General features: G+C 37.2%; 1 protein-coding gene, 2 long non-coding RNA genes and 1 other non-coding gene across 6 annotated transcripts in view; 2 read left to right on the top strand and 2 right to left on the bottom strand.

Moving 5' to 3' along the window:
• Positions 1-4221, top strand: part of LOC136235048 (protein DEFECTIVE IN MERISTEM SILENCING 3-like) — a 5921-nt gene extending 1700 nt beyond the window's left edge. Inside the window, exons 3-7 of the mRNA XM_066024562.1 lie at positions 1783-2020; positions 2332-2523; positions 2597-2914; positions 3558-3783; positions 3864-4221. Of these exons, the coding sequence (XP_065880634.1) occupies positions 1783-2020; positions 2332-2523; positions 2597-2914; positions 3558-3783; positions 3864-3899 (1010 nt within the window). The 3' untranslated portion in view covers positions 3900-4221. The remainder of the gene's footprint in view (positions 1-1782; positions 2021-2331; positions 2524-2596; positions 2915-3557; positions 3784-3863) is intronic.
• A 5484-nt stretch (positions 4222-9705) lies between these two features.
• On the top strand, positions 9706-11678 carry LOC136234744 (uncharacterized). The gene is made up of 4 exons (XR_010691456.1): positions 9706-9854; positions 10191-10311; positions 11167-11249; positions 11340-11678. It is a non-coding gene; the product is annotated as an uncharacterized lncRNA (long non-coding RNA).
• A 6784-nt stretch (positions 11679-18462) lies between these two features.
• LOC136201693 (small nucleolar RNA R71) lies at positions 18463-18569 on the bottom strand. The gene has a single exon (XR_010674036.1). It is a non-coding gene; the product is annotated as a small nucleolar RNA R71 (small nucleolar RNA).
• Positions 18570-50174: 31605 nt separating this feature from the next.
• Positions 50175-53610, bottom strand: LOC136234973 (uncharacterized). Of its 3 annotated transcripts, none has more exons than XR_010691588.1 (6): positions 53089-53610; positions 51837-52521; positions 51699-51760; positions 51548-51596; positions 51300-51463; positions 50175-50415 (listed from the first exon to the last, which is right to left on the bottom strand). It is a non-coding gene; the product is annotated as an uncharacterized lncRNA (long non-coding RNA). The 3 variants fall into 3 exon arrangements; XR_010691587.1 differs by having other exon boundaries at positions 51300-51596; positions 51837-51896; positions 51998-52521; XR_010691586.1 differs by having other exon boundaries at positions 51300-51596.
• Between the last annotated feature and the right edge of the window lie 18479 nt (positions 53611-72089).

Below are 72089 nucleotides of genomic sequence, written 5' to 3'. Positions count from 1 at the left end.
AAGCACATCTAAGAACAAATTTATGTTGTGTAGTGTAATGGTTTTTAATTTAAGCATGGTAGCTACCTAACAAATTCAACTGAGTCACCTGTTTTTAATTGTTGGCCATTAATTCTTGGTTCTCCAGGTGCTTTAAGTACTGTGGTAGCAATGTTTAGATCTGTAATTCATATACACAGTTTCCTTCAATGTTTTAGTTAATTTAATTAGACAAGATATTTCAATAAAGTTTTTGCTGATATAAACAGAAAATGATGTTGTTAGGAAACTGTTGTAACTAGTCTAAATTAGAGTAAATTTATTTAGAAAGTGTTATTTTCGAAATTATCATTTATTTAGGAAGTCTTAGTATTAGTAGAAATAAGAGTTTATTTTCAGAACTATTATTTAGGAAGTTCTAATTCTAATAGGATAGTAGTTTATTTTTAGAATTTTTATTTAGGAAGTGTTAAATCTAATAGAATAGGAATCCTAGTTTAAGTTTGCCTTTTGTACTATTATAGAAAGGAACCATTTTATCATTGGTAAAGTACTATTTGAAAAACAAATTCAGAGGTCAGGAGTTCTCATCATAGAGATCCGGGTTTCTCTCTAACGAGCTGCATTAATTAATTCTCATCATACTATCTCGAAAGAAAAAGAAGTAAGATTCACTTTCTAATTTCAAGGTTCAAGGACCCGTAATTTGATCCAAAACTCAGGAGCTTAACAAAGTGGTATTAGAGCAAGTTATGGGTGAATCAAGTAATCTGGAAAAACAGTTTGAAGCCTTTTTGAGCTTCATACTGCAAAGACAGGCCAAAGGTGGAGGCCATGGTACTCCAACTAGAAACCATTGAGGAGAGTGGCAATCTAGCACAACAAGGAAGGAGACAGGGGGTGGACAGTAGAATACGACGGCAGGAGGAGGACTGCTTCCAAAATTCTCAAAACTGGATTTCCTAAGTTTGATGGGTCGTATGATCCCTTGAGCTGGTTGGTTGCATATGTGTGAGCATTTTTGTAAGCATCAACACACTGTTGAAAGGCACAATAGTGGTCGAAGTAGAGTTGCATAAATTTGCTGAATTACCAAGGGTATATGAAAAAAGAGAAATTATCAAGATGGGACCGCTAGCCAACCGTGGAAGGACAGTTTAGAGAAACGAAAGACTAAGGGGATTTGTTATAATTATGACTAATCGTATACATGAGGACATCAGTATAAAAGATATGACTGGCTGGAAGGACTGGAGGAACCTTTACTAGAACCAGATGATGAAGATCCTATCACCAACTGATGCTTTGGTGAAGTAGCTCCAGTTATCATCTTTGTGCATGACATCACACTCATTTTTGTAGGGGAAGGCAATGTTAAAACTGTTGTAGCTAGTCTATATCATAATAAATCGTTATTTTGATTAGGTTTAGGACTTACTAGTTTCATAATTGTTATTTATTTAGGAAGTCTTAGTCCTTGAGGAGTAGGAATTTATTATGAGAATTGTTATTTAGGAAGTTTCAATTCTAATAGGGGTATGGTTTTATTTTCAGAATTTTTATTTAGGAAGTTTGAATTATAATATGAGCAGGACCCGTAACTCAATCCAAAGGACCCGTAACTCAATCCAAAGCTCAGAACTTATAGTGTGAGCAGTTTTTTTTTATCTCAACTTCCAGTCAGTGTTTCAGAATGGAAGGATTTACTTTTAGATACTAGAATTGTTTGGAGATTTTATCTGTATAATCATTTGTGATGCATAATATCTCTTTTTCCATTTTCAATTTTTTCTACCGACAAATTTTATCTGTATAATTATCACTCCGCAAGACCTCCTAGTGGTGAAAGTGAAAGCCATTCCTCCAATCAGAGTGAGGAAGAAACGGTAAAGCAGATTCTGCAGCATGAAACTTTTGCTGCAGGCATTCTGTGTCAGCTGAGAACGCGCCATGGTACTCATGCACCTCAACTCGGATTCACTAAGGATGTACTTGGTATTGTTGCTACTTTGGGCAAGGTGGATGATGATAATCTTAGCAGGTTAGTTTGAAGTTGCATGTTATCTGTTATTGATATTTACTATCTATGTAACATGTAGAGTCTTCCTCTTCTATGAAATAAGTCTTATGATTAGTTTCCTTGCTAATATAGCATACTGGTCTTGGTTCTAATGTAGTCAGTTAATTTATGTACTCCACAATTCCAAGAGCTCTTATTATTTTCAATCAGTGAAATGCCTCCGTACTTACTGCCACAATGATCTTTGCTTTAAAGAGCTACGTGATAATGCAGTTGTCGTAGTTATCTGCACTATTTTCAATCTACTTTTACTTATTCTTTCTTAATTGCAGGCTTCTTTCAGAGTACTTAGGAGTAGAGACAATGCTAGGAATTGTTTGCAAGACTTACGAAGGTGTTCAAGCTCTTGAAACTTATGACAAGGAAGGCCATATAAATAGTGATTCTGGAATTCGAGGCTTTGGTACTACTATCGGACGGACTCTAGATGGTCGATTTCTTATCATTTGTCTCGAAAATTTAAGGCATGTATCTCTTTTTTTTCTTTATTGTTGTTTGGAATTCAGCTCTTGAATTACAAACTTTTTTCCCTTGTAGATCTTACTGTGGTGAATTTGTGGATGATGACCCTCAAAGAAGGCTTGATCTTCTACAGCCAAAATTGCCTAATGGCGAGTGCCCACCTGGATTTATTGGTTTCGCTGTTAACATGATCCATGTGGATTACATGAATTTGTTGTATGTATCCGATGTTTATGGCCTCAGAGAGACTCTATTTTACAGCCTCTTTTCTCGCCTGCAAGTTTACAAAAGTAGGGAGGAGATGCTACTTGCTCTTCCACTTATAAGTGATGGAGCAATTTCACTGGATGGAGGAATTATTAAGCCTAATGGTTTCTTTTCCTTGGGGAATCGGTAAGTATTTTGCTTTCATTATTGACATGAAATTGTCTTCCAATCGGATCTAATGGTGAATTTCAACGGTTTACAGCATCTCATTTTGTGGTATTTCGGAATTTGCTTTCTGCATGTAGGTAGTTTAAATGCACTAAGAAAGAAATGTCTTTCTGAATCGTGATAGATTGTAGAATTATGTATGTGCTATAATTCGATAATAATAGGCCACCAATAGGGTTCATAGCATTAGCCTCTGACCTTCCAAATTCAACTCATGATATTTGGTGCATGGATTTTTCTTCCCCCAATTTTTGTACAACTATCATACAAAAGAAAAGAAATACTTATTTTGTCTAGAATGGTCGATTCAAAGGGTGAGCCTTAGCGCAGCGGTAAACATTGTTGTTGTTGTGTGACCGAGAGGTCACAAGTTCACGTCTTAGGAGCGACCTCTTGCCAAAAAAATTGGCAGGGGAAGACTTGCCCCCAGTAGACCCTTGTGATGGGATCCCTCTCTTGCCCCTTAGCTGATGCATCTGGCTAGTAAATAACATATTTTGGCATACCCTATGTTTAGAGTTACATGTGTGTGTGTGAGCGCGTGTTGTGTGTGTATTTCTCATTTGGTATCTCTTCTTTCTTGATTTTTTTTGTTCCGCAGGACTGATGTTGATGTAAGATTTCCAAAACCTTCCATATCAGCAAATCCACCTGATAGCTACATGGAAACTGAGAATCAACTCAAACAGAAGACATGGGAAAAGGAGAAGTTGACAGAGGATTTAAAGCGAGAGCAAATGCTGTTGAATTCTGCAAGATTCAATTTTGAGAGAAAGAAGGAAGAGTTTGTTAAGTTTCTCTCAGAAACCTCTGCAAACACAGCTCAGGTATTGCACTGAACACATCTTAATTGAGTTGGATTGGAGTTGTATTTTGCAGATTTCAACAGCATTTGCTCTCGCTTCAGATGCAGGGAGGACAGGATAGGTTCAACCCTAGATGATATTAGAAGGGGGAATGAAATCCTTATCAGGATAGCAACTCGGAAAAGTCTTCTATTCCGTTATCGTTTTTGAATGGGTTACAAATTTCTTTTCGTGAAAAGAGCAGCTTATTCAGTTACCAGGAGCAATTGGTTTTGTAAAGTCAATGGTTTGAAACAATCCTTTTCGATCTATGGTGTGCAGTAAGGACCGGTTCGTATTAGGAGTAGCAAATCTGCCATTTTTTTCCTTTTAGTTTTTAACCATTAGGAGTAGAAGTGGGTAAATTTAGTAACTTCTGAACTCTTAACATCTTCATAATCAATGTTTTTAAAAATGTTATGCACTTCAAGTAGGAGCAACTTTTACAAGTTTTTTCATGAAGCCTGAAGTTTGTTTTTATTTTCGAACATAGTCATAATTTATAGGGATAAGGTACCAAAATAGGCCTAAGGTTTTTGGGGAAGTACCAATTTAGGCTCAACTTTCAAAATAGTACCAATATATATAGGCTTAACGCTTAAAACATAATATCAATTTAGACTTAACGTTTATAATATAGCATCAATTTAGGCCTCACGTACAAAATAGCACCAATATAGACTTAACGTTTACAAAATAATACGAATTTAAACTTAATGAAAGTAATTGAATATCCACAATATTTCAAAATATTGTGGATATTTAATTTAGTAGTCATGGAATCATTGACGAAAAACAAATATTTAAGCTTTTGCTTGTCCTCAACCAAATTAAATTCGAAAACAAGCACTCAAATAGATCAACAATGAGACATGATTCATTTCAAGTAACAATGTAGAAGATCATAATTTTGAGCCGTCCGAAACATGATAAACACCTTGAGTAACTAAACGATTTTTGAATTTATACTTTTGGCCATTAGTGAGACATTTTTCAAATAGTTGATGTTGGTCCCTTATAACGTGTTCTTTTCTTATGAAAAGGTTTACATAGCGTCACTAAGTAGATTCAAGACACAAGCTTAGTCAACTTGTGACTAAGTCTGCTTCTTTACTCGAGTCAGGAAATAACACTTAGAGTCTATTCCTGAACTCAGCTTCTTAGTAGACTTAACTCAGCGTGAGTTTCTTACTTAGTCAGCCTTTTACAGATAGAAGCTGAGTATAACAAGAGTACCTGCCTCTATAACTCTACTCACTCCTATATCTACCGCTGAGTACTATAACCGAGTACTCAGCCTCTCCTTTCTATTTTTCTAGAAATGATAAAGTGTTTGCCCTAAACAACAATTGCTAAGACACTTTAGATGATTGAAAATCACTCTAGACTTTTACACAATAATGTAGAAATTGGTGTAAGGTATTTGCTTTGCTTTTCTCACAGAAACGTCAAGTATGAATTTGGTCAGCGTTTCGACTAATTGAAGATCTGCATCGATTGAAGCAAATGGATGGCCTTTATATAGTGACACTTGAGGCACCTGGTCATTTCGAATTTCGAAATAACCGTTGGAGGGAAACGGCTTCCTGTCGTTGTCACTCCGGGCGTGCTCAGCGTCGTTGGCCAATAGGATTCTTGCATCTTCTGTCTTTGTCAGTCCACAGCAGAATGTTTCGACATTTAAGGAAAAGTCCACGAGACAGCTTCATGCGCCTTCTGAACTTTTTCCAAAGTAGAAATACTTTGTCTAGAAGTTGAACATTGTCTGCCGCTGTCCAGACTGCATTGTCGTCCAACTCAGCAGCTTCCACTTGAAGCTTTTGGCTTCGAAGGCTTCTCGATCCTTCTTTTGTTGAGTCGTCGTTTTGCTTGATACGACTTCGTTTTGAACTCTTGGGCCGAATGGTCTTGATGTGTTGACTTGGGCTTGACTTCCACTTTAAGGGCCTTTGGGCTTTTTAATCTTAATGTCTTGTAAACAATTAAACTCAACATTGAACAAACACATTAATGATGTGTTGCTTGTAATGTGTTGCATTTTTTATGTTTTTTTTGGATCTTTTGCAACATGGTTTATAGAATGTTGCAAATGACATGTCAAACTCACATAACTTTGAAATTTTAGAACACTAATTATAAAGTGTTGCAAGAGATGTGTCAAAATTGAAACACTTTTTATGTAAATAATCTTTCTTAATTCTATTAGATGCAAAACGACGTCGATTTGTATATTTCCACTACAAGAAAAGTGAGTATTAATAAGAAAAATTTAATGAGAATAAAAAATAGCACCAATATAGGCTTAATGTTTATAACATAATATCAATTTAGGCTTAACGTTTACAATGTAGCATCAATTTAGGCCTCACGTACAAAATAGCACCAATATAGGTTTAACGTTTTCAAAATAGTACGAATTTAAGCTTAACGTTTACAAAATATATCCAATTTAAGCTAAATGTCATAATTAAATTAACCATATTATATTCTTTTCCTATTAATTTTATATGTTATCTTTTTGTTTAGTTCTATTTTCTTTATAATACAATTAATTAGTATTCTTGCCCATTAAGATGTTATATTTGTTTTTCATCAACCATTCCATGGCTCCTAAATTCCATGACTCATGTAATATATGCAAACTAAAAGTAATTGAATATCCACAATATTTTGAACACTAATATGTATCAATATTATTTTAACTAGTGTTCGAAATATTGTGGATATTCAATTACTTTTAGTTTGCATATATTTTTATAAACGTTAAGCTTAAATTCGTATTATTTTGTAAACGTTAAGCCTATATTGGTGTTATTTTGTACGTGAGGCCTAAATTGTTGCTATATTGTAAATGTTAAGACTAAATTGATATTATGTTGTAAACGTTAAGCCTATATTGGTGCTATTTTGAACATTGAACCTAAATTGGTACTTCCCCAAAAACCTTAAGCCTATTTTGATACCTTATCCCTTTTATTTAACTATAATATTAATGATACATTATATTCTCACTATTTTCCTTAAATAATTACTCCAAAATTTAGAATTCCCCCCAAACAATCGGTCCAAATTTTTACCCCAAATAATTACCCAAAATTTAGTATTCCCTCCAAACAATCCCTCCAAATTTTTTTCCCTAAACCGTGAAATTCATTTGAAATTTTTGCCCCAAACCGTGAAAGCTTAGACAAAACACAAAGCTTCCTCGACTTAAATTTTGCCCCAAATCTCAGACACATCCACACCTCAATTCGATGGCTTGTGCCACCCAAATTCACACGAACATGAAATTTATACCCACCTAAATCACTAATCATATCTTCTCTAACCTGAATCGCTACTCATCCTGGACATTTTCTCGGAAGCAGAAAACCTAACTTTCTAGTTGAAGTTGCGTTAAGGGAGAAGTTTCTCCGACACTACAACTAGTGAGCTCTTCTCTTCCACCTTCATCAATGTCTCTTTCTTTTATGTACCTATGCCTTTAAACAAAGTTTTAGTTGGTTCTATATGGGTCATACATATGTTGCCTGAGTTTACTAATATGAGTCATATGTATGTAGCTTGGGTTTCCTTGGTGTTTATTGTTCAAATGTTTTTGCTATCTTTATGGATTGTTATGGGAATCTTAGATAAATGTTTTTTTTTCTAATTTGTGTCTAAGAATTTTCTTTTGGTTTTTTCTGCTTCTTTCAAAAATGATATTTTCATGTTCAAAAAGGAATTTGACTATGGAAACCTGCTGGTGTCTGAATTTATTGTAAGTGTGCTAGTGATGTTATTTAAAGAACTGCAGATCACAGACTGTCACACATTAACTTCTGAATCCTAATGATCAAATGCTGCATTTGTTAGTTGTTTTTCACGAATATCATGGTTCAAGATTGGATTTACTATATGAATTGCTATTGGTTTAAGGATGGAAGTTTTCAAAGGATATAAACTAATGGGGAATGAAGTATGCTTAATTAATGGTTTGACAGTTTATACATTTTAGTGTTATTTTCCAGGATGCTAATTCAGATATATTGAAATTTGATTGATTAAAAATCAAATTTCAGTCCAGAGTTTCTTCTTGTTATAAAGATTGACCAAATAGAATATATGTAGGTGGTCTCAAATGGTTACAGATTGTTCTTTCGTCATTTCTTGATAGATAATCACAATGTCTTATGTTCTGTATAAGAAAATAAAGCATCATTTTCTGATTTTACAAGTCATTCAATGATGAAAGGCTAATCTATGAACAATATTTGGAGCTGATTAGCAACATGAATAGAAATATCTAATTTCATGCTTCTAAATGCTTCTACATGGATAGTGTATATTGTTTTCTTTGTAATTTTGCAATTTATACTCCTGTTGACTTGTCCCTCGTAGTGATGAAGGGACTTAAAAACTTAGTTTCACTCTGAAACATCATGGGCTGACACACAATGTTGATTAAAGCTCGTTATTTTTCAGTTCATAGCTTATGTGTTAGTTATCTCAATCAATTGGGTTGCATATATAGTTAAAACACTTAAAATTAAACCTGCAATTTGCTGGTAATACCTGACTTATTAATTATGCTCTGCATCGTTATAGATATATTGGCTATCAATTTCTATTGAGATGAGTGACACAATGGCTGTCAAAAGTTATATTGTTTGGTTGACCCTGTGTAATGGCTGTCAAAAGTCGATTAATATCCGTGTGTTTTGTAGTCAAAGTGAAGAATCCAAAGCATGTTATAGAGCATGTGTCTTTCAATGTAACACTCAAAGTGCATTTATTTATTTACAGGCAAGAAAAAGTTTTTAGCAGAAATGAAGACTATAGGCAACATACACCATGTTAAACTATCTGATTTCGGTCTAGCAAGGCTAATTGAGAAGAGCCAAAGTCAAATTATAACTAAACTACGAGGAACGAGAGGGTAGGTGGCTCCCGAATGGTTGAGCAGAAAGATGATGGAGAACGTTGATCTCTTGCAAAAGTAGAAATGATACTTTCAGATCCACAAGAATCATCAATCTTATCAGCACCAAGATGAAACCATTGAAGGTAACTGTTTAATGTTTTGAAATTAATGAGTATTTTCCTTAATTTCTGATATTCTTTATCTGTCTAAATGTGTTGCCAACTATACTTTAGTGACTTTATTGTTTCAAAAACAACTTTAGTGAACACCATGCAAATACTCTTTACTCTATAGATGGTTGGTGCTCTTGACCAGCCACCAAGCTGCCAGCAGGAGATAGACCAGCAGCTATTGTATACTTGTGTTTCTATCCCAAACATAGAAAATTTACAGAATTTATTCACTACAATGGAAATGCTAGTACATTGATCCAACAACAATATGCTTATGCATAGTCTGTATGCAAGATTGTTTCATTAATTTATCAGAAACTATATATTGCCTTGTTAACTTTGCAGCATAGCTGTAGATATATAAATACAATGAGTTTCCTGCTAACATCTACAAACATTTTACCCTTTACTGCATTATTCCTGCAATTTTCAGAAAACACTGGTTGCTCTGCTCTCGTGTGTCAATTTATAACCTGTTTTTTTCCTCTAATGTTAATGTCTTTTTATGCATTTGGTGTTTTAAAAAAAATCATTTATTAACATGTGGCAGCATTAAGTGGAATTCAAAACTCCACGCGTTTAAAAGATTAGTTCACTGCTTGTACCTTGGAACTCTATTGCTATGCAACATTTGTTCTTACACAGATTTGTAAGGAACTTGGTTTACTTGTTGAGGTCTTTAATCTATCCCTTTCCAACTATATGCATCTGTCAATTTATCACTGATCTTTGTTTTCTTTCACTCACTGTCATGTTGGTTCCTTTTTTGAGCCTGCTCATTATGATCAGGTACTATGTTGGTTCCTTTTTTGAGATTTGCAGGAACTTTTTATAGAAGCCATTCATAATGGAACACTATAAGGGTTCTACAAGCTTATTTCTTATTTTAAGACAGAGTCAGAACCTGCTTAATGTGGTCTAGCAAGTCTTACTATGGTCTTGAATGCCTTTGCAATACCCTGGAAGAACGTGGAAAGGTATTTCCAGAATTTATTTGCACATGGTACACCTGGATGTTTTTGGTAGATATGCATGTTAAATGATGCTTAATTTGCACTTTTCTCTTCTTGCCCTGCTATCTTGTTACCCACCAATAGATTCTGAGTCGGTCAATCATGGATGTTTCATCTTGGGATGGAACTCTTTCACCGAATGATTATTGTGTTTTTGCTCATGCTTTTTCTGAGAGATGCAAACAGAGTAACTCTGCTTCCCCTCCTTGGTTAAGGTGGGTGGATTCTTAACACTAGAGAATAAACCAATTGAGGTCTGGTCTTGATGATAATCTAATAATGCTATTGTTTACTTTGTAGTGCATGACTGCTGTCAAATTTCATGGTTAATGCTTCGAACAGGATAATCATGAGGAATTAAGTGGCATAGGGGAAGAAGGAATTGATAATGCCAACAGCCTGAATTGATAATTCCACATTGGTATATCTTTCCATAACATCATTTTACTATTTTTTTCTTTGGTTGGAGCACCAAGTTTTTAGTAGTTGACATGGTTCAACCAGGAAAGTTACTTCAATCATTTGGCCCTTCTTGTTAGGTTCATAATAATCCACATGAAGCTCATTTTTATGATTTCCATATAGTGTATAGTGCTTCGTAAAAGGTTACAGTTCTATATTTTCGTGGTTATTGCAGTGGTATGTTAAGCTGTATAACTTAGTGTTCATATGATTTTGATTTTACAATGCAAGCATTGGTTTTTACCCATTCGAATTGAAAGGTGTTGATGTTGAAATTTCTCTCATTATGTCTCTAAAGATAACTTCACAATTGAGTCAAGTTTAAACATTGGTTATGACACTTTATGTGTTAGGGTAGTGTATGTTGTTTAGCATGTTAAGTTCCTCCTGTTATTGAATTCTTCTCTAGGGATGGTATGTTGGTTGTTCAAACTGGTTATGACACTTTAGTTTGATGTTTATTTTGTTTGACATTGAAATTGACATACTAGTTCCGAATTGGTGATTAGCGCCATGGCAGCCCCATGGCGAGGCGCAACCGCCATGACCCGTGCCTTGGTAGTTAGGGGCAGTTCTATTAAAAAAGTATTAAAAGAGAGAGAGATTATACGTTTATTAGAAGAGGAAGAGATTATACGTTTATTAGAAGAGGAAGAGACAGTCATTATAATTTATAAGAGTGAGAAGTTTAGTAGAAAGAAAACACATAATCTTAACAGAACATGTTTTACTTGAAAGGTTTTTATGCTAATTTTTTATTTTAAAATGTACTTTCATTATGTAATGTTCCTTTTGGATTATTTTGGTTCTATAGAGTTCCGCAAAGTTCAATCAGATTGGCTTCCATCACTGCTACAAATATGCACTTGAGGTATATCAGCTTCTGCTCTTTCGTGTGTAAGCACCATCTTCTCCTTTTTAGCTTGTGTGAATAATCATAGTTTAAATGGTGAATTTTATTGTCATTTCATAATTCTTTCCTGGCAGTCGATAAGGAATCATTCTTCTTGTCTCTCAATTCCTAATTCACCTACGTCGGCACCTCTCAATTCCTAATTAACCAGCGCGAGCTCGTCTAAACGTCGAGGAAGGGCTCTGTTGAAAAAGAACCAATTGCAAGGAGAAATTGAGGAGAAAGTTATCCAACTTGAAGAAGTAATGGAGGAGAAAATGAAACAAGTGGATCAAAAAGTGAGGAAGAGCTTGACATTAATTATAAACAAATTGGTAGAAGTTAATCCCAATCTCAACATTGATATTGAGGATATATATGGTGACATTTCAAATGAAAATGAGAATGCTACTGTCTTTTCTAAGTAATTTGAAGGATAGGTTACATTATTATGACTTTATTATACTTTTTATTATGTGTTTTGGATCATTTGGATCATTTGAGAATTTTAAATTTCATTGTTAATAAATTGGCCTATTATGGATTTGTAATTGCAATTAAGGGTTTTTTTTATGCTATTATTTAAATTCAAACATTTCTTTTAATTTTTTTAGTGTTGCACAAGTTAAAGATTATGTTGCATATATTACAGTGTTACATTAAAAATCGTTAAAATGTCAAACAAAAAGTGTTGCTATGAACATAATATAAAAAAGTTGCTAAAAATATGTTAAATTAAAAAGTGTTAAATTAAGCTTAAAAAGTGTTACATTTAAAAAATGTTGCATATTGTATACGAAAGAGTTGCTTGAAACAAAAAAAAAATGTTAAATTAAAAAGTGTTGCAATTCTATATAAAAAGAGTTGCAACTAAAAAACAATGTTGCATAAAAACTTGTTGCAAGAAAGTTTAAAAGTGTTGCTTATAATTTTATTCGATAATACTGTTACATGTTCTATGATATTGGCAACGCTTTCATTTAAGTTGCTATAGGATAGGAAAGTGTTGCCACAAATACGTGTAGCAACATTTGTATCGATGTTGCTAAAAATGTGAAAAAATGTTGCTTAAGACATCTTTAGCAACGTGCGAAAAAGCAACTCTCTTTTCTGACAAAAACTGTTGCCAAAACTTCTTTAGCAACACAATAACGACTTTAGCCAACACTTGCTTGGTGTTGCAACAGACCATCTATGGTGTAGTGATAATTTTGTCAAATCAAAATCATGTGGAAAGGTGTTTCAACAAACTCCCCCATTTTGATGTTGGCAAAAATATTCAGTCAAGAACTCAGTGTTGAGCTCCCCCATGATTGTTGACCTTATCTTACTTAGTATACTCCCCCGTAAGGGTTGAGCGGCTGACTTAGATTTACTTTAAACATTTCAAGTAAGTCTAAGGTCAGTTTTCAGAATTAGGTCAGCTCATGGAACATATTCTATTTAACTCAGTTTATGCGGAAGATTTATATATCGGAGAGCGATGAGTATTTCTTTGTTCAATGTGTTTAAGAAGACATGTAAAGGCGGTCAACATTTTTATCAACACAGCATGCAATCATAAAGCAATGTAGACAAGTAGCACAGTTGATTTAGTGAAGATGCGATTAACTGTTCAATACAAAACATAAGTAAGCATCACATAAGATTGGTTAAGTTAAAAAGATAGATGCATCAACGTTTTGTATTCAGGGTCAGCACAAAAATACACAAGGGAAAGACTACAAGTTTTAACACAATGACATCAAGTCAGTCTTAGTAAAGATAAAGCTATTTCTTCTTATAGTTGAGTTGTGCCTCATGCTCTTTAGCTTTATCCTTTCCCTTTTGTCTTTGCTGACTACCTGAAGCGTCTTCTGAATGCTGGGTTCCTTGAGCTTGTACTTTCTCCCCCGTTTTGCCACCATCAGCAGGAGGAGCAATGAAAGTGTCTTCAATGGCAGCTTTAGTTAGGCGTTTAGAGAATGCCTTCAGCTTGTGTGTGCTTGTATTTATGCCATCGAAGATGGGAACACCATCATCCAAAATAGTGCGAGGAATCCTGACATCAGCAGCACTCAGCATACTTAGAACATATGCTTGACCCTTTGCAACCCAGTGTATGCTGTCCGTGAGCATTGCAAAAGCTTGATGAAACATCTTTAGCAAAGACGAATCATAATACTCACGCTGAGCGTTGGTGTGTCGCACGTGGTTGAAGGTAACGCGAGAGTACTTCAGGATCTCGTTTGTTTTGAGCTGGTCAGTTGCCATCTCTTCCCTCCTTAAGTTTAGCAGATGCACAGCCTCGCTAATTTACTCAATGGAGCATTGGGAGGAGGAAGAAAGTTGGTGATTGGTTTTTTCTTGCTCAGTATGAAGTTGGCTGAAGAGATAATGTACTTCGGTAGAAGTGGCATATGCTGAGTTCGCAGCTGACAATTGATGAATCTGCCCTTGGAGTGAGTTCATGTGGTTTACCATGGTCAGCTGGAGTTCGGCCAGCTTTGTTATAAAGTTCTGCCTGGGCTGTTGAGATTGCAATGAAGTCATGACACACAGAAGATCCTTCAGACCTTTGATCTCAGTTAGAAGCTAAGTGACAGATGAAAGTTGAGTTGTCTCAACATTAGTAGACCCAGCAACATTGGTGTTTGATTGATGAAGGTCCTGGATAAGAGCTTGAGCTGAGTCAACGATTCTTCGACCAGACTCAGTTGCATTTAGGTAGCTAAAGGATCCATCATGTGTTGGCCCAGATGCCGGAGGAGGAGTAGAACCGAATGAAGGCAGTGTTTGGTTCTGCTCATCATTAGAAGGCCCAGCATTATCACCGGCTGGCCTGGAATTAGGATTGTCAGTAGAAACTGACTGGATTGGATTCTGCACATTGAGTTATGGAAGTGGAGGATCGGCAGAATGTGTGACTTGCTCAGGGTCAGGCTGAAATTGACTAGATTGTGGAAGCTGAGTAAGTTCGTTGTTCACCTGAGCAGGTAATTCCTTGGCTTGCTCAACGTGTTGAGGAGCGGAATCTTCGAGCACTTGTTCGGCATTACTTTGGTTTGCGGAAGCGGTTAAGTCGGCATGTTCCTTCGGCTGAGAAACAGAGGCTTGATTTTCTTGTTGCTCTGGTTGAGACTCAGGAGGGTTGGAGAAGAACCTAAGATGTACATCTGTAAGGTCTGAGATCTCATCCCTCAACGGTGAGTCACCCATTAGGTAAATGACGGGTGCTCGAAATGCCTTATTCTTTCTCAGTTTCTTTAGTTTTGGAGGAGTGGGGTCAGTAGGAATGGACTCAATTGAGTCAGTAGGTGAAGCTTCCCTTTGAACAGCGGGAGCATTTGCTGTTTGCTCAGTTTCTTCTTCGTCAACCAACTCAGTGTTGATTGGTTCAAGGTGCTCATCATCAGCTGTTTCCTCAGTGTCATCCTGACTACTTTCTTCTTCATCAGACTCATCATCCAGTTCTTCTTCATCCAGTTCTTCTTCCTCAAACTGTTCATCCAGTTCTTCCTCGACAAACTGACCACCCAATTGGTCTTATTCTTCCTGGTCATCTAACTGTTGCTCAGCGTCAATGCCTTGACTCTGTGCATAATGTGAGTTAGGAGGAACGATGACATCAGTCGGAAGGGCATCTATAGGTCTTAACTTAAAATTGAGCTTCTTCTTCTTCCTTAATGGTTGCTTATCAATCTCTCTTTCTTCTGCCTCAGGCTCAGCTTGCCTAGGTCTTTTCTCAGCTGACCTGGATCCACCCTGTCCTTGTTGAATCTGAGGCTTAGTTCCTCCGCATACAAATTTAAGCTTCTTTGGGGCAGAAGCAACAGCTTTAGAGGTGCTCTGGATAGCCTTCCTCTTTCTTTGAGTTCTTCCCTTTCGAGTCACCGCTCCCTCAGCGTTCTGGTCAGCTTCCCTTTTTCCTTTCTTTGGCACAATAGGTTGATCATGGGCCAAACCGAATAGGGCAGCAGCTGTAATCTTGGTTCCCCAAGTGTGGATTTTCGCAACCATGTCCACATTGTGATCCTTGAGGATTCGGGTGATAAAAGAGCCTAACCTAAGGGTTCCTGTATTTCGTAGAAACCCACCGATTATGAAGACGGGCATGTTTATCGGTGTGTAAGTCAGCATGTGCCATATAAAACACTGCTCAAAATTGGTTGCTGAGTTGGTGCAGTTGATTTTAGGGAAAAGGAAATTGGTCAGTATGTAATGGGCCATCTTTTGATGCTGACCCATGGAGGTACTCGAGATTTCACCTACATGACCAGCAGGTTTACAGAAGGTGTGAACATAGTTGGTTTTATCTTGGTCACCTGATTTACGAAGTATAGCTCCTTCGTTTTTCAGTTTGAACAGTGAGGCAAGATACGCAGGGTTGATGAAGATGTTCTTCCCTCGAACATAAGAAGCTAGGTAGTTCCTGTTATCATCGGCGACCTTTAGGTTGGCGTAGAATTCTCTTACTAGCTCAGGGTAAGTAGCATCATGAACTGAGAACAGCTCGGTCCAACCATTATTCTTGATCCACTCACAAAAGGGTTGCTCGGCTTCCACGAATCCCTTCCACAACTTTCTTGCCCTTGTCCTTTTGCTGTTGTTTTCCCATTCGAAGAGGTGGCTTGGACAGCTTGAGCTTTCTTGCTCGGTGTTGTGACCTTAGCGTGGTCACGCTGGGTAGGAGATTTGGGGTTTTCATCGGAGCGGTTATCGGATAAACCGGCACCGGAGATATTCAGAAAAACATTCGTCATATTCTCAGAGAAGTTTTGGGAATTCTGGGAATTTTTAGAGAGAGTAATTGGAATGCCAAAGTTTTCTAAGCGTAAAGAGATAAAAGTGGGAATTTGTCCACTATTTATAGAGGTATTGAGTTGATCTAAAGCGTTGCGTTGTCAATTTGACCTCGAGATTCTTAATCGACAAAGATTCTGGCATTTATGACTGTTAAGCCCAAAATATACCTAAAATATCATTAATATTTACATCATTTTTATTACAAATTTGTGTTATTTATATCTGTTTAGATTACTTTTACTCTCGAATATCTTTCTTTCTTGCAAGGTACCTAAATATTTGGTAAAATCCAAATAGGAACGAAAAAGGATCAAAAACAGAAGAAAAACCCTACAAAAGGAGTCAAAGACGACGTAAATCAAAAACGCCAAGTCAAGGACACGAACGAGAGCAAAGAAGTGAAAAAACGCACCGTGCCGCGACCGCAAATCCACCACCCACGGCCGCGACACGTGTCCTTCAGCTACTTCCTCCCTTCGTCCAAAGCTTAACTTGATGTTCCCCATTCTCGGTAAGTGCAGAATTCTGTCAAAGGTGCAATGAACACATGTTGAAAATCAAGAAACGCGTTCGTTCGGGTGGATAGAAACGACTCTTCACAAAGAACACAATTCTTAACAACGGACACGACTCTTTACCAACGAATACGTCTTTTCACAAAAGGACATATCACTTCAATCACAACCCTTCAACATCTATAAATAAAGAGTTGATGTTGAGAAAAATGCAATGTAATGTTATGTAATATAGATATAGAATCAGAGCGTAGAACTAATGTATAAGTTCTAAGTAAAAACAATTCGAGAGTTAGAAATTAGATTCTGTACAAAACAAGATGAGGTACATATATTGTTTATAGTTTAATTACAAACACAGTAGCGTTTAGACATTGTTCCAGTTTTAGTTTGCATTTTGGTAGAGGCCGACCGAATCCCTATTACGAAGTTACAGCGAGAAGATTGAGTAGAGTGTTCGCCCCTGAGCCTGACAACCTCTAAGGAAACCCAAGGAAAGGACTGATCAGCCGTTCACTTGCACGCCCTCGAAGAACTCGATGCTCTATGTTCTCTGTAAACTTGTATCAATTTATATTTCATCTAATAAAGTCTGTTCTATTCGATAAATCGTTATGCAGCACTTATGGTAACCAACCCACTAAAGTGATTGCTGGTGTTTTCATTAAAACGTAGTTAATTCAAAATCATTACAAGGAAACTTTGTTGAACACTTAGGCAAATTATTATCTCGGTAGAGTTTTAATTTGGTTAAGGGCATTATGCCGGCTAAAGGGTTTTGCCACGTTCAAAGCCAATTAATTAGAGGTTCCGTCATTTATTTCATCATCATAATTAATACAAAGTTTAAGTTGTTTTCTTTGCTCAATGCAAACGAATACATTTATTTGTTTTTCTAAAAGTTCTAAATGTTCCTGTTTTGTAAAATTTATCCCTAAATCAGAAAACTTTTCTAACGATCGATATATTCTAATATAAAATCTTATTCTAGCATTTTCAAATACTCAAAGTCCACAAACTCAATTAAACAATTATTTTTCCTAAATTCAATTAGACAAATTTCACTTTTCATTAACATTCAATAGTAAATCTAACAAGTTCGAAATTTACAGATTCAAAAATAAGTTTTTCGTTAAAAAACGTATCCCTGTGGGATCGATATTTTTATTACTACAAGCGAAACCGTGCACTTGCGGAAATCGCTCAACAAGTTTTTGGCGCCGTTGCCGGGGATACGCTAAAATTTTTGACAAAATTTTATTTTTCGTATTTTATTTTCGAATCTAGGTTTACACATTATTTTTATACAACTTTTACATTTTATTTATTTTCAGTTTATATAACATATTTGTTTTCAATTTTGTTTTGAAGGTAGTTTGGTTCGTGCAACAATTTCAAGTTCATACGCAGTTCGCAAAGTTCGGGCACGCCACCAGACCCACTTGATCCAGAAATTGAAAGAACACTTAAGAAAAACAAGAAAGACAAAAAAAAACAAAGACAAAACACCCTTAAAACCAAAGTAGTCCAGCCAGAAAATATGGCCGATCCACCGACACTTATGGATTATGCTAGGCCAGGAATGGCCGGTGTAACTAATAGTGTAGTTAGACCCCGTATAAACGCAAATCAATTTGAAATTAAGCCTGCTTTGCTTAATATGTTGCAAAACAACGTAACGTTTTATGGACTACCTAACGAAAACCCTAATGCCCATTTGACAAATTTCTTAGAAATTTGTGATACTTTTAAAATTACTGATGTAACAGCCGAAGCAATCAAACTTCGCCTCTTTCCTTTCACTTTGAAGGATAAGGCAAAAATTTGGTTAACTTCTATGCCTGCTGCAAAATTTGAAACTTGGGACCAATTAGCCCAAGAGTTTTTATCAAAATATTTTCCTTTAGCAAAAACCGCAAGAGTCATCAAAGAATTGACATCTTTTACCCAAAATGATAATGAAACTCTTTATGAAGCTTGGGAATGTTTTAAAGAACTTCAACGTTTATGCCCACACCACCAATTGCCAGATGCACTTTTAATGCAGACATTCTATAATGGATTAAATCCTACGACTAGAGGTTCATTAGATGCTATGTCTGGAGGGTTATTTATGAAGAAGACGTCCGTCCAAGCAAGAGAACTTTTGGAGGAAATGGCAATCAACAGCAGTATGTGGCCCGCAGAGCGTGGACATATACCAATGGCGAAACCATCATCCTCAGGTACATCATCGGTTAAAGGTATAATGAATCTTGATCCAGTTGCGATGTTACAAGCCCAATTTTCTGCCTTATCGCACAAAGTTGATAGGTTTATGGTACCGTGCGATCCTAATGGTAATCCGATCCAGACAGACATTGAATACGAAGGTATGAATGAGATAGAATAGGTAAATTTTGTCCAAGGACAAAACCAAACTACTAATTCTTATTCTAATACTTATAATCCTGGAGGGAGAAATCATCCTAACTTTAACTGGAAAGATAGTAATAATAATAATAATGCAAATGCTAATCAATATCGTGTAAATAATTATCAAAATCAAACAAGAGATACGATTAACACTTTATCTTCAAAAATCGACAAATTTATAGATGCTATGAATGGAAAGGTAAGTAATCAAGACGATGGTTTTAAACGGATCGAAAGTAAATTCGATCAGCTTATCAAAAACCAATCATCTAGCATCCATAATTTGGAGGTTCAAATTGGACAACTTGCTAAATCAATTCCATCCCGCAAAGAGGGAAGTCTTCCTAGCCAAACGGAAGAAAATCCGAAAGAGCATGTTAAGGCTATCACTCTTCGCTCAGGGAAAAACTACTTAGGTCCGGAAATGCCCGAAAATTCAACTTTACCTGGAAATGATTTACTAAAATCCAAAGAAGATACATTAAAACAAAAAGATACACCAATTGACTCTAGTACGAAACCTTTTGTACCAAAGCCACATTTTCCACACAAGGTCCGAAATAAGGACCATGATAAACAACTTTTATCATTTTTAGATAAACTTAAAAATTTTCATATAAATTTAACATTCATGGATGCAATTACGCAAATGCCTAACTATGGAAAATTCTTGAAAGATTTAATTTCAAAAAAGATTAGTTGGGAAGGAATTTCATCCATTTCACTTACTGAAGATTGTAGTTCGATAGTATCAAGCAAATTACCTACTAAACTCAAAGATCTCGGATGCTTTACCATTCCGTGTAAATTGGGAAATATGGAATTCCCAAGTTGTCTTTGTGATTTAGGAGCTAGTATAAACTTGATGCCATTGTCTATTTTTGAAAAATTAGGTTTAGAAGAAGACATCAAACGTACCAATATGGTTTTGCAATTAGCGGATCAATCCACTAAAAGACCATATGGTATAATTGAGGACGTTTTAGTAAAAGTTGACAAGTTTATTTTTCCTACTGATTTTGTTATCTTAGATTTTGCTTATGATGCTAATTGTCCGCTAATCTTTGGTAGACCGTTCATGAACACGGGACGTGCTCTAGTTGATGTGTCGGAAGGAAAAGTAGTTTTAAGAATAGGTGACGATAAGATCGAGTTCGATATGAATCAAGCAATGAAATATCCTATGGAGGATTTCGCCTGTATGAAACTTGATTTAGTTGAAGAATGTGTTAATGACATTGTTCAAAGAGAAGAAATAATAGAACCTATAATGGGTGAAGAATTAGAAGATAAGGACCCAGAGCCTTTGATTCGAGAAGATGGACCAGTTCCGCCTTTAGTAGTAGTTCCACCTAAATTAGAACTTAAAGAATTACCAAACAATCTGAGATACACTTTCCTAGGCGGAAGTGATACTCTACCTATAATCATCTCTAACAAATTAACAGAAAATCAAGAAGAAAAATTGAAAGAAGTTGTTAGAAATAGAATAGGAAGTATGGGATGGCAGATTTCAGATTTAAAAGGAATTAATCCTAGTATTGTAATGCATAGGATTCACTTAGAAGAAGATAAGCCACCTAAATCGGATAGACAAAGACGTTTAAATCCGAATATGAAAGAAGTAGTCAAAAATGAGATTACTAAACTTTTAGACAATGGAATCATTTATCCTATTTCGGATAGTGAATGGGTTAGTCCAATCCATTGTGTATCCAAAAAGGGAGGCATAACTGTAGTAAGGAATGATGAAGGTGAATTAATACCTACGCGAACCACCACTGGTTGGAGGGTTTGTATAGATTATAGGAACCTAAATAAGGCAACTAGGAAAGATCATTTTCCTTTACCTTTCATTGATCAAATGATCGAAAGGATAGCCGGTCATGCATTTTATTGTTTTCTTGATGGTTATTCCGGATTCTTTCAAATATATATTTACCCGGATGACCAAGATAAAACAACCTTCACATGTCCTTATGGAACATTTGCATATAGGAGAATGCCTTTTGGTCTATGTAATGCACCAGCAACTTTTCAACGTTGTATGACTGCAATTTATAATGATTTCATTGAAGATATCATGGAAGTATTTATGGATGATTTTTCAGTTTATGGAGATTCTTTTGATGCATGTTTAAAAAACTTAGATAAAGTTCTTTCTAGATGCGAAGAAACGAATTTAGTATTAAATTGGGAAAAATGTCATTTCATGGTTGACGAAGGAATTGTTTTAGGTCATAAAATATCTGAAAAAGGATTAGAAGTGGATAGAGCAAAAACTTCAGTAATAGAAAAATTACCCCCACCAACAACTGTCAAGGGAGTAAGATCATTTCTAGGACATGCAGGTTTTTACAGACGATTTATAAAAAACTTTTCTGTGATTTCCAAACCACTTACTAATTTGCTTATGAAGGATTCAACCTTCGATTTTAATGAAGATTGCATTAAACATTTCGAAACATTGAAAACAGCCTTAGTCAGTGCACCCATAATTGCTAAACCCGATTGGGATTTGCCTTTTGAAATCATGTGTGATGCAAGTGACCTAGCTGTAGGATGTGTTTTAGGTCAAAGAAAGGATAAAAGATTACATGTTATATATTATGCAAGTCACACATTGTCCGGTGCACAGTTAAATTACACAACAACAGAAAAAGAGATGTTAGCCGTAGTATTTGCATGTGATAAGTTTAGGTCATACTTGTTAGGATCTAAAGTTATTATTTATACAGATCACGCAGCTTTACGTTATCTATTTGCTAAGAAAGATGCAAAACCGCATCTGATTAGATGGGTTTTGTTGTTACAAGAATTTGATATAGAAATTAAAGACAAAAAGGGAGTAGAAAACCTTGTCGCCGATCATCTATCAAGACTAGAAGATGAAAACGGTCCTATAGGTGAAACTATCGGTATACGAGATGATTTCCCTGATGAACATCTCTATCAAGTAGAAAGTGTCATGTCACCATGGTATGCAGATATTACTAATTATCTTGCAACCGATATTGTTCCGGAAGGATTATCTTTCCAACAAAGGAGGAAATTTTTCTTCGACATTAAACAGTATTTTTGGGAAGATCCCTTTTTATTCAAATCATGTGGTGACGGGATAATTAGGAGATGCGTTGGAGAAAATGAATATGAATCTATAATATCGGAATGTCATTCCAGCTCATACGGAGGACATAATGGAGTTAATAAAACGGTAGCTAGAATATTTGAATGTGGTTTCTTTTGGCCTACGATGTTTAAAGAGGTTGGTTCATTTATCACTCGTTGTGATAAATGCCAAAGAACAGGAAATTTAGGAAGGAAAGATGAGATGCCCCTCACAAACATATTGGAAGTTGAAATCTTCGACATGTGGGGAATAGATTTCATGGGACCTTTTCCGCCTTCCAATGGTAAAACTTACATATTAGTAGCCGTTGATTATGTTTCGAAGTGGGTTGAAGCAATTGCAACCCCTACGAATGATTCTCAAGTAGTTGTTAATTTTCTTGACGATATATTTTGTAGATTTGGTTGTCCTAGAGTCGTTGTTAGTGATGGCGGTACCCATTTCATGAATCGAAATTTTGATATACTTATGAAAAGGTATGGAGTACGCCACCGCGTGTCAACGCCATACCATCCTCAGTCAAATGGTCAGGCGGAGATCTCAAATAGAGAACTCAAATGGATTCTAGAGAAAACTGTTTCATCATCAAGAAAAGATTGGTCATAAAAACTCAATAATGCGCTATGGGCATACCGTACTGCATTTAAATCACCAATAGGAATGACTCCATACCGTTTGGTGTATGGAAAGGCATGTCATTTGCCAGTTGAATTAGAACATAAAGCCTATTGGGCTATTAGAAAACTTAATTTTGATTTACAACAAGCAGGAAAGAAACGTTTGCTCAATTTAAATGAGTTAGATGAGTTACGTCATCTATCGTATGAAAATACGAGGATTTATAAAGAAAGAGTGAAAAATGGCACGATGCCAAGATCAAAGTCAAACACTTTAATGTTGGAGATAAGGTGCTGTTATTTAATTCACGGCTTCGTATATTTCCAGGAAAACTTAAGTCCAGATGGACAGGACCGTATTTAGTCGTCAAAACATTCGACTATGGTTCTTTAGAACTTGAGGAAACTAACGGCAATCGTTTCAAAGTTAATGGTAATCGATGTAAAATTTATTACGAAAATATTTCTGAAATAGGAACTGATTTCGTAACAAGATTACCTGACATATAAATCATTTCGTTTTTCTACACATAGTTTATTTTTATTATTTTATTTATTTATTTTATTTTGTTTTAAATTATATCACTTTATGTTAGAATTTTAGATACATAAAAAAATATATTCAAGTCGTGATTTTAATTAAATTTTAGGGATTTAATGTGAGTTAGAAGAAATTTAGTGATTCTCAGTTGAGATTTTGGAATTCTCAGTTGAGAATTCACATATTTAGAATTCTTAAAAAGATAAGGAATTTTCTGAACTTATAGAGAATTTAAAATTCTCAGTTGAGAATTTGGGTATTTCTAGTTAGCTAGGGATGTTCTGAACTTACAGAGCATTTGGGATTCTCAGTTGAGAATTCTGATTTCAATTGATTTTCAAATAGACAGGAAAATTCTGAACTTACCGAGGGTAGGGATTCTCGGTAGAGGATCAGAAAATAGAGGTTTTGACGCCTGATTTCCGCAAGGAAATCAGCGTGTCGCGACCGCGGCTCAGAATCCTCGGTCGCGACACGGTGAATTTCTACAGAAATCAGACCTGTGTTCTTCATCTTCCAGCAGACACAACTTTTCAGAAACGAAAAATTGAGTTTCTTCATTTTTAAGAGGTCTGATTTTATGCCTTTTCACTTCAAAACAACACCTCTTTTCATCCTAGGATTTTATAAATAGGTTCTAGAGGTTTAGTTTTCTATTACATTCTTTTCATCTCTGTCAGAACAATTCTCTGATATTCTTACAATTCATCAAACCAGAAACTAAGTTCGGAACCTTTTGCTTCCTTACTCATTCCAAACACCATGACTTCTAACAACACACCATCTAAGAAAGTTGTTGCTTCACGCAATAAACATACTGACATATCAGAGCGCTATGGATGTAACTTTCCTATCTTCAATCATGATGAGGGAAGGCGCTTCTTGAGGCGTCGATATACATTCTTTGAAGGAATGTTATACATGGATGACTTTCTTAACGATCAACTAGGAATTAGAGACGATATGAGTCGCTATATGGAACGTTTAGGATGGACCAAATTCGTTGATATGAAGTTTCCTATAATTGGAGATTGGATATTCGAATTCTTCTGTACGGTTCGTTTTGTTAACAAGCGTCGGGTGCGTCTTAGCTTTCGTCGGGATGGCAAAACCTTTACTTTTGGATATCCTGAATTGCATGCTTGGTTTGGTTTTCCCTTAAAGGATACTATCAAACGTCATCCTGGAAGAGACATGACATCCACTGATATTTGGAGAATGCTCACCGGATTCTAGCATTTCAATCCTAAACTTGCCTATAATCAGTCTTTTCACTCCAACTCTATGCTGTATTTGCATAAATTTCTGAGTCACAGTCTGTTCGGTCGCACATTCAGTAGTGTGGTTAAAGACACTGATCTTTATGTTCTTAGAGATATATTTCAAGGCAACATGGTTGATTCTTCAAAGATTCTGATGGAGGGTCTTGTTGCCGCGTCTAGATCCAAGGCTAAGAAGGTTGGATTCGGGAATATCATATGTGGAATAATTCTAGGGACCAAGGGAAGTATTTCTGTTCCTTGGAGTGATGCTGAATCTTTTCCGACGCTAGACTATGAATTTTTAGAATATGAAGGTCTAGTGAAACGAGTATTTCGATCAGGCCCACATTTTCTTTCTGCACCAGAACGTCAAGCTTTCGTGCAGATGAAAATAGACCGCTATAGGGCTAAGGAAATCCCGATTGAAAGGGACGAATTTATAGCATAGCTTTGTTTGTTTTGTTTGTATATATGTTGTACATATTTCCAATAAATAAAAATTTCTCTTTTGCATTATATCCTGATTTTGATTATATGGTTAAACTATCATTATTTTCATTATTCTACACTAATGAATCTATTAAATGAAACTTTAGTAAATTCATGACTAGTTAAAAATTAATAACTAAGTTTTAATTCCTTAAATAAAGATTCATTTAACTTACATTATTGAACAAACATAAATGCTTCAATTAATTTTAGTTCAAAATCTTTAATATTCTTAACTTACATACATTAATTAAAACATTTACGTTTATTTTTCCATTAATAAGGATAAACATTTAGTTTTCCTTATCATTTAATGTTTTACACTTATGTTTTTAAGTACAGATTACATTTTCAAGGAGTTCAGGATAAAATTTATCAAGGAAATACACAAAATGGAGTTAATCTGCAGAATTTGGGTGACCAGGGGCTGATCCGTGGCCGAGAATGGCAGATTCTCGGTAACTTCAGCAAGCAGCACATAGAAATTCGGAGAAAAATTCTCTAAAAAACGCGTGCCGCGGCCGCGGATGTGCGTCCTCAGTCGCGACACGCGTGGTTAAGGCACTCATCAGTCCGGATTTTTGCCTATTTTTAGCCTATTCCTATTCCTAATCTAACTATTACTCTTCCTATTCAACCCTATATATCCCTATTACTTACACAAACCTCACATCACCTCCAATTTTAACCAATCCCTTACTCTAACCTCTTCCCAATACCTTACTTTTACTCTTCCCAATTTATTCATTACCCTTTTCAATCACCTACACCTTTCAAATTCAAGACTCAATACAACTTCTACTTCATCTTCAACCTCAAGCTTTTCTCTTTTCATCTTTTATTTTTCTAACCCTAACCACCATAACCATGCCTAGAGCAAAGCGTGTTGGACACAAGCAGGCTGTCACCGAGGCTAATCGCCTTCGTGTTGGTTGCGGGGCTTATTTCGATATTCATTCCGAGGAAGAAGTTGGACGTTTCAAGCATTTTTCAAACGCCACTCGTAAGTTCGTGGACATGCAGTTTCTTGACTTTGATTCGGTAAGGAAGTTGAACTTCGCTACTCAAATTGATACTTTTATTGAGACTTTGGGGTGGGCAACTTTTGCTTCTATGCGTTTTCCCCAAATTACAGATTATGTGGTTGAGTTTTTGGTTACTTTGAAGATGAACAAAAAGAAAACGGAAATTTCTTTTAGGAATAATGGTACTACCTATACCATAGATTATGAGGCTATGGGGAATATGTTTGGTTTCCCTACTAGTGATTTTTATGATAAGCCTAAGGATTTCGACAATAACTCTTTTTGGCAAACTCTTTCGGATCAAACTTCTTTCGACTCTAAAAACACTTCAAGCAAATTGATTAAGGACAATTGTGTGTTCTTCTTTCACAAATATTTGAGTTTTTCACTATTTGGTCGTGTTGAGAGTTCGAAGATTCAAGTCCAGGATTTGTTTGTTTGGGATTGTTTATTCAAAGGTTTAAAGGTTGATAGCATTGGAATGATATTTGACAATTTGTATCGTGCTTCGAGGGCTCATACCAATCAAGTCCCTCTCGGTAATTTAATCACCGCTATTGTTTTGGGAGCACGGGATGAATTGGCAACTTATGACATGTCCACCTACCATGGGTATGTTCCGATTTTGGACATTGCGGCTCTTGAGCGGGCTCATTTATTGGTTTCTGTGGTTCCTCCCGTTTTTATTTCTTATGCTTCCCGTATTGCACATCTTCGTGGCACTATGGGTGGAGGTACTTCTAGTTCCCAAAATGTAGGTACCGAAGAAGGAGGTGCGGAGGAAGGAGCGGACGATGCACCACAAGCCCAAGCAACTCGCGATGATGATCCGGTGGATTTAAGGCGTATTTTGAACCAAATCAATGCAAATAATAGACAAATGAATTTAAGAATTGATGATTTGGTGGAGAACAACATGGTGATGAATGACCACCTCAATACTTTGAGGCGTGAGCATAGATCGACTCGGCATCGGATGCTTTCATTTTTCCGTCGCCGAAATGTGGAAACTTCACCAACACCTCCGGATTCCCCGCCGAATGTTTAGGTTTTATCTTTCATTTTCTTATTATATTGTTTTAATTTCAGTTTCGTCCATTTATATTTATTATGTTTCGTACAATTCCAATTTAATTTTATGTTGAATGTTTTTCTTTGCTAATCTTTCTTTTATTTTCGTATGTTTTATTTTTAATGTTTTATCTCAATTTTACACCAATGAGGATATGGTCCAATTTCAGTGTGGGAGGAGATATAAACATATATCATTTTATACAAACGAATGAATGCAACAAAACAAAATTTTTTTTTTATTATTTTTTTATTTTATGCAACACTTGTTTTCACAAATACAAATGCAACGTATATTGCAACACTTTTATAAACTTAACATTTTTATACATTTATAAATTAATCATAAGTTAAAATTTTTTTTATGATTATTTTTAGGTTATCATTATCGATAGAAAGAATATATTTCTATACGGGTAATATTTTTCAAAAAAATTTTTTTTTTTCTTCAAACCTTCGACACGATTTTAAGTAAAAATTGTTTCGAGTGAATGTATTTAAGTAATAAATTCTTTAATTTTAATCTCTATTTTATATCATGAAATTCATGATACAATAGATCTTATTTTAAATTTTCAATTAGGTTTATAGGCATTAAATTGAACTAACAATTTTTTAGCTCGGTTTTGATTTTGTCTTACATTAACACCAATTGAAGTTTTTAAGGAAACTATAGCCATAATACATGTTGAATTTTAAGTCAATATAGGATGAATGTGCTAACTTTCTTTTTCCCAAGTTACAATTTATAATTCATAATCAAAGAAAGAAAAAATCACATTCTTAACTTTTGGCCACGATTGAGACCAACCTTATCACAGTCGAGGTATGAAAGGGAAGAAATAAATAAATAAAAGCGTGCTTTTGGCCACGATTGCGACCACCCTTATCACAATCGAGGTATGGAAGGAACGTTTAAATAAGAAAAATTAAGCGTGTTTAAAGTTTAAAGTAACGATTGCGTCCACCCATGGCATGGTCGATACCTCTTAAGCGAACACAAATAAAATGCATATAAAGTTACGGTCGAGACCACCCTTATCACGGGCGTAACTAAGCAAATAAATTAAACTTAGTAAATCATATATAATAATTCAAGTTTGGGAAAGGAAATTTGGTGCTTTGAAATGCCTTGAGATGAAAGACTCAATAACATGCGTGCTTACATCGTCCCGAATACTTCAATTTAAACATTGAAATACAAGACGAATGATATATCGTATTTATACTAAGTTAGTTTGATATTTTGCGTATAAATTTGCCATGCGAAGTTAGTATTTTCGGCTTAACTAATTTAAAAGGTAAACACAAAGATATATGTTTTATTTTCATAAAGAGATTAGTTAAGGAATAAATTCAGTGAAATTTTGCTCGGGACTAGCAAAAGATTAAGTGTGGAGATTTGTTAAGCCCAAAATATACCTAAAATATCATTAATATTTACATCATTTTTATTACAAATTTGTGTTATTTATATCTGTTTAGATTACTTTTACTCTCGAATATCTTTCTTTCTTGCAAGGTACCTAAATATTTGGTAAAATCCAAATAGGAACGAAAAAGGATCAAAAACATAAGAAAAACCCTACAAAAGGAGTCAAAGACGACGTAAATCAAAAGCGCCAAGTCAAGGACACGAACGAGAGCAAAGAAGTGAAAAAACGCACCGTGCCGCGACCGCGAATCCACCACCCACGACCGCGACACGCGTCCTTCAGCTACTTCCTCCCTTCGTCCAAAGCTTAACTTGATGTTCCCCATTCTCGGTAAGTGCAGAATTCTGCCAAAGGTGCAATGAACACATGTTGAAAATCAAGAAACGCGTTCGTTCGGGTGGATAGAAACGACTCTTCACAAAGAACACAATTCTTAACAACGGACACGACTCTTTACCAACGAATACGTCTTTTCACAAAAGGACATATCACTTCAATCACAACCCTTCAACATCTATAAATAAAGAGTTGATGTTGAGAAAAATGCAATGTAATGTTATGTAATATAGATATAGAATCAGAGCGTAGAACTAATGTATAAGTTCTAAGTAAAAACAATTCGAGAGTTAGAAATTAGATTCTGTACAAAACAAGATGAGGTACATATATTGTTTATAGTTTAATTACAAACACAGTAGCGTTTAGACATTGTTCCAGTTTTAGTTTGCATTTTGGTAGAGGCCGACCGAATCCCTATTACAGAGTTACAGCGAGAAGATTGAGTAGAGTGTTCGCCCCTGAGCCTGACAACCTCTAAGGAAACCCAAGGAAAGGACTGATCAGCCGTTCACTTGCACGCCCTCGAAGAACTCGATGCTCCATGTTCTCTGTAAACTTGTATCAATTTATATTTCATCTAATAAAGTCTGTTCTATTCGATAAATCGTTATGCAGCACTTATGGTAACCAACCCACTAAAGTGATTGCTGGTGTTTTCATTAAAACGTAGTTAATTCAAAATCATTACAAGGAAACTTTGTTGAACACTTAGGCAAATTATTATCTCGGTAGAGTTTTAATTTGGTTAAGGGCATTATGCCGGCTAAAGGGTTTTGCCACGTTCAAAGCCAATTAATTAGAGGTTCCGTCATTTATTTCATCATCATAATTAATACAAAGTTTAAGTTGTTTTCTTTGCTCAATGCAAACGAATACATTTATTTGTTTTTCTAAAAGTTCTAAATGTTCCTGTTTTGTAAAATTTATCCCTAAATCAGAAAACTTTTCTAACGATCGATATATTCTAATATAAAATCTTATTCTAGCATTTTCAAATACTCAAAGTCCACAAACTCAATTAAACAATTATTTTTCCTAAATTCAATTAGACAAATTTCACTTTTCATTAACATTCAATAGTAAATCTAACAAGTTCGAAATTTACAGATTCAAAAATAAGTTTTTCGTTAAAAAACGTATCCCTGTGGGATCGATATTTTTATTACTACAAGCGAAACCGTGCACTTGCGGAAATCGCTCAACAATGACACATACGTCGCGTGTGTTTTCTAATTATAGCGCATACGTCATCCTAGGTGGCTATTTAATTCGCGTGCTTGCATTAAATTTTGCAACAGATCCTTACTCAGTGTTAAGAATTTCAAGCGTTTAAAATTCTGAGTAGTCAGTGTTATGCAAAGAAGCAGTTCTTATGCTTAGTGGCTCAGTTTAAGATAAACACTCAGCATATATATATCTACTCAGCAAGCATAAATCATTCAGCATGGTAATTCACTCAGCATGCATACTATACTTGGAATTTATTGAAGAGGATTAAACATACCAATGGCTTCTCTAAGTATGTTGAATTGCTCACGAGCCAGTGGCTTTGTGAAGATATCAGCAAGCTGCTCATCCGTTGGGACATAGTTCAGCTTGATCTCTCCCTTGAGTACGTGATCTCTGATGAAGTGATGTCTTATGCTGACATGCTTCATCCTGCTGTGCTGGATTGGGTTCTTTGATAAGTCAATGGCACTTTTGTTGTCACATTTGACTTCAATTGTTTTGGTCCGAACGCCATAATCTTCAAGCTGTTGCTTAATCCATAGGACTTGAGCAACACAGCTTCCAGCAGCAACATACTCAACTTCAGTGGTTGACAGGGCTACTAACGCCTGCTTCTTACTGAACCAGGACATAAGACAGCTCCCAAGGAAGTGGCATCCTCCTGAGGTGCTTTTTCGTTCAAGCTTGTCTCGTCCGTAGTCAGCGTCAGTGTATCCAATGAGTGTGAAATCATGAGTATTGGGATACCACAAACCTGCATTCACTGAGCCTTGCAAATATCTAAGGATTCTTTTTACAGCTATGTAATGAGATTCCTTAGGGTTAGATTGATATCTAGCACAATAACGTACTGAGAACTGAATGTCCGGCCTACTAGCAGTTAAGTAAAGTAGAGAACCAATCATACCTCGGTACAATCTGCTGTCTACTGACTTACCATTCTTATCAGTGCAGTGGACAGTGTCAGGGCCCATTGGGGTAGATATTGACTTACAATTCTCAAGTTCATACTTCTTCAATATCTCCTTAGCATACTTAGTTTGACTGATGAAGATGCCATTTTTCCCTTGTTTGATTTGAAGTCCAAGGAAGAAATTGAGTTCTCCCATCATTGACATTTCAAACTCAGTCTGCATCTGCTTACTAAATTCCTTGCACATTGACTCGTTAGTGGCACCAAAAATAATGTCATCAACATATATTTGAGCCAGCAGGGTATCTTTACCCTTTCTCTTAATGAATAAGGTTGTATCAGCTTTACCTCTGACATAATTTCTAGTCAGCAGGAAACTGGTCAGCCTCTCATACCAAGCACGTGGTGCTTACTTGAGACCATACAGAGCCTTTTTGAGCTTATAAACGTGGTTTAGGAATTTAGGATCCTCAAACCCTAGAGGCTGATTAACATAAACTTCCTCGTTTATAACTCCATTAAGGAATGCACTCTTAACATCCATTTGAAACAGTTTAAAGTTCATATAGCTTGCATATGCACATAAAATTCTAATAGCTTCTAGCCTTGCCACTGGGGCAAAGGTCTCACCGTAGTCAATACCTTATTGCTGACTGTAGCCCTGAGCTACAAGTCTTGCTTTGTTTCTGACTACGTTCGCTTGTTCATCCAACTTATTGCGGAAGACCCATCTTGTTCCTATGGTCTTCTGGCTTCTTGGTTTTGGCACTAGATCCCATACTTCATTTCTTCTAAACTGATCAAGTTCTTCTTGCATTGCATTCATCCAGAATTGATCATACTCAGCTTCAGCGAAATTCTTTGGTTCCTGGATTGAGACGAATGCTACGTTGCTGAGATATCTCATGAGTTGATTCCTCGTCATCAGGGTGTTCTCAGCGGCATCAAGAATGGCACTCTCTGAGTGACCTCTTGGTATTCTAATCTCCTTTGGTAGATTGATGTCTTGTGCTGGTTGTGTTTCAACAATCTCTGCAGGTGTAGGTTGGTCAGTGAAAGTAATTTGAGTTTCACTTTTACCTTTGGTCAGCCCTTGAGGCAATGACTCAGCGGGAGCTGAGTGTGGATCATCCTCAGTCAGCTGCATGTCTCTTCCTGCAGGGTTAGTTTCGTCGAACTCAACGTGTACTGACTCTTCTAAGACCTGAGTTCGTTTATTGAAAACTCTGTATGCTTTGTTGTTTGTTGAGTAGCCCAAAAAGATAGCTTGATCAGCTTTAGAGTCAAACTTAGCTAGGCTGTCTTTAGTATTTAAGATAAAGCATTTACAACCAAAGGCACGAAAGTATCCAATGTTGGGCTTTCGTCCTTTCCAAAGTTCGTAGGGGGTCTTCTTTAGTATAGGTCTAACTAGAGCCCTATTAAGAATGTAGCACGCTGTGTTAACAGCTTCTCCCCAAAAGTACTTTGGAAGCCTATGTTCACTCAGTATTGTCCTGGCTATTTCAACCAAGGTTCTGTTTTTCCTTTCAACAACCCCATTTTGTTGAGGCGTTCTAGGAGCAAAAAAATTATGGTCAATGTCGTTGGTTTCACAGAATTCAACAAACTGTTGGTTCTTGAATTCTCCACCATTATCACTTCGGATGTTAAGTTCTTTATCATTTTCAAGTTTTCTTACTAAATTTGAAAACGTTTCAAAGGTTTCATCCTTGCTACTCAGCAAAATGATCCAAGTGTACCGAGAAAAGTCATTTACAATGACCAAGGAAAATCTTCTTCCACCCAAGCTCAGCGGCTGGAGTGGACCGAAGAGATCCAAGTGTAGCAACTCTAATGGACGCTTAGTTGAGACAATGTTTTTACTATGAAAAGATTGTTTGGTTTGTTTTCCAGCTTGGCAAGCGTGGCATAATTGATCTTTTTCAAACTTAAGTTCTGGCAGTCCCTCAACCAATTGCTTTCTTGCTAATTTGGCCAGGAGGTCCATGCTTACATGACCAAGTCTCCTATGCCATAGCCAGGAATTTTCTTCCTTTGACACTAAGCATACAGTTTTTGAAAACTTCTTTTCTAAGTTCAGCATAAAGACATTATCAATACGAGGGGCAGTTAAAATTAACTCATTTGTTTTACCCTCAAATATTTTACATCCAGTGTCATCAAATATAACTTTTCTCCCATTGTCACATAGCTGAGCTACACTGAGTAAGTTATATTTGAGTCCGCTGACTAGGGAGACTGACTCAATAGTAGGATTACCACCAATGGTTCCTGACCCTACTATCTTACCCTTCTTGTTGTCTCCAAAACTTACACTTCCTCCTCGTTTACGAACAAACGTGATGAACTGTGTTTCATCACCAGTCATATGCCTCGAGCATGCGCTGTCAATGTACCACATCTTTGACTTCTCAGCACACCTCAGGCTTACCTGCAATATAGCTAGTTGCTTTTAGGTACCCAATTCTTTTTGGGTCCTTTCTTGTTAGGTTCAACAGGTAAAGCATCATATTTCATTTTATGACGACATACTTGGACAGTGTGTCCATTCTTTCCACAGAAGTCACAGCTGACCTTCCGTTTAGGATGTCTCACTGACTGGTCAGCACCCCAGTGCTGAGCGTGCCAGCACACCTTTGTGGTGTGACCTTTCTTCCCACAGAAGTCACACTGGACATTCCACTGAGGATTCCATCTCTGCTGACTAGTACTTCGGTACTCAGTGTTCAAAGGAATATTTCTTTTATTCGGAACCTTAAGTTGGTTCTGAATTGATGTGACATCCTTTTTCAGTTTCTTAGAATCTGATTGGACCTCAAAGACAAACTTTTGCATAATTTCTATATAACTGTGCATAATTAGAGGTTCCGTCATTTATTTCATCATCATAATTAATACAAAGTTTAAGTTGTTTTCTTTGCTCAATGCAAACGAATACATTTATTTGTTTTTCTAAAAGTTCTAAATGTTCCTGTTTTGTAAAATTTATCCCTAAATCAGAAAACTTTTCTAACGATCGATATATTCTAATATAAAATCTTATTCTAGCATTTTCAAATACTCAAAGTCCACAAACTCAATTAAACAATTATTTTTCCTAAATTCAATTAGACAAATTTCACTTTTCATTAACATTCAATAGTAAATCTAACAAGTTCGAAATTTACAGATTCAAAAATAAGTTTTTCGTTAAAAAACGTATCCCTGTGGGATCGATATTTTTATTACTACAAGCGAAACCGTGCACTTGCGGAAATCGCTCAACAATGACACATACGTCGCGTGTGTTTTCTAATTATAGCGCATACGTCATCCTAGGTGGCTATTTAATTCGCGTGCTTGCATTAAATTTTGCAACAGATCCTTACTCAGTGTTAAGAATTTCAAGCGTTTAAAATTCTGAGTAGTCAGTCTTATGCAAAGAAGCAGTTCTTATGCTTAGTGGCTCAGTTTAAGATAAACACTCAGCATATATATATCTACTCAGCAAGCATAAATCATTCAGCATGGTAATTCACTCAGCATGCATACTATACTTGGAATTTATTGAAGAGGATTAAACATACCAATGGCTTCTCTAAGTATGTTGAATTGCTCACGAGCCAGTGGCTTTGTGAAGATATCAGCAAGCTGCTCATCCGTTGGGACATAGTTCAGCTTGATCTCTCCCTTGAGTACGTGATCTCTGATGAAGTGATGTCTTATGCTGACATGCTTCATCCTGCTGTGCTGGATTAGGTTCTTTGATAAGTCAATGGCACTTTTGTTGTCACATTTGACTTCAATTGTTTTGGTCCGAACGCCATAATCTTCAAGCTGTTGCTTAATCCATAGGACTTGAGCAACACAGCTTCCAGCAGCAACATACTCAACTTCAGTGGTTGACAGGGCTACTAACGCCTGCTTCTTACTGAACCAGGACATAAGACAGCTCCCAAGGAAGTGGCATCCTCCTGAGGTGCTTTTTCGTTCAAGCTTGTCTCGTCCGTAGTCAGCGTCAGTGTATCCAATGAGTGTGAAATCATGAGTATTGGGATACCACAAACCTGCATTCACTGAGCCTTGCAAATATCTAAGGATTCTTTTTACAGCTATGTAATGAGATTCCTTAGGGTTAGATTGATATCTAGCACAATAACGTACTGAGAACTGAATGTCCGGCCTACTAGCAGTTAAGTAAAGTAGAGAACCAATCATACCTCGGTACAATCTGCTGTCTACTGACTTACCATTCTTATCAGCGCAGTGGACAGTGTCAGGGCCCATTGGGGTAGATATTGACTTACAATTCTCAAGTTCATACTTCTTCAATATCTCCTTAGCATACTTAGTTTGACTGATGAAGATGCCATTTTTCCCTTGTTTGATTTGAAGTCCAAGGAAGAAATTGAGTTCTCCCATCATTGACATTTCAAACTCAGTCTGCATCTGCTTACTAAATTCCTTGCACATTGACTCGTTAGTGGCACCAAAAATAATGTCATCAACATATATTTGAGCCAGCAGGGTATCTTTACCCTTTCTCTTAATGAATAAGGTTGTATCAGCTTTACCTCTGACATAATTTCTAGTCAGCAGGAAACTGGTCAGCCTCTCATACCAAGCACGTGGTGCTTACTTGAGACCATACAGAGCCTTTTTGAGCTTATAAACGTGGTTTAGGAATTTAGGATCCTCAAACCCTAGAGGCTGATTAACATAAACTTCCTCGTTTATAACTCCATTAAGGAATGCACTCTTAACATCCATTTGAAACAGTTTAAAGTTCATATAGCTTGCATATGCACATAAAATTCTAATAGCTTCTAGCCTTGCCACTGGGGCAAAGGTCTCACCGTAGTCAATACCTTATTGCTGACTGTAGCCCTGAGCTACAAGTCTTGCTTTGTTTCTGACTACGTTCGCTTGTTCATCCAGCTTATTGCGGAAGACCCATCTTGTTCCTATGGTCTTCTGGCTTCTTGGTTTTGGCACTAGATCCCATACTTCATTTCTTCTAAACTTATCAAGTTCTTCTTGCATTGCATTCATCCAGAATTGATCATACTCAGCTTCAGCGAAATTCTTTGGTTCCTGGATTGAGACGAATGCTACGTTGCTGAGATATCTCATGAGTTGATTCCTCGTCATCAGGGTGTTCTCAGCGGCATCAAGAATGGCACTCTCTGAGTGACCTCTTGGTATTCTAATCTCCTTTGGTAGATTGATGTCTTGTGCTGGTTGTGTTTCAACAATCTCTGCAGGTGTAGGTTGGTCAGTGAAAGTAATTTGAGTTTCACTTTTACCTTTGGTCAGCCCTTGAGGCAATGACTCAGCGGGAGCTGAGTGTGGATCATCCTCAGTCAGCTGCATGTCTCTTCCTGCAGGGTTAGTTTCGTCGAACTCAACGTGTACTGACTCTTCTAAGACCTGAGTTCGTTTATTGAAAACTCTGTATGCTTTGTTGTTTGTTGAGTAGCCCAAAAAGATAGCTTGATCAGCTTTAGAGTCAAACTTAGCTAGGCTGTCTTTAGTATTTAAGATAAAGCATTTACAACCAAAGGCACGAAAGTATCCAATGTTGGGCTTTCGTCCTTTCCAAAGTTCGTAGGGGGTCTTCTTTAGTATAGGTCTAACTAGAGCCCTATTAAGAATGTAGCACGCTGTGTTAACAGCTTCTCCCCAAAAGTACTTTGGAAGCCTATGTTCACTCAGTATTGTCCTGGCTATTTCAACCAAGGTTCTGTTTTTCCTTTCAACAACCCCATTTTGTTGAGGCGTTCTAGGAGCAAAAAAATTATGGTCAATGTCGTTGGTTTCACAGAATTCAACAAACTGTTGGTTCTTGAATTCTCCACCATTATCACTTCGGATGTTAAGTTCTTTATCATTTTCAAGTTTTCTTACTAAATTTGAAAACGTTTCAAAGGTTTCATCCTTGCTACTCAGCAAAATGATCCAAGTGTACCGAGAAAAGTCATTTACAATGACCAAGGAAAATCTTCTTCCACCCAAGCTCAGCGGCTGGAGTGGACCGAAGAGATCCAAGTGTAGCAACTCTAATGGACGCTTAGTTGAGACAATGTTTTTACTATGAAAAGATTGTTTGGTTTGTTTTCCAGCTTGGCAAGCGTGGCATAATTGATCTTTTTCAAACTTAAGTTCTGGCAGTCCCTCAACCAATTGCTTTCTTGCTAATTTGGCCAGGAGGTCCATGCTTACATGACCAAGTCTCCTATGCCATAGCCAGGAATTTTCTTCCTTTGACACTAAGCATACAGTTTTTGAAAACTTCTTTTCTAAGTTCAGCATAAAGACATTATCAATACGAGGGGCAGTTAAAATTAACTCATTTGTTTTACCCTCAAATATTTTACATCCAGTGTCATCAAATATAACTTTTCTCCCATTGTCACATAGCTGAGCTACACTGAGTAAGTTATATTTGAGTCCGCTGACTAGGGAGACTGACTCAATAGTAGGATTACCACCAATGGTTCCTGACCCTACTATCTTACCCTTCTTGTTGTCTCCAAAACTTACACTTCCTCCTCGTTTACGAACAAACGTGATGAACTGTGTTTCATCACCAGTCATATGCCTCGAGCATGCGCTGTCAATGTACCACATCTTTGACTTCTCAGCACACCTCAGGCTTACCTGCAATATAGCTAGTTGCTTTTAGGTACCCAATTCTTTTTGGGTCCTTTCTTGTTAGGTTCAACAGGTAAAGCATCATATTTCATTTTATGACGACATACTTGGACAGTGTGTCCATTCTTTCCACAGAAGTCACAGCTGACCTTCCGTTTAGGATGTCTCACTGACTGGTCAGCACCCCAGTGCTGAGCGTGCCAGCACACCTTTGTGGTGTGACCTTTCTTCCCACAGAAGTCACACTGGACATTCCACTGAGGATTCCATCTCTGCTGACTAGTACTTCGGTACTCAGTGTTCAAAGGAATATTTCTTTTATTCGGAACCTTAAGTTGGTTCTGAATTGATGTGACATCCTTTTTCAGTTTCTTAGAATCTGATTGGACCTCAAAGACAAACTTTTGCATAATTTCTATATAACTGTGCAAAGTTGAGTTGTCCTGGAGAAGATATCGAAGGTCACTCAGTTTGACCTCCTCAACCTCATCACATCGCCTGCTGAGTGCTCTAACCTTTTTATTACACTTTTTGACAAGTGTATAGAGGTCACTCAAGGCATTAACCATTTCATTTCTGAGCAAGGGTAGTGATAATACCTCAGTTGAGTGTTCCTCATCGTTAGATGCAATGGAGGGGTCAGCATGCTCAGAAACACATAGCTCAGCAAGTTCGTCAGCCATGAAACAAATCTTTGCTGACTCAGTGGCATCAGCTTCTGATGATGAAGACTCATCACTGTCGCTCTAAGTTGCCACCATTGCCTTCTTGCTGTTCTTTCTTTCTTTCCTTAGCGTGGGACAGCTTGACTTGATATGGCCAGTTTGATGACATTCAAAACATGTAATGGGCTTTGAGCTGTCCTTCTTGTACTTGTTGTCGCTGGACTCAGCTTTGTACTTATCAAACTTCTTGTAAGGCTTCTTAGAATATTTGTCATTCTTTCTGAACAGTCTTTTCATCTTTCTAGTGAACATAGCCATTTCTTCATCGTCTGTTGAGCTCCCATCAGTGGAGTCAGCTTTCATGATAAGAGACTTTTGCTTCTTATCTTCAGACTTTTCCTTCACCTCAAAGTTCTTCATTGATATCTCGTGGGCCAGTAGCGAGCCAATGAGTTCATCATACTTGTAGGTGGTTAAGTCTTGAGCTTCCTCAACAGCAGTTTTCTTTGCTTGCCAGCTTTTAGGAAGACTCCTAAGAATCTTCTTGACTTGCTCTTCCTCAGTGAAGATCTTTCCAAGTCTCTTGAGCTCGTTGATTATGTTTGTGAATCTTGCGTTAATGTCAGAGATTCCTTCATCATCATTCATTTTAAACAGCTCGTACAACCTCATGTGCTGGTTGACTTTGGATTCCTTCACCTTGTTGGTTCCTTCATAGGTGACCTCCAGCTTCTTCCAAATCTCATGCGCTGACTCACAACCTGAAATCTTATTGTATTCTGCAGCATCTAAAGCACAGTGAAGCATATTTATAGCCGAAGCATGATTTTGTAGCTTCTTGAGATCATCCTCTGTCCATTTAGTCTCAGCTTTGACAACCGTTTGGCCATCAATAGTTTCAACAGGAACAAATGGGCCTTGGACTATAGATAGCCATGCACTCATATTTGTTGCCTGAATGAAATTCTTCATTCTATTCTTCCAAAAGCTATAGTTAGACCCAAAGAATAGAGGAGGCCGAGTTATAGACAGACCCTCAGGTAAAATCTGAGTTGTCAGATTTCCTGGGAGAAACCGAGTGCTGTTCTCAGCCATAGTGGGGATCAGCTCAAGGTAGTTAAACCTTGCACAATGAGCTTTCAGGCTCTGATACCACTTGTTGGTCCCTTATAACGTGACAAGTTAGTTCTAAGGGGGGGGGGGGATAGGAACTATTTTAAATTTTGTCCGTTAAGGCTGACTTCTTTTCTTATGAAAAGGTTTACACAACGTCACTAAGTAGATTCAAGACACAAGCTTAGTCAACTTGTGACTAAGTCTGCTTCTTTACTTGAGTCAGGAAATAGCACTTAGAGTCTATTCCTGAACTCAGCTTATTAGTAGACTTAACTCAGCGTGAGTTCCTTACTTAGTCAGTTTTATAGCAAGCAATATATATTAAAGGAGTTTAAGGGTTAGAAAGATATTACTCAGTAGACTTATCCTGGTTCGGCCTCTCTGCCTACGTCCAGTCCCCGGAACTCGCTCTGAGCTTTTTGAATTCTCTACTGAGCTCTCTAAAGGTAGAGCACGAAACCTTTTACAAATAGAAGCTGAGTATAACAAGAGTACCTTCCTCTATACCTCTACTCACTCCTATATCTACTGCTGAGTACTATAACCGAGTACTCAGCCTCTCCTTTCTATTTTTCTAGAAATGATAAAGTGTTTGCCCTAAACAAAAATTGCTAAGACACTTTAGATGATTGAAAATCACTCTAGACTTTTACACAATAATGTAGAAATTGGTGTAAGGTATTTGCTTTGCTTTTCTCACAGAAACTTCAAGTATGAATTTGGTCGGCGTTTCGACTAATTGAAGATCTGCATCGATTGAAGCAAATGGATGGCCTTTATATAGTGACACTTGAGGCACCTGGTCATTTCGAATTTCGAAATAACCGTTGGAGGGAAACGGCTTCCTATCATTGTCACTCTGGGCGTGCTCAGCATCGTTGGCCAATAGGATTCTTGCATCTTCTGTCTTCGTCAGTCCACAGCAGAATGTTTCGACATTTAAGGAAAAGTCCACGAGACAGCTTCCTGCGCCTTCTGAACTTTTTCCAAAGTAGAAATACTTTGTCTAGAAGTTGAACATTGTCTGCCGCTGTCCAGACTGCATTGTCGTCCAACTCAGCAGCTTCCACTTGAAGCTTTTGGCCTCGAAGGCTTCTCGATCCTTCTTTTGCTGAGTCGTCATTTTGCTTGATACGGCTTCGTTTTGAACTCTTGGGCCGAATGGTCTTAATGTGTTGACTTGGGCTTGACTTCCACTTTAAGGGCCTTTGGGTTTTTTAATCTTAATGTCTTGTAAACAATTAAACTCAACATTGAATAAACACATTAGTGTAATAAATCAAGGCATTTAAATTTAATGTGTTAGAATATTTTTATCATTACTTAAATAATTTTGTCAAATCAAAATCATGTGGAAAGGTGTTTCAACAGTTGATACTTAATGAACTCGTTAAACACCCCACATAGGATTCACTCTTTACGCTCAAGTGTTCCGGGTAAGGTGTTTTCTCTCAATTTTCCAACATAAGTGATAACTATAGTGGCTTGTACAGTCATCCAACCTCTACCACTATGCCTCCTTACTAGGATTTGATCAAAAGGACTTAATTGGGTTGTAATGAAGGGTTAAGGTTTGGTGTGATTATGATGGAAATGAGGCTTAAGAATCTTATTGAGTTTCTAAAATGTTAAGTCACTATTGGGTAGTTGAGAGCATTTATTTATTTATTTATTTTCTTTTCTTCCCCTTTTTTCTCAAAAATTTTGAATAAGCTTTTTTTTTGAAATGTGAGAATTGTATTCCTAGGGGGGTAATGTGTGTGAGCCAAAGAATGTATATGTTTTTGCTTTGATGCTCTCTTTTTTAGACTCATATTTATCTATTAGAAACTCATAGATTCCGAGAATTTTGGATAGAAAGTGATGGAATAGGGTTATATTATGGTGGCAAAAGAAGGGCAAGGCTCAAAATGGGGAACAAGGGAAAATGATTTCGGGTAGGCTATTGGTTTATATGGTGGCGAAATGAAAGAAGGCCTTAATTATATCAAATTCCTAGTTCGGTGCGTGTGGTTTCGGTTAGTATTTGATGCAAGCCCTATAGTTAAAAACAAGCGTGGATCCCACATCAAAGAAAAGAAATCGAGCTATTTAATGTGCTCGTGGCTCAAAGTATCTCTCCATGGGTGCGTTTGTGTGCTACAAGTTCAAGTGTTTCAACTATGGATAAATGTCTAAAAATGAGTACTTATTCAAAAAGAGTTATTCAAGTTTTTATTCATGACCCGACGATTCAATTTTAGAATTGTCAAATGAAGGTTTATCCTATCACAAGTTAATGCTATTCAAGACTTGGTTTAAAGTTTGTTTCGGGAGCTAATTGATAATTTAGGACATTAATACTTGGGTTGGGGTTGTGTTGCCAAACAACAACAACAACAAAGCCTTAGTCCCGAAATGATTCCGGGTCGGCTAACATGAACCATCATATAAAACCGTGAAAATCAAGTCGTGTCAGCGACACAGATTCGCTCCCTCCACTCCGTCCTATCCACTACCATATTTTCCTCAATTCCCAATAAACTCATATCACTCTCGATCACCCTCCTCCAAGTTTGCTTAGGTCTTCCCCTACCCCTCACCACTACATCCCTTTGCCACTCTTCGGTTCTCCTAACCGGCGCATCAAGCGCTCTACGTCTCACATGGCCAAACCACCTTAGTCGGTTTTCTCTCATTTTATTCTCAATAGATGTGACCCCTACTTTTGTCCTAATTATTTCATTACGCACCCGGTCCTTTCTCGTGTGACCACACATCCATCTCAACATACGCATCTCCGCCACCGACATCTTATGGATGTGGCAGTGTTTCACTGCCCAACACTCCGTACCATATAACAATGCTGGTCTAATTGCCGTCCGGTAGAATTTTCCCTTCAATCTATTAGGCATGTCGGGATCACAAAGGAAACCCGTAGCACTCTTCCACTTCGACCAACCAGCTTTAATCTTATGGGCAACATCTCCATCTACTTCTCCATCCGTTTGGATAATATATCCTAAATACCGGAAGCAATCCGAGGCCTGAACAACTCTCCCATCTAGGGTGATTGTCCCTGCCTCCCTACTCCTACGGCCGCTAAACTTACACTCCAAATATTTTGTCTTACTTAGACTCAACTTAAAGCCTCTAGATTCTAGAGTTTGCCTCCATAGTTCCAACTTCATCTCCACTCCTTCTTTCGTCTCATCAACCAACACAATATCATCTGCAAACAGCATGCACCATGGTATACCATCTTGAAGTGAACTTGTTAGTTCATCCATAACGATGGCAAAAAGAAATGAGCTTAGTGCGGAACCTTGATGCACTCCAATCGTAATAGGAAACTCTTCAATCTTCCCAACACTAGTACGTACACTCGTGCATACTCCCTCATACATGTCCTTTATGATGTCAATATATTTCCGCGAAATGCCTTTCCTTATCAAGGCCCACCAAAGTACTTCCCTTGGTACCTTATCATATGCTTTCTCCAAGTCAATGAAAACCATATGCAAGTCTTTCTTCTTATTTCGATAGTGCTCCATTAATTGTCTCATTAGATGGATGGCTTCCATAGTTGATCTTCCCGGCATAAAGCCAAACTGGTTTTCCGAGATCTTCACCGTCCTCCTTAGCCTTTGTTCAATCACTCGCTCCCAAAGTTTCATAGTGTGACTCATTAATTTGATTCCCCGATAGTTGGCACAATCTTGGACATCGCCTTTGTTCTTATACAAAGGGATTAAGGTACTTTTCCTCCATTCTGATGGCATCTTATTGTTTCTCCAAATTTTGTTGAAGAACGTCGTCAACCATTCGATTCCTCTTTCTCCCAAACATCTCCAAATCTCAATAGGGATGCCATCAGGTCCTACTGCTTTCTTCAACTTCATCTTACTTAATGCCATTTTGACTTCACCCTTTTGAATCCTCCGCAGGCATTCATGATTTATCATATCGTGATGGATACTTATATCTCCAACATCTTGTTGGCGATCTCCATTAAATAAGTCATCAAAATAGGACCTCCATCGTTCCTTGATATCCTTATCTCCAACTAGGACTTTCTGGTCCACATCCTTCACACATTTAACTTTTCCGAGATCTCGCGTCTTCCTATCTCTCATCCGAGCAATTCTATATATGTCTCTTTCCCCTTCTTTCGTATCCAATCTTGTATACAAATCCCGATTCACCTTTGCTCTAGCATCTCGTATGACCTTCTTTACTTCCCTTTTAGCCTCTTTGTATTTTTCGTAGTTCTCGTCACTCCTACATTTCCCCAATAGTTTATAGGATTCTCTCTTACTCTTTACTGCTTGTCGTACTTCTTCTGTCCACCAAGATGTGTCCTTACCCGGTGGCATGCTACCTTTAGATTCCCCTAGAACTTCCTTCGCTACTTCCCTTATACTATGCTCCATCTTATTCCATATCGAATCTATATCTGAATCCATATTGCAAGTCCAAATATCTTTTTTGGTCATCTCATCCACAAATTTTTGTTGATTCTCCCCTTGCAATTTCCACCACTTAATCTTAGTCTCTACTTGAGGTGTTTGTTTTCTTATACATTTCCTACTTCGAAAATCTAGCACCACTACTCTATGTTGGGTTGTCGTACTCTCACCAGGGATCACCTTACAATCAATATAACTCTTTCTCCAAGCACTCCTTACTAAGAAGAAGTCAATTTGGCTCGCATTACCGCCACTCCGATAAGTCACTAAGTGGGATGTTCTCTTCATAAACCATGTGTTCATGATACTCAAGTCATAGGCTGATGCGAATTCCAAAATATCATTTCCTGCTTCATTCTTATCTCCAAAACCATGCCCTCCATGAACACTCTCAAACCCATCTCGCCTAGAACCCACGTGTCCATTGAGATCACCCCCTAGTACCATTTTTTCATCCCTAGGAACCTGTTGCACCACTTCCTCTAAGTCATCCCAAAAAGCTTGTCTTATAGACACATCTAATCCTATTTGTGGCGCATATGCACTAATGACATTCACAACCTCATCCCCTATCACTAGCTTAACACTCATAATTCTATCGCTCTTCCTAGACACCGCTACTACCTCATCAATATACTCCCTATCAATAAGAATACCTACTTCATTTCTACCCTTATCCTTTCCTGAGTACCAAAGCTTATAACCCCAAGGAGCTATCTCTCTAGCCTTGGCTCCAACCCACTTGGTTTCTTGTAGGCATAATATATTTATTCTCCTCCTCTTCATAACATCTACAATTTCAGCTAATCTTCCTGTCAAAGAACCTATGTTCCATGTCCCAAAGCGTAACCTACTACCCTTACCCCTACCCCTACCATTACCGTGGACTAGCTTATTTACCCGTAACCCTTGCATATTTGATACCACCCCCGGGTCCTGGGGTGGCGCGCAGCTTCGGGGCGACGACCTAGCAACCCTTGCACATTTATCACTACACCCGGGTCTAGGAAGTGCAGCGCGTCGCTGAGTAGGGAACGCCCCAACGGTATTTATATTATGGTTCATGTCATAAGATGTGGCTAAGTTTTACGCTGGCCGCCACAAACCTACCGCAACCCTCCTCCTTTGTTCGGGCTTGGGACCGGCTGTAAAGGCCACCAAGTGACCCTCACAAGTTGTGTTGCCAAAATATTGAAAAAAAACTAGAAACAATTACACGTCTCCATTCCCTCTCTTTTACCCCTCCAAATAATACAGTATACTTACGTATAAAGATCGATCCCACAGATTCTAGACAAGCATTAGCTATCTACGGGTTCTTGAAGTCTAAACGATTAATTTGAAAAGGTTAATTCAAAACCATGTTGTACAACAATAGAGAGTCGGGTTCACTTTCTAAGTTTGAGTCAAATCAAAGCTATTGAAATAAAACACCGAAGAGAAATTCGTGATTTTAAGATGGTGATTTCTAAAAGAAACTTGGTGCTAAGACCTTAGATCACCTCGTTCTATTCCTTCACTCCTATTTACCTAACCGGGCCAATGGTTACTTAAATACGACAAGAAAGCCTTAAGTAAATGAGAAATTCTAACATTAAAGTGTTGGAAACCACATCGACTTGCTATCGAGTCTAAAAATGTAGTTTTCCACCAATCTCTTGATACTATGGTGAGTAAAAAGCGATTGACCGAAATATGAGTTAAGTTTACGTTCCTAGTTCTTAAACACAACTTCTTTTCGGGTATTTTAACTAAATAGACTTCTAACTTTGCACAAAACATTAGCAAGATTCCCCTCATCACTAGTTAGGAAGAATTAGTGCTTGGTCATTGGGGAAGTAATACTTGAATTGAAACAAAGTGAAACAAAGTGAAACTTAGTGAAAGTAAGTGATGGAACACAAAAGATGAAGAAATTCTTACTCAAAACTCAAAATCAACTTACAAACTTGAATGGAAATAACTTAGAAACATGAATTTGAACTTAGAAACTACTTAAAATAAACTCAAACAAAGGAAAGACAATTGCCCAAAGCTTGGCTACAATAAATATTAAAAGTGTGTCGATTTCTTCATACATCTCATGTCTATTTATAGGCTAATCTTTGCTCAATTCAAGATGATAATCTGAATTTGATGATTGGTAGCCTCCAAAGTACTGAATTGGTGCATTAAATGTCCTTGAGAAGTCAAATTGATGAAGAGTATGGGCTTGCATAGAAAGGAGGAGCCACCAATTGCAACTTGCTGAAATTCTCAGGTCTCTGACCTAGGGAGGTCTCGCCGAGACCTATATAGGTCTCGCCGAGACCTAGTCGAGGGCCGTTGAAATAGTCCCGCTTCATACCTTGAGCCATCACTTTAGTTATAGGGTTTTTGAATTGGACGCTATCTTGCCAATTGATACTCCAAGTACCCTTCGAGCATGGCTCCTGTCTTTACCAGGTATCAATTTAGCTATAAGGTTTTTGAATTGGACTTTATCTTGCAAAGTTTGTTGAGCCTGTAGCATTTAAAAAAGGTAATTAAAATTGGAGTTCGTTTTCATACTTATGTTCATTCATAATTAGTTTATTATTTCTTAAGTTGATGGCAGTAAGTAAGCTTGAAACATCCAAATAAGGTTTTTGAATTGGACTTTATCTTGCTCATCCCTATCATGTACTCTTTTATCCCTCTCCTACTTTTATAGTTTCCTTTTTAAAGGTTGTACTTGCTTACTTTCAGCTTCTGCCTATATTCTATGCATCTCGATGAGCTCACGACATTGTGTTCACAATCACATTTATGGGGTTATATTTTAGATTTACCAATGATTTGATTTATGTATGTTGTCATTTCCAATTTCAAAATTTATCATCTATTTGGATCCAAGAGTTACATCTATCTGGCTTATTCAATGTTTTTTTAATCATGGCTTCTTAACAAATTGCTGTTACTGCCCACATGTTCTATTAAGTTTTTTATTTTTATCAGTGTAATTTCTTTTTTAGCTGTGAATGTATATACTAGGCGATTAAGTCTAGGGGAGCATTAATATACTGAACCAGTAAACTTGCTTAAAGGGATAAATCAGCCTCTGGAACGTGATTTAATCATAATTCTCATACCCAGACTACCACGACTCTAGCTTTTAATAGACATCTACTACGAGTAAGTTATATGTTAAAAAAAATAAATGATCAAAGGTTTAGTGTCCTTTTGGTTCAGCTGTTTAGATCTTCTGTTTGGTGTTGTTGTTTACTAACTATTGCTGTTAGTATGTAAAATTATATAGACATGTTTTAAATCAATTACTAATTAATAAAAAAAATCCAATAAAAAATAAGGGTTTCCTTTTGTGGTGGAAGGCCATCTTCATCACTTGAACCAGCTCTTGATGCTTTTGCACTTGCTACATCCAGTTATTAAAGGCAATAAAGAGACGATACAAATTTACAAACAACTTGTAATGATATTTTCACTATAGAGATGTGTAGACCTCACTGGTCTTTTCTTCATTATTAAGTGACATGTAGTTACAAGTTGATTGAAGTTTGAGATGCCCTTAATACTGTTCTGAATACCCAAAATTGAAATAGATCAAGAGTCAAATGTGACAAAATAATAAATCAAGTATCAAATGACAAAATTTTAATTAAATCAGAAACCAAATAATAATTTATACCAATTATTAAGGTGCTTTTTATCATTAAATTAAAGTGCATAATGTGTGTTTTATCGAGGAAATATCCGTTTATCAAATTTATTACAAACATAAAATTGAATTCTTTGAATTTAAATCCCTCAATCTATGAAAATATGCATTAACCAAAATTGAATTCATTGGATGCAAAGTATTATATATATATTTTTTTTGTAATAACAAAGTATTATTATTTGTTTTACTGATTGTTACGCTAATTTTTAATTGGTTTTATGTACAAATTAGTGAAGATTATATACTAAAAGTGGGAGGTTTATTCAATATCTTTTTATACAAATTTCACTTTTTTATATAATTAATGAGATGAGAGTCAATGGGACAAAACTACTTAACAAAAAAAGGCCTTTGGATTTTGTTCATGTCTTATTGATTTTTGTGTCGCAATTATCATATTGTTCTTTTATTTATTTATTTACTATTGTTGTCTTAATTTTTAGATTAAAATATAAACTTGTATATTTAAAAACATATAATTATTACTAAATTATACTATTAGAAAATAAAATTCATATTTTAGTGGTAAGGGTGGCAAATCCCTTAAATTAGAGTGTCGAATTCGAGTTCCAATTTATAAAATATATTTTGAATAAGAGATAAATCACCTAAATAAATAGTGTATGTTTGACAATCAAATTGATCTATTGGACCTAATAAAAAAAAATTAATAAAAGAAGAATGTTAAAAGGAAAAAATAGAAAAAACTAAAACACAAAAAAATGTTTGTCTTACATTGTAAAATCTTCCATTTGATTAGATATCTTATTCAATTTTTCTTAAAGATTTTATAAGAAAACAGTGGAATTATGGCTCCAAAAAAAATATATTTTTAAATTACATTTTAATAATACATTAGGATTTACATTTCTTATTTAACTCATTATTTAAAAAAAGTTAAATTAAGACTAACATGACTGAATCGTCAAGAATAACAGTTTGAATTAAGAGGTTGGATAGCTCAAAAACAAACCAGAAATTTGAAAGAAAAAAAAGGAAGAAGAAGAAATCCAATTGGATTTAAAATCATTACATGCATTCACTCATCAATTTATCAGAGTAAGATAAAAATCTCAAATTGCACCCGTTAACTCTACCGAATCCACCATAATCATCTGAAATTCAAAATCCATTGTATTGAATAACAAACATAACGTACAAGATGGAATCGGGTCGTAAAAATGTATGAAAATCAGAAACAGAAAAAAAGAAGAATTCCAATCCTAATGTATTCACTAATTTTTCCTTCCCAAAATCTTTCTCTGAATATGCAAATTAAAAACAGATCTATAAATTTAAAGCATTCAAACAAACTGTTTGTTTGTTTCCACAAAAAAAAAAAACACAAAAAAAAAGTATTCAACATCATGTGTGAATCAGAAACCAAAAAAGAAGAAGTCCAATCCTAATTTATTCTGTAGTTTTTTCCTTCACAAAAGTTTTCTCTGGACTGCAAGAAGAAAAAAACATTGATCACGGTTGATTTGTTTGCATTAATTTTAAAGCAGATTTTTCACAAATACTTGATTCCTTACCAAAAGCTTTCTCTAAATCAAACTTATTTATGTATATCAGACTGCACTCAAACAAACCACAACTTACAAATTAATTGAAAATAAAATGTTGGTATTGGCTCCATAATTGAGTACATCATGTTGAAATGGTGTTTCCTAACACTCTGTGGCCAAAGAAAGGCTACTCTGATGGCTAATATTGCACAACATCGCCGGCGATCAACCATAACTAGGGGAGGAAACCCCTCCTCCTCATGTTTAGTCATTGCCGGCCACATGTGCAATACTAGCCAGAGTAGCTATGGATGGAGATTATTTTTTCTTCTCATTCATCAAGATCTGTAATAAGAATCACTACAAGAAAATCATCAGTTAGGGACTGAAAATTCGGTCGCAAATCAGTCCCTAAATGCGTTTAGTGACCGACTTTCATCAGTTACCAACGGATTACAATCGGTCAGTAACTAGCTGGTCGGTAAGAGATTAACGACGATTTTCCTAATTTAGTCGCAACGTTTGCGACTAACAATACTAGTCGCAAAAAACGTCTGTAACTTACCGACCAAATATTGAGTCGTGAAACTATAAAATACAGTCGGCAATTCTGCTTCAGTGATATGTCTAAATCTTTCCTTACTGACGGAATTGAAGTATTTTAACATACCGTCAGTAAAATTATCAATTTTTCTAATTAATATAATTAATTTTCACAAAAATATAAAGTTAAATTTGGATTGAAGAGAGTTCATTGTAAACAACATAACTAAAACATAGATGCATAATATTAATAACTAAATCAACATTAATACAACCTTAGTAATACACACAAGCAGCATTGATAAGCAACTTAGTTGATACACGGCAAAGAAAAAGACCTGTAACAATCAAAAACTTTCCTCAACAATAACCTGCCACATCTAGGACATCACACACAACTAGTCCAATAACCAGTCCAATACCAGTCCAAAATCGTGTAACAAATTGTCCTCCAAACTTAACTTCACAGCAAAGCACCAGAGAGGAAACTATAATATTCACAAATCATGTTAGGAAAAATTCCCTAATGGAAAACAAAGGAATTAATGAGCCACCAACTTGAACAGATATGACTTAGTTTCTAGTCTCAATTACATAAAGAGTTTATTCATCATACTGAAAGAACACAAAACCCAGAAACTAAAACTGAACCAGAAAAAAAACACAAAAAGCACACCAGTTGTACCATCCAGAAATTTATTATCCTGACTCCGAGAAAGCTCAACCATCAACTTGGCAATCTGATTGTCGACATCCATCTGCTCCAAGATCGTAGCACCATTATTCGCTGAGAAAACAAATAAATTTAACACAATATGGAAGCTCTTGAAGAAAATCAATCTCACAAACTAGATTTCACTTCATAAAGAAACACAGTAAATTCCAGGAGATAATGGGACCTAAATATAAGATGCACAAGAACTTATACAACAAGGACTATAATCTCCATAATCAAGAGTACATTGTTATAATGGTCTTCACATTATGACAAACACAGTAGAAAATCTATATCAATTATTGAACCCCAATTTATACAAGCCCGAACTGGTCAAAGTAACTCTAACTCATTCTAATTGTCAAACGGATCTAGTACGTAAACCTCAAAAGGTCCGATAATACCCAAAACCTAAGCTTTTTCAATTAATTAGTTGTAACCAAATAGCCCAAAGTGAAATCTATCGTGCAATAATGTCCCAGATTTGTTTATCAATAGCAATATGATTTTAGATTTTAAGATCCCCCCAATTAATGTCTCTTACTTATTCTTAGAACAAATATCATTCTAAGCATCTCTAGCCTATGTATATATCACTCTTACCTTTCCATAAATATTTCTGCATTTATCATCTACCAATTTCAACAAGTAATCTAATAAAAGGAAAACAAAAGTTTAATGCACTTGTATACTCATTAGAATAGAAATAACCAATTGAAACTGGCCAATATATAAACTTAGGGCCTTCTAGGATCGATTATGTTAGTGCATGAGAAAAGGAATGGATGTGATTGGATAAATGACAGTATTCACTTATGCAAACCTCTCAAACCATTTCAATATACCACTATAACCATACCAAATTGGACAATGCCGACTTAGCAAAATCTCCACTGAATCTAAAAACCATGAAAGCATTTGATTCAGATGATCTAAAAGATTAATAGGGGAAGAACCTCTAAAGGCAGGACGCTTGTCCTCAAACCTTTTCTCCCAGCTCATTTCTGACATCACCATCATGACTCTGAAGCATCTTTCCCAGCTCGCTCCTTTCTGAGGATGACTCGCATGATCCCAAAAAGCCAGAAATTCGCTCCAATGCCATCTCTGGATCACACCTCTTGAAAGACGAAACACAAAAACACATTTTGTTATAAAACATGAACAAAGAAACAATTAATGCACCAAACAAGAACGTGGTCACCAAAAAGACTTGCAGCTTCTTTCATCACAGTTCCACATTTATTTTGAATCTACAACAAATAAACAATTTCAGATTAGTGCACGAAAATGAGAATTTGAGGACTTTGCAACTTCAAGGAAGAGCTCGTGTTAAGAGAGAAATCAACATCTACCAACACCAATTTCTTTCCGAAGTAATGAGCCAAGGCCTTGGCAAGAATTTACTGGTGAAGTTCTGCAAGATTCAAAAGGACGTGTCAACTAATACTACTTCCCAGATTAGGATTAAACATAGATTTGAGAAAACTAACCTGCATTTCCTGAAAGCAATATAGCTCCATTCATGAGTAAAAGTCAGGCTATTAAACCACCTTGCTTCCAGAAGGGTGTCGTGCACAAGAAGACCGACCCAGTTAAGATGGCTGGAGCAACTATTAATTAGGTTTATAGCTTCAAGGGAATCCGATGCAACCTGAATTGCTAGGTATCCTTCTGCTCGAGCCAGCCTGAGACTTTGTAGGATTGCTTGTAGTTCTTCCTCCAGCGGAGTGTAGGAGAGACCTATCGGACTGCTACCACCAAACTGAATCCTCCCCTTATGATCGTGAAGCACAACGCCAAAAGAGCTGTTATTGTTAGTCGGCCTAAATGAAGCATCGCAATTGATTTTGCTGACTCCGGTTGGTGTTGGACGATGCCTCCTTGGAACTCTTATACTCCCTTTCGCCTGTAAGTCTTCTTTCGACTGCTGCCTTTTGAATGAGTTTGATCATTGTCTCGATTGCTTTTGGCACGTCTAGAGTTTGTTTACCATGGGCTTTGCAGTTTCTTTCAGTCCATAGGGCCCATATTACCCCTACATACATTCCAATTTCTTTTCTGGACATTTGAGCTAGCACTTGAGAGGCCCATTCAATCATTGAGTGGCCCTGTATTTTGTAGACTTTTAGTGGAAGCTCAGCCCCTTTCCAATACAAATGTGCGGCTTTGCAATCTCTAAATAAGTAGAGCAATGTCTCTGGTTAGTATGGTTTGCTCGTTGTTATAACAGAAAAGTCAAACAACAATATGAGAAAGATCAATGAATTGCTTACTCAGACAAAACAGAGTGTAGCCAACAAATTTATCAATTGTAGAAGAAAGAAAACAAATGAAGGGAATATTAATAGCTAAATAAAAATGAAAATCATACATGAAATATTTTCAATTATGTTGCACAGAAACTATATTTGCAACTCTGTTCCATAAAAACTATACTGCAATTTCATCATATGAGCACTACTTCTCAGTCAATTATATTTGCAATTAAGGTCCCAATACTAGCTACCTCCACAAGGCAAGACACTTTCTTACATATAACTCCAAATTTTAACCAAAACTCTAAATCTTAGATATACAAAATACCACCACGTGAAACTATGGATCATGCTTTCCAACTTAATTTAAAGATTAAGTCAAACAATATAACAACAATAAATCGAAAGCGACCAGGAAAGACACTTATAAATACCCTGAGCTACAAATAAAGAATATATATAGGATTTTCACAGATAAAAAATGTACTTGAGCAGAGCAAATCTTGAGATTGATTCTCTAAAGATGCTTCAAGTGTTGCTTGAGAAGTCATTTGGAATCATACTCTCTAATCTTCTTCCTGGCCACTTGAATTCATTTTGAGATATGTAAGAAAAAGCAAATGACTCAAAGACCAGAAATTGAAAGAGGAGAGAAAGAAACATATGAATATCAAGAACTCATCTCATCTTGCTCGTATTTTGTTGCCTCAAAACTCATCTTGTTGGCCACTGTCCCCTTGAAGCCTCATCGGGTCTCTAATCTTGATTGCGCAGTCTGAAACCCTAATAAATCTCTCGTCCTCCTCTAGTGTCAGCAGCCACACTCTCCAGCAGCTGTAATCTACACAAGCCGTCAACAAGCGAGTGAGGGAGATTAGAAGAAGAGATCGAGTGGAAGAATCTAGCCAGCAACAAGCGAGTGAGAGAGATTGAAAGAGGGGATCGAGAATTTTTAGGGTTGGAGAGAGGAAGAGTCGAATGAGTAGATTAGAAGAGGGGATCCCTTGGGCATTAGTGTCTTTTTCTTTTACAATCTGTGGGCATTAATGTCTTTAATTGTTTTTAATATTAATAAATAATTTGTTTTTTACTTTAGTTTAATTGAATTAATTTAATGACTTAAACTGTGGTCTTTAAGAATCATGTGTAGTGGCTAAAATGTGCCTTTAAAGTGGGCCCCATGTTTCCATAGGATTACCAACCAATAATCTTGTTAAGGACTAACTTTAGTCTTTAATTAATGACCGATCTTATTTCAGTCAATAAAATTAATCATTATCTATTGTTTTTCTTGTAGTGTTAATCTAAGAGGCTCTGATCCATTATGAGATTAATTGAACAAAAACATTAAGCTGATAGCTAATTACTGCCAAACAACATCTTTTATATTAATATGTGATAGTTTGAAGATTGGTTATCTTTAGTGCATTTTTTTTTGTGATTTATATAAATTGCTACCCTTATATAGTTGGAATGTCGTATGTATCACATAAGAGATACATTTGCTAAATATTTAATGATCAAAATTTGCTACATGTAAGATCGATTTACAATATTGCTAAACTGATCTTTAAGGCCAGTGGTTGATCTAAAGATCATTGCCGCTATTGTCAGCATAGTATGTCATTAATGGTTAAATGCGATACATTTTTTTACTAGATAATGTAATGTACAATTGAAGAACTTGATTTAGGTCTCTCCAATTGAAGAACTAGATAGTATTTACAATTGAAGAAATCTTAAAAGGTTAGTAGGTCATTCTAAGCACATATGGGAAGTTATTGATGATTCGTGAAACCAACTGAGCTGAATCACAAGCACGGGCTCATCCCAAACTTAAGCCCACGGTTCAAGGTTAAATGGGCTCCTAATAAGGGAAAGGGCTAACCGTCCCGAAATCCCAACAAGGCACTAAACCACCCACTCAGAGAAACGGGACCACGTTTGTGACTACGTGGAGAACGTGGCACAGAAAGAGTAACCGCCCTCGGCGGTTACCTAGAAAGGCTTATAAAAGAAATAAGAAAGCCAAGGGAGGGGTAGGTTCACATTTTTCCTCAATACGATTATCAATCTACTAGAATTCCACATAAAACTGACTTGATCGTCGGAGAGTTTTCCCGGAGATCCTGTCTCCGGTTTTGTTTTGCAGGTAACTACGACGAGGATCATCAAATCAAATCCGGCAAGTTATCATTGGTGCGGTGAAGGTGGACCTTTTTTACCAACATCTGGTTAAAGGTACACCAAGAACATGTCAGAGCCATCACGAACAACCGGAGTTACAACCAGATCAACTAGTATGAACTCAAGAGGTCCACGGAGTGTGAGTTCGCTGCCTGCGAGTACACAGCCTGTGATACCCAGCTCGACGAATCCTTCAGGACAGTTGAGTCCATTATTGGAGGTCCAAGTGCAAACTGAGATGGAGATGTCGAATAGTGAGTTTGTGCAAATGGCAGGACAGGTCTTGGCTACGAATATGAGCCAAGCGGCTGGAGATCGAATGATTAGTTTATTAACTGCAATCGCAGATCACAATACCGCTGTAGCGGCTGCCCCACAAGAACCCGTTGTCACTTCGACACAACCATCGACTATTCCTGCCGTATCTACGCTTCCGCAGTCATCTCGAGAGACGAATCGAGTAGGTCAGGGTAGTCGCATGACACCACATAGCCATCCAAGCAACTACTCGCACCAAGATCCTAATATGACGGTCCATCCGACCTGGCAAACATCCCAACCGATGTCAGGAATGCAAGGAATTTTTCCGCTACAACAAACGGAGCCCTTTGTTCACAGACATTCAGAGTTGATGACATCTGGAGCGAATGTGTCTGGGCGAGAGCACACTTGGAATTTTGATCCTATAACTGGACAGCGGTTAGACCCACAGCGAGAACAAGTGTCGACACAGTATGGCAGGTGGATATCACCTAGAATTCACCAGCAGCGGATGGAAGAAGTTCGGCGGGAACCCAATACTGAATTGGAAGATCAACTGCGAAACATGATGGAGCGAATGGGGTACACCCCTAGGGCGAGAGCAGTGGTGCAGAGTGATTCGCCTTTTGCCCCATCGTTGCGGGAATTTATTCCAGATCACAGAATAAAAGCACCGGCGATACCTAAATACTATGGGGATCCAAATTCAGACCCTGAGGCGCATGTCAGGAACTATAGAGAGTTAATGGATGTTGCAGGAGCAAGCGAAAGCATAATTTGTCGATTGTTCTCGACCACTTTGGGTGGAGCAGCATCCGATTGGTTCCGATCTCTACCAACCGAATCCATTCACAACTGGACTCAGTACAGTCGTGATTTCTGTGCAAAGTTCGTGGGCTGTAAAGCGGCAGATGTGACGGATAGGCAGCTGAAAGAGATCAAACAGAGAAATTATAATTCCCTAAGGGAATTTGTTGTAGCATTCAATGATATTCTGGTGCGGTTGCAGAACCCAGATATCATGAGCATTCGCAACATAATGGCGGATGGAACCACAGATTGGAGCATGCGGGAGGAAATCATCCGCAACAAGCCACGCACAGTGGCCGAACTCATGAAGATAGCAAAGGAATTCATGGAAGTGGATGATGTTAACAGGGAACATAAAGCTCAGACCCGGCGAGAAAGAGATGCGGCTAGATCCACTTCGGACAATCGGCGCCATCAAAATCAAATCCAATCTAAGGGTAATTTTGTTCGAAAAGGCGATCGCTCCTTTCAAGGGGGGGGGATATCAAACACCATTGAACACGACTCGCCATGAGGTGTTACTTTGGATTGAAAAAAACCCCCTGAAGAAGGATGTGCAGTTTCCTGAGGCGAAAGGTCGAACCAGTTTGGGGAGATATCCTAACAAATACTGCAGGTTCCACAGATTGAACGGCCATGACACGAATGATTGCTACAAATTGAAGAGGGAGATTGAAAAGCTGATTGAGAGAGGAAAACTGAGTCAATTCGTTAGAAAAGAAACGATTGATGAAAAAGTAACACTCCCACGTGAGATAGAAGCAAGACCAGAAAAGAAGCAGAAAAAAGGAGTGATTAACGTAATAGCAGGCGGGATCTATGAGCCTCCAACGAAAAGGGCTGGCCGTGAATAGCGAAAAAGCAACACGAGTAGGGGGGATGCCCTCAATTATTCATTTGCGCGAATCACGGAGCCGCATGCGGATGCGTTGGTGATTACGGTGGCCATTGAAGGATGGGACGTCAAGCGGGTCCTTATTGATACAGGCAGTTCTTGCAATGTTATTACTCAAACTGCATTCAACCAGTTGGGAATTAACGACGAGCGAGTAGAACATACGTTTATGGATGTAACTGGTTTTGGAGGTCAATCATCTCAAACAAGTGGACAGGTGGTGTTGGAGACAGAAATGGGCAATAAGAATCTAAAATGGAGAGGTGATCTAGAATTCGCAATTGTTGATCTCCCATTGGCCTATAATATAATTCTGGGGCGTCCGTTCCTGTCGGAAACGGAGTCGCTCATTTCAATGAAGCATTTGACATTGCATTTGCCAACACACCAAGGGCGAGTCATTGTTGAGGGTAATCAACTTATATCTCAACAAGCTTATACATTGTCACTTAAAACAAAGCCAGATGAAGAAGATAAAGTTGATGAGAAGTTGCCGGCTGAAGCGTTAGGAGAAACAGAACTATTCGCCATTTCAAATGACAAGAAAGTAAGGATAGCGGCAGGACTTCCAGAGGAAACGAAGAAAGCCATTACCGAGGTGTTGATCCAATGCGAGTCGGCATTCGCCGCTCCTGATGAAGTGCTGAAGGGGATAAGTCCAGAAATAGCAACACATCGTTTGAATGTGGACAAAAGTGCAACCCCAGTGCGATAGAAAAAGAGAGGACATGCTCCAGAGCGGCAGAAGGCGATTGAAAAAGTAGTGGCGGATTTGCTAAAATCAGATGCAATTCGAGAGGTCACTTATCCGGAATGGCTAGCCAATGTGGTGCTAGTCAAAAAGCCGAATGGAACGTACAGAATGTGCGTAGACTTCAAAGATTTGAATAAAGCTTGTCCGAAGGATATGTATCCGCTACCTAACATTGATATATTGGTAGATGGGACTGCGGGATTTGAAGCTTTATCATTCACCGATGTGAAATCCAGTTACCACCAAATACCAATGGAGAAGGCGGATGAGATCAAGACGTCATTCATAACTCATCAGGCAACTTATTGCTTCAAGGTGATGCCCTTTGGACTGAAAAATGCGGGAGCAACCTATCAACGGATGATGAACAAAATATTTTCAGACAAATCAGGCGAGAACTTCTCGATCTATATAGATGACATGATCATTAAAAGCAAGAAGATGCAAGACCACCCGCAGGATATTAAAGAAAACCTGGAAGTGCTGATCAAATATGGCCTCAAATTGAACCCGGAGAAATGCACATTTGGAGTGAGAGCGGGGGAGTTCCTAGGTTTCATTGTTAGTGGCAAAGGAGTTGAGGCGAATCCCGAGAAGGTTAAAGCAGTGATGGAGATGAAGACTCCAAGGAACATAAGAGAAGTACAGCAACTCAATGGGCGGTTGGTGGCATTAGGGCGATTCATATCATGCTCAGCTAGGAGATGTCTACCTTTCTATAATGCCATCAAAAAATCTAAGTCCTTTGAATGGACACCAGATTGTCAAGAAGCATTCGAGGGGATAAAGCGATTACTATGTTATCCGCCCTTAATGAGCAGGCCAGAGGATGGAGAAGATTTATTTCTTTATGTATCCGTCACCAGCACGGCGATATGCACTATAATGGTGCGGGAAGAAGAAGGGCAACAATATCCGGTGTACTACGTGAGTAAAGTCTTAAAGGATGCAGAACTTCGATATTCGAGGTTAGATAAAATGGCCCTCGCGGTGATAACCACGGCGGCTAGGTTGAAGCCATACTTCCAGGCGCATACTATCATTGTGAGAACTGGAATTCCAATGCGAAAGGTACTGCAGAAACCTGACGCATCCGGGCGATTGATGGAATGGTCAATTCGCTTGGGAGAGTTCGATATTCGTTACGAAGGAAGACCAGCTCTAAAAAGTCAAGTACTTGCCGATTTCGTGAATGAGTTCACGTGGGATGAAGACGAATGTCCAAAAGCACAAAAAGAAGAATGGAGTATGTTCACAGATGGGGCATTATCCACAGATGGAGCTGGACTGGGAGTCGTCATCAAGGGTCCGGATGTTATTCGCCTGTACTATGCGGCAAAGTTAACATTCAAAACTACCAACAATGCCGCGGAATATGAAGCAATGATATGCGGATTGAAGTTGCTTAATGAACTTATGCCAGAAAGAGTGGTAATCTACAGTGACTCTAAACTCATGATAAATCAGATCACAAAAAATTATCTGGTGAAACAGGAAGATCTGGTCAAATACCATCAGGTTGTCGGTAGATTGACGCAGGAGTTAACACATAAAGGAATCGTCTGGGAGATGGTGCATGTTCCAAGAGGCCAGAACACAAAGGCTGATGAGTTGGCAAAAGCAGCGACGAGTAGAGACCCATGGAGTCAAAAAGCATGTAATTTGGAAATAAGGTCGTCACCAGCATTCGAAGCCGATCAGATTATGGTCATCGAAGAGCTAGAAGATGATGAAGATTGGCGGATGCCCATCCGCCAATATCTGGAACATGGAGATTTGCCGGTTGATAAAAGTTTAGCCAGAAAGCTAATCGGGCAGTCAGCGAGATACTCAATTCGGGATGGGACCTTATACAGGAAGTCATATACATGTCCATGGTTAAAATGTATTAGCCGCAATGAAGGAGATTACGTGCTGAGAGAACTCCATGAAGGAATTTGTGGTGCGCATGAAGCATCCGCGGCGTTGGCAAGAAAAGTCAAGTTGATGGGATATTATTGGCCGAAGGTGGTGGAAGATTCCCAGAAAATGGTAGCGGAATGTCACAGCTGTCAAATCCATGCTAATGAAAAGCATGTCCCAGGAGCCGAACAAGTAACTATAATGACGGCGTGGCCATTCGCAACATGGGGGATTGATATAGTGGGGCCATTCCCAGAAACAACAAGGAAGAGGAAGTACTTGGTAGTCGCAGTTGACCACTTCAGCAAATGGGTAGAAGCAGAGGCAGTAACCGCTCAAACACCTGAGCGAATGATCGAGTTCTTACGAGAGAACATTATCTTGCGGTTTGGAATCCCATAAACGCTTATAACCGACAACGGTACCCAGTTCAACTGTGTCAAATTCAAAGCATATTGCGAAAGCATAGGGATCAAGAATCATTTTTCCTCCGTAAATCATCCCCAGTCGAATGGTATGACAGAGGTTACCAACAGGGCCATGATTCAGGGAATCAAGAAGCGACTAGGTGATAAGAAAACAGGTTGGGCGGATGAGATACCTCATATGTTATGGGCATACAGAACTTCTGTAAAGGCAGCAACAGGCGAAACACCCTTCTCGCTGGTTTATGGAGCCGAAGCAGTCCTACCTGTTGAAATCCATTCGCCTACAGATCGGGTAATTTATTACTGCGACACCCAAAATCCTATCAACATTAGAGATGCATTGGATTCTGTTGAAGAACGAAGAGAAAAAGCTTACATGCGAATGGCAGTATATCGCAATAGAATCAAGAAGTATCATGACAGAAGGGTGCGAAAGGTGATAATCAATGAGAGCGACTTTGTCTTGAAAAAAGCAGATAAAATACAGTCCAGAGAAGGCAAAGGAAAATTAGGCGTCAACTGGATCGGACCTTACAGGGTATCCAAGAAGTTGGGACCATCAACTTTTGAAATAGAAGAAATGGGCGGTAAAAAGCTCCCGCGCACCTGGAATCTAGAGAAGCTACGCTTATATAAACAGGCCGAGTAGTTCAGGGAAATGACGAGTACTCTTTTTCCTTTTATGAGTTTTTTCCCACTGGGTTTTCTGATAAAAGGTTTTAATGAGGCTTTGATCCCACACAGTTTATGTACCCATGTAACAAGAAGTCTTTTTTCTTTATCAATAAAGATGTTCATTGGTTACAATTATTCAGTATGCTACGGCTAAATGCAGGTCCTTTTCAAACTGATAATACAAACACATAAGTGTGTTGCCTACAAAAGAAAGGCGGATGCATGATTACGCATCATTCGTAAAACCTTATGGTTAACCTTAAACACATAAATGTGTTGCCTACAAAAGAAAGGCGGATGCATGATTACGCATCATTCGCAAAACCTTATGGTTAACCTTATGATTATTTGAAAAATTACAAGGCATAAAATTAAGCGAATAAATGAGTACTCAAAAAATTGCAAAAAGGGTCTGGCCACCCTAACGAAAACAAAACTAACTACGAAAAATTACAAGTATGAAGTCAGCAAAAGGCAAGGGTCGCATACGAAAATAACCGGTATTAAGGCGACGAAGAATAAAACAGCAATTGCACATATATGAAAAGCGGCGGCAAAGTCGCTCGGTTGATATATATACTGGCAGTTTGTTACATACAACAGTTCGGATATAAATAAAATTATACTACAGTTTCTTCTCCTTCGCCTCTATTGCCCCCTTTGCCTTCAGCGGCTCCTTCAGCTTCTCCAGTGGGGTGATCTGCTTCAGGCGAATCCCCAACAATCAGATCAGTAACCGCATCAGAGCAAGGTACCACTTGTTCAACGTGAGAAACATCTTGTGGTGCCCCTTCTTCTACATTCTGATTTGGGATCTCACGGCTAATTGGAGAGTCATGAAAACTCTGCCAATCTAGGAGAAGTACCTCATCCATATCGGCATCCTCGGCCTCCAACTTGTCCCATTTTTCAGCTAAATCCTTTTCAGGAATGGGAACCTTGGGGCGATTAAGTACACGATCTGGATGTCCATGCTCATAAGCCGCATGAATCCGCTCTCCATACCAATAGATGCGAGCACCATCTTCAGCTGTGATCTCCTCGGCCCTCCTCTTTTGCATCTCCAAAGCTTCCTTGGACGAATTCAGATCATCAATGGCCTTCTGAAGCTCATCGGACTTAGCTTGGAGGGATTTGAGAGCTTCCTCCTTCTCGCTGATGGCCTTCTGACAAGCGCCTTCAAGGACCTTTACTTTGCCTTGGACATCATCAAAAAGTGACTTCTGAGTCGCCAATTCAGTGCCAAGGCTTTCCAGCTCTCTAGCTCGTTCAGCATCCCTGCAGAGGGCACCCTCCGCGAAATTGATAATCTGCATATAGGACGGTACGTGAATAAAAAGTGCGAATGGAGACATGCATTTGAGGGATGGAACATGAGTAGAAAGCAATATACCTCTATAGCACGCTTCTCAATCCCCTCCATGGCAGTTGGAAGCGGCACTTGTTCGCGCACGCGAGAAGCAGAGGGGAGTCGCCCAAGGACATTGCATATGGAAGAAACAATGTCTTTACAGGAAAAGCTCACGGCTTTACCAAAGGTCCTAGTCCACCACCCGCTAATGTCAGGAATTGGCTGCGAATACATAAGGAGAGGGATCAGGAGAACAGCAAATAACTGATAAAGGAAAATAAACAAAAAGAGTGAGTAAATCGTGATACCTCGTGAAATGGAGTACTGCCCTTTTCTTTGGATGGGGTGGATATGGGTGTACCACTAACAGTCAAGGATACGGAGGTATTTTTCTTCCTGGGGCGAGAAGACTCCGTATCCGCATTACTCTTCCGCTTCCTATTTAAGGGAAGGTCCTCAGAAGCAGAAGCAGGGCCTTGTGAAACGGAAGCAATGGTGGGGGAAGCCGCCTCAACAGAAGGAGTCGCCCCCACAGGAGAATTCACCCCTGCAACAGAAGTTGTTCCCGCCAATCGCCTCTTCCTCCTCGCCAAGGCTTTCGCTTCCCGATCTGCAGCGAGTTGGGATAAAGGGTCACCCCTGCAAAGGGTTAAGAGAAATCATTAACTAGGAAATAAGCTAATAGTACATTGTACGAAAACGCGATAAGGGATATAAACAACGCGATCTTCCTCGCGGTAGGCAATCGCTACTCGGCTCCTTAGCATATGGAATGCCTGATCATATGTCCATACAAAAGGAGGAGTACTCTTCAAGAATTTTACAATAGCGGATTCTTCCTTGCTTGGATAACCAAAGTTCAAACTCTTTACATTAGGTCGGCCCCAGCAACGAAGAAAGTTCGAATTCCCTTCATGGAACTTGATGAAGAAATAAGACCTGTCCCACTCGCGGATTTTGTTCGACTTCTCATCAAAGCCGTAGTAACCGCTCTGTCGGATGAAAGTAAAATACTCCCCCGAACTTTTGAAATGATGAAGCTTGGAGAAAATCTTGAGCGAGAAGGGAACCTCCAGACAATCCGCCAAAAACATGTCTAGAGTCAGGTCGGCCCATCCATTGGGGTGCAGTTGCCCGGGTGCGATTCCATAACCTCCAAAGATGGAAGCAATCTCATCTACCAGCGGATACGTGAAACCGCAGATAATTTGAGCGACAAAAATGGTAAAATACCCCTTCGGGAAGTCGCCGGGTCCTCTATTTTCCCCGGGAATGCTTGTTTCTAGGCCTTGAAGCCAAGGATACTGCTCCCGCAAGTCGTCAATCGTCTCGCGGCAAACTAGGCTTCCTGACCTATCCTTCTTCGGTAATAAACGGGGAGTGGGGACAGGTGGTGGAATCAACTTCTTGGGGTCGAAACCTAGGCCCTCATCAGTCGTATTCGCCAGATGGAGAAAATCGGCAGGATGAGAATCAGACCTAGGAGAGCTAGTTGAAGCTTCATCAACCATCTCATCAACCTCGTGAGACACCTCGCGATCGTAATTTTCGTCGAAGGGTGCGAAATCAAGTTCAGGGTTCGACATATCGGTGAAGGAAACGAACAGAAATAAAAGAAAAAATGGTTGAACGAGTTACAGAAAGGGAAACTTACATGTGAGAAAGAATGCAGAGAAGAACGAACGCAAAAGGGTTGATGCCGGAGAGGAAATGACAGAAAACGAACGAACTACTTTCGAATTTTGAATACCCAGATGAAGATGGAGAGTTGTCTAAGACATATGAAAAGACCCTAAAGGGCTCTTGCTAAACTAGAGGGGAGGCATGTGATGATTCGTGAAACCAACTGAGCTGAATCGCAAGCACGGGCCCATCCCAAACTTAAGCCCACGGTTCAAGATTAAATGGGCTCCTAATAAGGGAAAGGGCTAACCGCTCCGAAATCCCAACAAGGCACTAAACCACCCACTCAGAGAAACGGGACCACGTTTATGACTACGTGGAGAACGTGGCACAGAAAGAGTAACCGCCCTCGGCGGTTACCTAGAAAGGCTTATAAAAGAAATAAGAAAGCCAAGGGAGGGGTAGGTTCACCTTTTTCCTCAATACGATTATCAATGTACTAGAATTCCACATAAAACTGACTTGATCGTCGGAGAGTTTTCCCGGAGATCCTGTCTCCGGTTTTGTTTTGCAGGTAACTACGACGAGGATCATCAAATCAAATCCGGCAAGTTATCAGTTATATATCTAAATAAGGTTTGATAAAATAATTGAGTATGGATTTTAGGTGATGAGTATGGATTTTAATTAGGTGTTGAGTGTTAAAGATTATGTTTAACTCTAGATTATGTTTAAATTGGATTCATTCTTTGGCTTGCTCTTAAAAATCATTTGAGTGTTAAATCAAGAATTGCAGATTTAGCAAACCTACGTCATAACTTGTAGGGGAGCATGGATACTGGAGATTTTGAACTGGACGGATTAAAAGGATAAAAAGATACATAATTTGATTGAACGGTTGTTTTTTTTTCTTTAAGATTAAACCGAATTATACCATTGACTTATATTTAGTACAACTTTTGAGATTTTCATTTTCCATTATACAATAAATATGTTTGAAATTTTGTTAGACCATTAAATTTTTCTTTGACTGACCGAAATTGTATCATCCACTTTGATTGTATACAATTCTTGCACAGATTGGATCGAACCCATTTCTCTCCTAAGAAGTTGTGTGTGATGTTTTCCCAAGAAAAAGAAACCTATTGAATTGCTTTTATTCAGGGTCACAATTTGTTCATATATGGGAGTTAGGGAGGTTCGAGTCTTAGGAGCGGCCTCTTGCCAAATAAATTGGCAGGGAAAGGCTTGTCCCCAGTACACCCTTGTGGTGGGACCCCTCCCCGGACCCTCGCTCAGCGGGGACGCGTAGTGCGACCGGGCCGCCCAAAAAAAAATGGGAGTTAGGGAGGTGATTGATTAAAGGTGTTCTTTCGATTATAAAACTAAAATATTAAGATATCAATCCATCATATTTATTTAACATTGCCTTATTCCATTATTTGTTGATTGAGCTCCATTATGTGAAAACATAACCATTGAGTGGAAAAGAAAAAGTTTTCAATGCAAAAAAAAAAAAAACCTTAAGGCATCCAATTAATATTTTAGTTCTTAATTATCTCGGTAATAGCTTCATAACACTTGTAAGGATTAATAAATAGAGTAGGAAAACCTCCTCTCCTCATGAATAACATCATTACAAATAAAAAATGAACAGAAAAACCTAATTAAGAAGAAGATGAAAATGGAGAAATCAAATAATAGTCTATTGATTTGCTCCTTCGCACTCATCAATCCATTCGCTATAAATGTCGATATGTTCAGTTGAATTGATGCATCGAGTGGTGTAGCTTTCTTTGCATACACAAAGAAAAGCTTCTCTCATTCTCATTATCTTATTGATGGCACACTGAACTGAGTTAGGATGACGACAAACAGGACAAGCGAAACTCTTTTCCAACTTCTTAGTTGCTTTTCTTTTTGTTTTTGCCATTTACGATTACTCACTTATTTGAGTGTTTATGTATACACTCAAATTGATACCAATCAAGTTATAGAAGAATTTGTCTAGAATGTTGGTCTCCTTAGATAGAAAATTAGAATATACACAATATATATACACAAAAAGTAGGATTAATATGGAACACTAGTCTACCTTCTCAATAAGTAAAACTTCCTATATTAAATACAATTTACTATATTAAATATATTAAATATATTTGACGATAATAAATACAGTTGTCATTTAATACAATTGTTGTTTATCTCCCTTTAACGTTCCAAACTCTAACCTCCAAATTGGGGGTTAATGGAAGTAACGTAAAGATCATTAAAATCAAAATCCTATCAATTCAATTAGAGACCATACCTATCGATTCAATGTGCAAGTGAAAATATAACATTATCAATTCAATTCAATTCAACCCTAAAATCAAAATCCTATCAATTCAATTAGAGACCCTACCTATGAGACTATCAATTCAATTTAATAAAAATTCCAAAAATTAAAACACTAAAAGACAACATAATGGGTATGCGTCGAAAGGTTAATTTGGAATCGAAATACGGACAACACAACGTATTTAGTCAACATTCAATAATCATAATCTTACTTTCTAATTATTTTAGAGTTATAAAATTAAACTTCTGACCACTTTTTTAGATTAAATTTAATTTCCACCATTTTTTATTACTATAATTTCTCAAATCTTACATCCAAACTTTTTTTTTTATTTTAGACCGTCAATCCTAATGAACCGTTTTTTGTTAGCTCTGATTTTTGTAAGTTTATTAATAATATATTTAATTTAATTTTACTAGCATATCAATCTTTTATTATAAAATAATTTTATCTAAATCAACTGTTGTTAGAGCTAAATCAACATAATAAGATTAAGCAAAGGTACATGTATGTTTTGTATTGCATTCATCATCCTAATACAATATTTGAAGAACTCAATCTAGAAGTTGTCTCTCAAATGCGTTTCCAATTCAACGAGCCAACAAACTCTCTCCATATCTATACTGCTACTGCACATAAAATATTTTCTCACTGAAAAACTCAAACTTCAAACACTTATCCAAAACATCACCTTCCAGATTCACATTCCAACACCCTTGAATGTTGAGATGTGAAAGAGCCTTCCAATTAGTAAGTACGGCTTGAAGACCAAATTCTTCAAAAGTCCCAAAACACATGTCAAGTTTCTTTAGACCCGACATTGTATTTGCTATCACCATAGCCTCACTATTATCAATTTCACTAAGCAAGACAAATCTGAAGTTTCTTCTCAGCTCAGTTAGGCCTTTGCAGTTTTTCCCAAATTCTCCAATCCCTTTGCTTGTGATATTCAAACAATAACTAATGTCTAAAACACTTAAATTCACTAGTGAATCAGCATGTCTTTCCACCATTTTATCTGTCACTTCACTCATTGGAATTTCTAGCACTTTCAGGGTTTTCCCCCTAGGGATACAGAAAACATATAGATAGATTCATGTATGTAAATCAAATGTCTATGTTCAAATATGAAACTTAAGGAAAGTTAAATTCAAATGGATATTCAGACATATCTCAATACCGATAACTATACTCTCTACAAAGATATGTCGAATCAAAGAAACCATTATTAAACATTGAAATAGCACAAAAAATAGGAAAGCATTTATAATCAATTACCAGTTAGCAGCGGAAATGTTATTAAACATTGAAATAGCACAAAAAATAGGAAAGCATTTATAATCAATTACCAGTTAGCAGCGGAAATGAAGCCTCGATTTCCAAGCTTGAAGGCAGAGAGCAACTGAAATGAACCTCTATTGCGGTTCATAAGCTTATGTGCCACTAAGTCAACATCCTCGACCGTACGTCCCGTTTCCGGCACCAGTTCTGGATGTTGATTTCTGACCAGCAATAAGGTCCTGAAATGCATGCTAACCAATTTTTGTAGACCAACGAAACCAGTCCTACCCTTTCTTCTATCTATTATTTTTCTTGTAGTGTTAATCTAAGAGGCTCTGGTCCATTATGGGACTAATTGAACAAAAACATTAAGCTGATAGCTAATTACTGCCAAACAACATCTTTTATATTAATATGTGATAGTTTGAAGATTGGTTATCTTTAGTGCATTTTTTTTTGTGATTTATATAAATTGCTACCCTTGTATAGTTGGAATGTCGTATGTATCACATAAGAGATACATTTGCTAAATATCTAATGATCAAAATTTGCTACATGTAAGATCGATTTACAATATTGCTAAACTGATCTTTAAGGCCAGTGGTTGATCTAAAGATCATTGCCGCTATTGTCAGCATAGTATGTCATTAATGGTTAAATGCGATACATTTTTTTACTAGATAATGTAATGTACAATTGAAGAACTTGATTTAGGTCTCTCCAATTGAAGAACTAGATAGTATTTACAATTGAAGAAATCTTAAAAGGTTAGTAGGTCATTCTAAGTAAGTTTAAAACCTTAATAAGATATTTCCAAAATTCAGGAAACCAATCAATCTTTTAGACTAAATTTAGAGGTGTCATGACATATTTATTGTTCTTATTTTATGCAAGATTTTGCATTTATTACACAGTTGGAAGTATTTATCTAGATTAGTTTTTGGGATGAGAAAATGAAAAGTTGGTATTCTTAAGCACATATGGGAAGTTATATATCTAAATAAGGTTTGATAAAATAACTGAGTATGGATTTTAGGTGATGAGTATGGATTTTAATTAGGTGTTGAGTGTTAAAGATTATGTTTAACTCTAGATTATGTTTAAATTGGATTCATTCTTTGGCTTGCTCTTAAAAATCATTTGAGTGTTAAATCAAGAATTGCAGATTTAGCAAACCTACGTCATAACTTCTAGGGGAGCATGGATACTGGAGATTTTGAACTGGACGGATTAAAAGGATAAAAAGATACATAATTTGATTGAGCGGTTGTTTTTTTTTCTTTAAGATCGAACCGAATTATACCATTGACTTATATTTAGTACAACTTTTGAGATTTTCATTTTCCATTATACAATAAATATGTTTGAAATTTTGTTAGACCATTAAATTTTTCTTTGACTGACCGAAATTGTATCATCCACTTTGATTGTATACAATTCTTGCACAGATTGGATCGAACCCATTTCTCTCCTAATAAGTTGTATGTGATGTTTGCCCAAGAAAAAGAAACCTATTGAATTCTTTTTGTTCAGGGTCACAATTTGTTCATATATGGGAGTTAGGGAGGTTCGAGTCTTAGGAGCGGCCTCTTGCAAAATAAATTGGCAGGGGAAGGCTTGTCCCCAGTACACCCTTGTGGTGGGACCCCTCCCCAGACCCTCGCTCAGCGGGGACGCGTAGTGCGACCGGGCCGCCCAAAAAAAAAAGGGAGTTAGGGAGGTGATTGATTAAAGGTGTTATTTCGATTATAAAACTAAAATATTAAGATATCAATCCATCATATTTATTTAACATTGCCTTATTCCATTATTTGTTGATTGAGCTCCATTATGTGAAAACATAACCATCGAGTGGAAAAGAAAAAGTTTTCAATGAAAAAAAAAAAAAAACCTTAAGGCATCCAATTAATATTTTAGTTCTTAATTATCTCGGTAATAGCTTCATAACACTTGTAAGGATTAATAAATAGAGTAGGAAAACCTCCTCTCCTCATGAATAACATCATTACAAATAAAAAATGAACAGAAAAACCTAATTAAGAAGAAGATGAAAATGGAGAAATCAAATAATAGTCTATTGATTTGCTCCTTCGCACTCATCAATCCATTCGCTATAAATGTCGATATGATCAGTTGAATTGATGCATCGAGTGGTGTAGCTTTCTTTGCATACACAACAAAAAGCTTCTCTCATTCTCATTATCTTATTGATGGCACACTGAACTGAGTTAGGAAGACGACAAACAGGACAAGCGAAACTCTTTTCCAACTTCTTAGTTGCTTTTCTTTTTATTTTTGCCATTTACGATTACTCACTTATTTGAGTGTTTATGTATACACTCAAATTGATACCAATCAAGTTATAGAAGAATTTGTCTAGAATGTTGGTCTCCTTAGATAGAAAATTAGAATATACACAATATATATACACAAAAAGTAGGATTAATATGGAACACTAGTCTACCTTCTCAATAAGTAAAACTTCCTATATTAAATACAATTTACTATATTAAATATATTAAATATATTTGACGATAATAAATACAGTTGTCGTTTAATACAATTGTTGTTTATCTCCCTTTAACGTTCCAAACTCTAACCTCCAAATTGGGGGTTAATGGAAGTAACGTAAAGATCATTAAAATCAAAATCCTATCAATTCAATTAGAGACCATACCTATCGATTCAATGTGCAAGTGAAAATATAAAATTATCAATTCAATTCAATTCAACCCTAAAATCAAAATCCTATCAATTCAATTAGAGACCCTACCTATGAGACTATCAATTCAATTTAATAAAAATCCCAAAAATTAAAACACTAAAAGACAACATAATGGGTATGCGTCGAAAGGTTAATTTGGAATCGAAATACGGACAACATAACGTATTTAGTCAACATTCAATAATCATAATCTTACTTTCTAATTATTTTAGAGTTTTAAAATTAAACTTCTGACCACTTTTTTAGATTAAATTTAATTTCCACCATTTTTTATTACTATAATTTCTCAAATCTCTCAAATGCATTTCCAATTCAACGAGCCAACAAACTCTCTCCATATCTATACTGCTACTGCACATAAAATATTTTCTCACTGAAAAACTCAAACTTCAAACACTTATCCAAAACATCACCTTCCAGATTCACATTCCAACACCCTTGAATGTTGAGATGTGAAAGAGCCTTGCAATTAGTAAGTACGGCTTGAAGACCAAATTCTTCAAAAGTCCCAAAACACGTATCAAGTTTCTTTAGACCAGACATTGTATTTGCTATCACCATAGCCTCACTATTATCAATTTCACTAAGCAAGACAAATCTGAAGTTTCTTCTCAGCTCAGTTAGGCCTTTGCAGTTTTTCCCAAATTCTCCAATCCCTTTGCTTGTGATATTCAAACAATAACTAATGTCTAAAACACTTAAATTCACTAGTGAATCAGCATGTCTTTCCACCATTTTATCTGTCACTTCACTCATTGGAATTTCTAGCACTTTCAGGGTTTCCCCCCTAGGGATACAGAAAACATATAGATAGATTCATGTATGTAAATCAAATGTCTATGTTCAAATATGAAATTTAAGGAAAGTTAAATTCAAATGGATATTCAGACATATCTCAATACCGATAACTATACTCTCTACAATGATATGTCGAATCAAAGAAACCATTATTAAACATTGAAATAGCACAAAAAATAGGAAAGCATTTATAATCAATTACCAGTTAGCAGCGGAAATGTTATTAAACATTGAAATAGCACAAAAAATAGGAAAGCATTTATAATCAATTACCAGTTAGCAGCGGAAATGAAGCCTCGATTTCCAAGCTTGAAGGCAGAGAGCAACTGAAATGAACCTCTATTGCGGTTCATAAGCTTATGTGCCACTGAGTCAACATCCTCGACCGTACGTCCGGTTTCCCGCACCAGTTCTGGATGTTGATTTCTGACCAGCAATAAGGTCCTGAAATGCATGCTAACCAATTTTTGTAGACCAACGAAACCAGTCATACCCTTTCTTCTATCTAGATTCGAGCGAGTATGAGTGCTAGTATTTCCGTATTTAGATCCTCCCACCGGGAAAAAGAAGATGAAGACCATTTGAACATTTCAACATTATCAATGTTTTCTTTCTTCTGCAAATCCAGATTTAGATCCTCCCACCGGGAAGAAGAAGATGAAGACCATTGGAATCAAAACCCCTAAAATTTAACATATTATCAATTCAATTTAATCAAAACACGTAAATATCATATTTCAAATTAAAACCTCTTAACAAAATTGTCAAATATCACATTATCAATTCAATTTGATCATAACCTCTAAAATTTAACATATTATCAATTTCATTAAAATCCCTAAACTAGATATCATAAATTCAATTGAACCCTAAAAATATCACATTATCAATTCAATTCAATCAATTCAATTGAACCCTAAAATCAAAACCCCTATCAATTCAATTAGAGACCCTAACTATCATATTATCAATTAAATTTAATAAAAATCCCTAAAATAAAAAAAAACGTAAATAATTTAAAACCCTATATTGAAGACTTAGCTCTGTATCTCTCTGCTTCTCCCTCTCTTCCTCAACAGGCCTCGCAGCAGCGGAAGTTCCTCTCGTGAGCGACCGCATAGTTAGGCTTCTCTTATTTCTCGCAGAGCTGTTTACTTCACAGCAAACTCTAATTTTCTTTCTTTACACAGCAATTTGTATTTTTGATTAAGAGCTTTTTTATAAAGTATTCATTTTTTAGGGAGGAGCCTGTCCTTTTATACACTTACAATCCTCACAAGATGCCATTATAAAGATGCCTCCATAAAAAAAACAATACCATGCTACTTTATAATGGTATCTACTCTAGAGTTTCCCTTACACTCTCTTTGTTTTTTTCTACTAGTATCTTCGCATCTCACCTTTCTCAGCCTCCTCAATCTAATTTTCACTTTCATCTTTGTTTTGGAAGAAATTGA

This window comes from Euphorbia lathyris, chromosome 7, assembly GCF_963576675.1.
Source record: "Euphorbia lathyris chromosome 7, ddEupLath1.1, whole genome shotgun sequence".
Lineage (NCBI taxonomy): Eukaryota > Viridiplantae > Streptophyta > Magnoliopsida > Malpighiales > Euphorbiaceae > Euphorbia > Euphorbia lathyris.
Note: the sequence above shows the minus strand (reverse complement) of the source record. Positions and strands in the feature narration are given on the sequence as shown.